The sequence below is a fragment of the Saccopteryx bilineata genome, chromosome 3, assembly GCF_036850765.1.
Source record: "Saccopteryx bilineata isolate mSacBil1 chromosome 3, mSacBil1_pri_phased_curated, whole genome shotgun sequence".
In the NCBI taxonomy this organism is placed as follows: Eukaryota; Metazoa; Chordata; class Mammalia; order Chiroptera; family Emballonuridae; genus Saccopteryx; species Saccopteryx bilineata.
In genome coordinates, this window is record NC_089492.1 from 132334387 (window position 1) to 132406475 (window position 72089).

The window sequence follows — 72089 nt, forward strand, 5'->3', positions numbered from 1 at the left end:
TCTCTTGTGACTGGCTTGTTTTTCTCAGTATAATGTTTACAACGCTCGCCCTTGGGGTGGCATGTACTTCCTTTTCTTAAAACATTGTATGATATTTCATTGTACATACATACTACTTGTTGCCTACAAACATCCATGTACAAGATTTTGAGTGGAAGAGTAGGACTTTCAGTTTGTCATTAACAGCATTTATTAACTGCCTACTGTTTACATATCATGGGAATAGAAGTGGGGGTTAGAGAGAGGTACAGAAGGGCAGATACCCCAAAGAACTATAAATATAAAATGTAGCTCCTGGCCTCTGACTGGTTGGAAAAAGTAGGCTAAGCTTTTAAGAACTATTTAAATAACTAATGAGGACATCTGAATTATTTTCTCAAGACAATTTTCTTTTCATGGCTAAGAACAAAGCAGCCCATTTATATTCTCCAAACTGAGTATAAAAGTGGGCTGGAGTCTTTAGAGTGTGTCAGTTAATGAAGAAGAGACAGAACCCCCTTTACAAAGACAGCTTTGACCCATACAAATATCCATTAGGGTCATGGTGTCCTAGAGTAGGGTGTTTGTCCTCAGATGTACTGTCCTCTCTTTGCAGCTTTCCTCGTAAACAGGGACTTGCTACCAGGTCCAAAGAGTGTTGTCAGAAACTAGGCAACAGGCTGCCAGTGCTGACCGCGGCTCTCCTGCTGACTTGGGCAAGGGCCTGTCCTTGTCCTCTGGCTGTTCTTTTAGTGGACCCAATCATGTCTGTGAAGTCTAGCAAGGTTTCGTAAGGTCAGGCGCAGGCCCCTAAGTCACAGCCAGCATCGTTAGCATCATTAGTGTCTGCAAGTGCTCGGGATTTAGCAACACATTTCTCCTATGTTGTCTATGCTTTAGTGAAGGAAATAAATTTCAGTTCTGTCTTTTTTATGCATGCATCAGAGGTGATGGCTCACTGGCTCTGAAGGAATTACTTTTTGTCATTAAGGGATACAGTCTGAGCCAGACTCTGTGTGGCTATGAGGCATGAGGAACATTGTAGTTTCTCAAGCTGTCAGGGATAAGTTGGGTTTTCTCATTTATTCATTTTCCAGCCCAGATGGTGCCACTTATAACTGGTATGCCTGAATTTAGGCATTCAGATACTATGAGACTATCCTAGTTACACACTATCTTCTATTATTGTTCACATTTGTTTCCAAAATAGTCCTAGACAATAGGAAGGGGCAGAGGGCATGTTGGGGATGAATGGGGAAATTTAATGCATAAAGAAATTGTGTCTTGCCTGGCCTGTGGTGGCACAGTGGATAAAGTGTCAGCCTGGAATGCTGAGGTCACCAGTTCGAAACCCTGGGCTTGCCTGGTCAAAGCACATGACAAGTAACTACTATGAGTTGCTGCATCCCGCTTCTCCTCCCCCACTTTTTCTCTCTCCTCTCTCTAAAGTCAATAAATAAAATCTTAGAAAAGAAATTGTACATTTAAAAGCCAGTACCAGGACCAATATCCCAGATCATATCTAATGTTTCTTCTCATGGTGAATGTGTAATAAAGCAAAATAAAAACCCGTGTGAAGGGCCCTGGCTGGTTGGCTCAGCGGTAGAGCGTCAGCCTGACGTGTGAAAGTCCTGGGTTTGATTCCCCTCAGGAGAAGTGCCGATCTGCTTCTCCACCCTTCCCCCTCCTTTCTCTCTATCTCTCTCTTCACCTCCTGCAACCAAGGCTCCATTGGAGCAAAGTTAGTCCGGGCACTGAGGATGGCTCTATGGCCTCTGCCTCAGGTGCTAGAATGGCTCCAATTGCAGTGGAGCAAGGCCCCAGATGGGCCTTGCATCGCCCCGTGATGGGCATGCTGGTGAATCCCCATAGGGTGCGTGTGGGAGTCTGTCTGTCTCTCCCATACCCTTTCCCCTGCCCCGCTTCTCATTTCGGAAAAATGCAAAAACAACAACAACAAAAATCTGTGTGAACTACAGTAAATGTCTGACTGGCGGCCTGGCTGTTACCAGCTCATTTGTTGCCCCCGGCTGGGGTCCACGCCTCTTTGGGTTTCAGGAAGCCTCCTTTGCTCACCACTGTGCACTAGTCCAGACACATAGCTGACACTGAATAAATATTTGTTCAATGAACAAGTGATTGATTGGTCCTAATTATTAGGCAAATTCTTCCTCAACCAATGAGTTCAGGGAATACTTCTGTAAAACCGGGTTCCTTTGGCTTCTTTGCCTCTTGTCCAGTCAATGTTTTCTTCCTCTGTTGCATTACAGTGAAAGGAAATTCCTTTTTTGCCTTGGGAAAAGCAAACAACCATGCAAACCTGGAAGACAGCCAAATGTGTTTGGGCAATAAAGGAAGCAAGGCAGTTAGATATTAGCCAGCAGGCAAGATAATCCAGTTACTTATGCAGCTCTGGGCACCTCCCTTTGAAGGCCCTGTCCTGACTTTTTCCAGCCCAGAGAGGTGAGGCAGAGTAAGACCTTGGGCCGTCCCAATAGCATTTACCCTCTTTCCCTTCCCCCACTGTTCCCAGGTGGCAGTGGGTCAGCGCCTTACAGTACATAGCAGGCAGCTTGCCTGAGGTGGAGGAAGTTACAGACAGGTAGGCAGCCTGCAGGCTGGGGGTGAGTGTAGCTGGAAAGGGCAGCCGCAGGAGTTGCTGATGGGGGTAGGGGAGACTTAAGTGGCCTCTGAAGGCATTGAGTCCTTACATTTTATAATTAAAGAAAAGGGGCCTGGCTTGTGGTGGTGCAGTCAATAGAGTGTCGACCTGGAACGCTGAGGTTGCTGTTTGCTGGTTCGAAACCCTGGGCTTGCCTGGTCAAGGCACATATAGGAGTTGATGCTTCCTGCTCCTGCCCCCCTTTTTCTCTCTTGCTCTCTCTCCTGTCTAAAATGAATAAATAAAGTCTTTTTTTTTTTTTTTTGTATTTTTCTGAAGTTGGAAATGGGGAGGCAGTCAGACAGACTCCCGCATGTGCCTGACCGAGATCCACCCGGCATGCCCACCAGGGGGCAATGCTCTGCCCATCTGGGGCGTTGCTCTGTTACAACCAGAGACATTCTAGCACCTGAGGCAGAGGCCACGGAGCCATCCCAGCGCCTGGGCCATCTTTGCTCCAATGGAGCCTTGGCTGCGGGAGGGGAAGAGAGAGACAGAGAGGAAGGAGAGGGGGAGGGGTGGAGAAGCAGATAGGCCCCTCTCTTGTGTGCCCTGGCCGGGAATCAAACCCGGGACTCCTGCACGCCAGGCCAACGCTCTACCACTGAGGCAACCAGCCAGGGCCAATAAAGTCTTTTTGAAAAAAAAAAGGGGATAGAATTGTGAAAATGTTAAGATATGCTGGAGAAAGGTTGAATCGTGTAAAAATGTGTGGAGGGTACGATAGTGTCTGTATTGGGAAATGAGGCAGAAAAACATTTGGGGTGAAGTTTCAGACTTTAGGGATAAGTGAGAACAGTTAAGATAAAATATTTTCTACTTCATCTCAGAAAGTTGATATCATTGTGTAAAATCACCATCTTCACCTCTTTGAAAAATGTAGTCTCTCACAAGCATTTATGCTGTGGTGATTAAAATCTTTTGAACATGAAGGCAGGAAGCAAGCCCTCATCAAACACTAATATTGCCAGTTCTGTGATCTTGGACTTCCCAGCTTCCACAAATTAAGAGGTAGGTTTCTCTTATTCATGTTATTCACTCAGTCTATGTTACTCTTTTATAGCTGCCTGAATACATTAAGATACTGCTGTACCCCAGCAAACACCATAGAAAAAGCATGGCTCCATCCCCACCCATCAACAAAGACCATCCTTTGCTTAAGGTATCCCCTGCCCCCTAAAGAAGACCTAGTGGACAGCGGGCATTCTCATGCCTACTCAGTAATAGTGAAGCCCTCCCTTAAGGATGTCGGTGAAGGTCAGGTGAGGTGCTGAAATTCCACCCCCCCCAAACACCCCCAGCAGTAATAAGGCTCATCCTCCCTCCCTTCCTGGGTGGTGTTAGAGTTGGCCAAGTTTCATCACCCTTCAATAGGTAACAATGCATTTCCCACCTCCCAAACTATCATTGCACTTCCTTTGAATCTATAATTCTATTAAAATAAATTATTTTTAAAATACCAAAAAACTTGGCCAACTACAATCAAACCTCTCATGGTTATGCTTGGTGACTGTATATCCTGGTGTTGCTGGTGGAAATAGAGCTTTTCCACGGAGTTCACGAGAAAAGTGTTTCAGTGTTCCACACATGGGAGGATGAGGTGTAGTGATAAAATGTATTGGAATAGAAATAAAAGACTGCCCCTAGTTTCCAGGGTCTCCTCTCTGTTTGTCCTGCTCTAGAAGTCCAGCTTGTCTTCACCAAGCCCAGGTAAAGGACCAGGGTCCAGAAATTCTGTGCCATTGGTTCAGTCTGTTCCAAAGCTTAGTCTGATTCCGTTTCTGTCCTCATCCTGTGATAAGGTGCTGAAGAATTGCAAAAATTAACAGTAGTATTTTGAAAGGAAGAGTCAAGCCCCCTTACCCCTCCTTTCTGAAAAGAAAAAAAAAAAACAGAGAAAGAGATTAAAGAGGCAAAAGTTAGTAACTAATCATAATTTATAGTTCTCTGGAAGGACTGAGGCCACTTGCTAGACAGCAAAGAAGACAAAGGTTATCTGAAAACTTCCTCTTCCCCCTCAATGGGATCCTTTAGGAGACAATGTTTACATATCCTACACTGATTATAATCTTCCTTCCCTCCTGGAGTCCTGAGAGTAACATATACCTCTGGACCAGGGGTAGTCAACCTTTTCATACCTTTGCCCACTTTTGTATCTCTGTTAGTAGTAAAATTTTCTAACCATCCACCAGTTCCACAGTAATGGTGATTTATGAAGTAGGGAAGTAACTTTACTTTATAAAATTTATAAAGCAGAGTTACAGCAAGTTAAAGCATATACTAATAATTACTCACCAAGTACTTTATGTTGGATTTTCGCTAAGTTTGGCAGAATAAATCTTTATAAAACAACTTACTATAGTTAAAATTTTTTTTTTTTTTTTACAGAGACAGAGTGAGAGTCAGAGAGAAGGATAGAGAAGGACAGACAGAAACACAGAGAGATGAGAAGCATCAATTATCAGTTTTTCATTGTGGCACTTTAGTTGTTCATTGATTGCTTTCTCATATGATCCTTGACCGTGGGGTTACAGCAGACTGAGTAACCCCTTGCTCAGGCCAGCAACCTTGGGTCAAGCTATTGAGCTTTTGCTCAAACCAGATGAGCCCACGCTCAAGCTGGTGATCTCGGGGTCTTTAACTTGGGTCCTCCGCATCCCAGTCCGACGCTCTATCCACTGCACCACTGCCTGGTCAGGCGTTAAATCTATCTTTTTATTTATACTTTGGTTGCTCTGCTACCGCCCACCATGAAAGCTGGAACGCCCACTAGTGGACGGTAGGGTCAAGGTTGACTACCACTGCTCTAGACAAAGGACTCACGAGGTCACTCTCTTGCCTGAAAAACCTGCATCCTGTAACATTTTATATGCTTTCTAATAATCATCCCTTTTGAAATTCTTTATATATATAAAAACTTGTAAAGCAAACAAGCAGGGTATTTAGCAACACTTTTAGCAAAGGTATTTTCATTTGTCCTCTCTCCTTATCCTAAGCTAACCATTTGGTAGGGACAGGGATGGGGGTAGACACTAGAAGATTTAGGAATGTCTTTGATATGTAAAATGACATTTATTGCTACTGTGTTGATATGTAAAATGACATTTATCACTATTTTGTTACCTTGTAAATTTTAATATGTAGGAATTTTTTTCCTTTTAATAGATCCTATAAATCAGTGGTCCCCAAACTTTTTACACAGGGGGCCAGTTCACTGTCCCTCAGACCATTGGAGGGCCGGACTATAAAAAAAACTATGAACAAATACCTATGCACACTGCACATATCTTATTTTAAAGTAAAAAAACAAAACGGGAACAAATACAATATTTAAAATAAAGAACAAGTAAATTTAAATCAACAAACTGACCAGTATTTCAATGGGAACTACGGGCCTGCTTTTGGCTAATGAGATGGTCAATGTGCTCCTCTCACTGACCACCAATGAAAGAGGTGCCCCTTCCGGAAGTACGGTGGGGGCTGGATAAATGGCCTCAGGGGGCCGCATGTGGCCCGCAGGCCGTAGTTTGGGGACCCCTGCTATAAATGAATATTGTAAGCTTGTTAGTAATTGACTATTATGTCATACTCCCCCTCCCTTTTCCCCAACCTGTATGTGATCAAGTCTATATAACTAGCCTCCGAGCTATATTTGAGGCTGCACAATTTGGGTTAGCTATACCACGTGTAAGACATATATAGACAGCTTATTAATAAAACTCCTCTTAAAATTTCTTCTGTATCCTGCCTTGGTGTCTCCATGTAACCCGTGGAATTAAGGTAATATACTTTATAACAGTCCACTAGCTCAGTCTCTGTTCGTGGCTGTTCTCTGGCTGACACTGGCTATGTTCCTCGCCAGGCATATGCTTGGGCCCTCATGTGGCTGCCACAGAGAGAAGATACCTAGGCAAATGGATTAACCAACATGTGCTACTGAGAGAGGCTTTTAGTAAGCTTTGATATATACTGCTCACAAAAATTAGGGTATATTTTAAAACGAATATGAAGCAATAAAATATCCCCTAATTTTTGTGAACAGTTTATTACCTTGGGCTTGGGGAAGACCAAGCACACTTTCAAACTAACCAATCTCTTTCCTAATCCTTCTTGGACTTGTACTGGGCCTTATCCCTAACCATTCTGATTCTTTTTGCAGGTTAGAGTTCTTCCCCCTTATGGTCACCATCTTGGCACAAGCTCAAAGTAGAAGAACGCCCCCTGTGCCATCTTGGCTTCTATTAGGCATGTGCCCAGAAGAGGAACTCCCCTGTAACCCCCATCCCCCACATAATAATCCTGGTACCAGGATTATCAGCTCTTCCCCAAGGGGATTTTTCCTCTCTACTTTGAGGATCAAGCCCTGAAGGCAGAGGATGTGGTGGTCCCGTGGAGAGCCTATGAATGCTGTGGCTTCCTAGTGAATGACGCTTAGTGTCTGATCCTAATATCTGATTCAGGTTCCTAGTTTATTAGGCTTAATGTTTGATTCCATTTACTCCCTTCTTTTGTTTATAACTAACTAGCTACCTACACTAACACTGGGGGCCAGGGTGTAGGGGTGGGGGTGGGCAAAGATAAAGAGAGACCAACCCAACAAGACTGAGCTAATTTCTAATTGTTTTCCAATTGGTAAATAGTTTGAAACACTGTCTCTCTTGGCAACATTCTGTTATCCTTAACACTGGTTGATATGGCTGGCATGTACAACAGGCATAAGGAGGATAATCAAGGCTCTAAGTATGAACTCCTCAGAACTGCTTGTCCAAAGCAAGGAGTTGCTAAATGCCAGGGGCTACATGAGGATCATCTGCTGGAAAAATTTGGTAAATACAAATTCCTGAGATGCCTCAGTTGGTAGGATATTCTCATTGCTTAGATCAGGGGTCCCCAACTTTTTACACAGGGGGCTAGTTCACTGTCCCTCAGACCATTGGAGGGCCTGACTATAAAAAAAAAACTATGAACAAATCCCTATGCACACTGCACGTATCTTATTTTAAAGTAAAAAAAACAAAACGGGAACAAATACAATATTTAAAATAAAGAACAAGTAAATTTAAATCAACAAACTGACCAGTATTTAAATGGGAACTATGCTCCTCTCACTGACTACCAATGAAAGAGGTGCCCCTTCCAGAAGTGCGGCAGGGGCCGGATAAATGGCCTCAGGGGGCTGCATGTGGCCCGCGGGCCGTAGTTTGGGGACCCCTGGCTTAGATGCTGAAGGTTCATCACTGAACCACAGTGGTTCCTATTGCATCCAACTGTTGCTCTGAGTCAGAGCTGAGCCTACATGTTAAGATATGTGGGTGATAATCTTTGATCAGTTGGTTCTATTCTAAATATAAGACCCAGGGCATATCATTTCTTAACGTGAATCATTAATTTATGTGAAGACCTTGGCAATCCCTGTTAAAATGCATAATGTAATAATAATATAGTTTCAGAAAGGATATTTCTTTATTTCTTAATATTTATTGATTTTTTATTTTTAATTTTTTTATTTACTCATTTTTATTAGAGAGAGAGAGGAAAGAGAGGGAGAGAGAACAGGGGGAGGAGCAGGAAGCATCAACTCCCATATGTGCCTTGACCAGGCAAGCCCGGGGTTTCGAACCAGCAACCTCAGCATTCCAGGTCAATGCTTTACCCACTGTACCACCACAGGTCAGGCAGAAAGGATATTTCTTTTTTTTTTTTTAAGGATATTTCTTAAACTGGGCCAAAGTTCTAGAATATCTATTACCTAGGAGATGGCATTGCCCTGGGAAATGAGGCAAAGGTCCCAGCACTGATCCACATGAGAGGAGTGGCTACCTAGGGAAAAAGTGATTAGTCAGCCTTCAGAAGGAGAGGGGCACAGAGTGGGGAGGGAGGAAAACCCTCCAAAGTGTCTTCTTTATAGTTTTGCTGCAACTTTCTCCTGGAACCAGAACACGCTGCCTTTAGCTGTCTCCCTTCCCTCTCCTTCTTTAGGAATTCCCTGGATCCACAACCATGCCCCTCTCATGGCTGCTCACACCTAATAATAATTCATGCAGGGGTATAGAGGCATGACCCTCTTGCCCAACTTAGGGCAATTCTGAAGGGCATTGGCCAAGACCGTCACTGGGTGTGCATTGCAGCTGAACCTCTTCCTCTTTGTCAATCTTGCTCGCTTCCCTCCCCTTCAACAGGAGTTGGCCCTGGGGTACTCTTGCACAGGGTATTCAGAGTCTCCTTCCTAGGGGACCAAATCTGCAACAGGGCTTAATTATGTGGGAAAGAAATTACACTTGGAAACCATTTCTTCTAAAGGAGAGGTCAAAGCTCTTGAGATGAAGCCTTCCCTTCAATGGTGCCAAGTCCATCAATCACTCAAAGAACTACAACTGGCTTTGAGGAGGGCCCTATAAATGCATTTCATAAAGCTTTTGGCCCTCATTCCCTAGGGAAGGCAGCGAAAGTAGCCATGTTAGGCCCTGGAAGGGGAGCAGAAAGAGCCTGCCTCTGCTCACATCAGCCAGTGGTGTTAGCTTGTTCCTTCTTAGCATTGTGTTGTGTGATTTTGTCTTTGAAGCTGCACTTCAGATGAAAATAATCCCCAGCCTTTCTGACTCATCTCTTCTTGGAGTTTTTCAAAAGCTGAGGCTTTGTCTGAGGCTAAGTGTTTCCGATTGGTATTGTACTGTCTTCCATAAATAAGGCCAAGGAAACAAGCTCCCTATTCTCTACAGTTCTTTTATGAAGGGATTAGTGATACTTGCAGGGGGCCTGAGGGTGTAGGCTGGTTTGTCAGCTGCAGAGGCCCTAACCTTTCTTGTATACATTTTCCTTCAAGTATACTTGTTTCACTGGGGAAGAAGTAACTATTTTCCCTGAGAATGTAGTTTCTTTTCCAGAAAGAAGCTGATAGAACTGGGTCTACAGGCAATGGACTGAATGGGTGTGTCTCCCCTAAATTCATGTGTTGAAATTCTGAACACCGATGTGATGATATTAGGAGGTGGGGCCTTTGGGAGGTAATTAGGTCATGAGGGGGCTATCCTTGTGAATGGGATTAGTGCCCTCATAGAGAGTTCTTTTGCCCTCTTTCTGCTATATGAGTATATAAGAAGACTGCATCTACGACTCGGAAGAGGGCTCTCACCAGAACCTAGCCGTGCTGACACCCTATCTTGTACTTCCAGCCTCCAGACTGCGAGAAATAAATTTCTGTTGTTTATAAGCCACCAGGCAGTCAATGATACCTTTTAATAGCAGCCCAAGCTAACTACGACTTTTTAAATTCCATTTCCACATGGCAGAGTCAGACTGCTTCGGTGAATACACACAATGCTTTTGCACATCCAGATAGTAGCAGGAGGATATACTTTGTAACTGATGCCTTCCTTTCAATATTTCCTTCCTTTCTCTGCCCTCCTACTCACTAAAATTTATACCTCTTCCCTTTACTAATTTCTATTTGGCATTCTCAGTCCATTGCCCCAAGAAATGAATGTGTAACTCAAAGAAATAGCTTAGATTTAGGACAAAAATATGAGCTGATGTCTCCAACACCAGAAAAGGATCCCCAGGCTAGAGAGGAAGAGGGGAAGCCTAGGGAATTATCCCACTTGGGCAGCATGGAGGTGGAGGGAGGGAGTAGTTGAAAGAATCACTAGAAAGATCTGAGGAATACAAGAAACAGGATGAGCTTTTGTGGTTTGTTATGCAGCAACAGAGAAATGACACAGAGGCACTTGGAAGTTTCTCAGTAAACATAAAGATTAGGGGTGCACTGTATCCCTAATATTCTCTATTCTTTAATAATTGCCTCTGGTGTCCATTTATGGTGCTGACCAGTGTTGCAAATGGTCATAGTTAGTCAAAGACACATTGTTGCCTGTCTGCCCTGACAAGGTTGCCATCCATGACAGACTGAGGGGCTTCAACCACAGAAATTTATGTTCTCACAGTTCTGGAGTCTGGGAAGTCTCATATCAAGGTGCCGGCCAGTTTGTTCCCTGTGAGCACTCTCTTCCTGGCTTGCACGCAGAGGGCAGCCTGCCTTCTTGCTTTGTCTGGCAGGGTGGGGGATAGAAGGGAAGCAAGGGAGTGAGCCAGCTGATGGAAAGGTCCAGCTACATATGTCTAGGTAAGCAAGGATGTATCCTGAGGCCCAAATTAGCAGAGGAGGGGCTGAGTGATTCTTTTGCACCTACGAGTCCAGAGATAGCTAGCAGAGCCAGACTAAAAGGGCCCTTGCAGAAAGGAGTAAGGGATGATGCAGGAGGGGCCTGGGTTGGCAGCTGAGGACAAGATGGAAGGATGTTCATATCTGGGGATGCCAGCATGGTTGGAAGACCAAATGTTCTTTTCTCCTTACTCACTCTACCCCGGCATCACTCCAGGAATTTAGACAAAACTCTGGTGCAAGGAGATGGCAGAACTCCACCAAAGTCTTGGCCAGACACTTCTTTCTGATCTGATTGGCTTACACACATCAGTGATCATAGCCGAACGATTTATTTCCTTAGAAACAGTAAGAGACTTTGTGTCAACAAATTAAAACTGATTACTTAACTTGAACCTGTCATGATTCTTGGTTGCAAAAAGCAGAGACCACTTCAGGTTAACTTAGAAAATGACACTGGTCCTGGGGCTGCCACCAGAAACACTGGTCACCCTCTTAGTTTCCCGACTCTCTGCCCTGCCCTGATCATAACCCTTCATTGTTCCAGATTCCTCCCACGTTAGCAGCAACATAGAGGGTGATTAGGGGTGGGGGAGGATGGATATATGTGTATGCCTGTATATGCAGAAACAGATCTGGAAGAATACACACAAAATTGAATAATATTCATTTCTCTTGGGAAAAACTGGGTGTTGGGAAGACAGGTAGATGGGAGATTTGTCACAATAGAAAATTTTGTATTTTTTGAATTTTTATCTATGGGAATACATAAACTATTTTTTTTTTTTTTGAGACAGAGAGAGAGTCAGAGAGAGGGATAGACGGATAAACAGACAGGAATGGAGAGAGATGAGAAGCATCAATCATCAGTTTATCATTGTGACACCTTAGTTGTTCATTGATTGCTTTCTCATATATACCTTGACTGTGGGCATTCAGCAGACCGAGTAACTCCTTGCTTGAGCCAGCGACCTTGGGTTCAAGCTGGTGAGCTTTGCTTAAATCAGATGAGCCTGTGCTCAAACTGATGACCTTGGGGTCTCGAACCTGGGTCCTCCGCATCCCAGTCTGACGCTTTATCCTCTGTGCCACCTCCTGGTCAGGCTATCTTTAATGATAGTAACTACCAGATATTGAATGTTTACAAGGTACTAAGAACTTTACATATTAAAGCATTAACTGTTCACAGCACTATTATGAATTAAGGATTTTACTACTCATCTCAGTGAGAAAACCTGAGACCCACAGGTGCGTAGCTAGTGGCAGAGTTGGAATTTGAATCCAGGTATGTATAACTCCAAAATCAATCTGCATAAAAAAGTGAGTGGTATAGGATAGGTAGAGCCTGGTGCAATAGACCGTCACCAGTGACCTATGGAATTGGGGTAGAGGTGTAGTTATTACCTGGGATTGAAAGAGCATCAAACATTGTGTGTGGATTCAATAAACAAATGTATATGCTATTTCTCTTTTACATCAATTCAGTTCGATTCAGCAAATAATAATCTCTCTTTTGGTGCCACGCAGTGTTCTGGGTGTTGGGGAGACATTAGTGTACAAAAAAACTAAAATCCCTGTCCTTGTGGAAATAATTCATTAAAATCATACTCAAATGATATTTTTTGTCATTGTGCATTTTACTAATTAAATGAAACTAAAAACATAACTATTATCATATGAAGGCTATGGAAAAACTTTGCTATTTAAAATAAATCATACTGGGCCTATTTGGAAACCACTGACACTATTTAAATGATGACAAAGACATGATCCATTAGATGAGAAAGAGATTTTGTGTGCACTCAAACCCAACCTGGGACTGACAGTATATGGGTCATAGAGGACATATTGGGCAATCTGCTTGGGTTAATCCCACTCGTACATCACACAGCTCTGGGAAAATGCAAATGACTGTGAATCAGGATTATAATTTCATTGATGATAATGATGAGGGACCTCAGGGGCACAACTGGAGACAGGGAGGTGTATTACTTTATTTCTTGTTTACCCTTTGACTCTGGGACTCTCTAAGGTTCCTTCTCAAGAGCTTCAAGAGGAGCGATCGATCCGTTTATACAAAGCAGGTGAGGTCACATTTGACCTATAACTTCAGTCCTTCAGGATCCCCGGGGAAGAGGCACTCATTCATTCACTTACTGCTAGTCAAGGACTGTATGTACGATTTTCGGTTTTTTAACCGAAAGATCCATATTCCAAGAAATTGTCAGTAAGGTAGCTTTTGGTCTTTCCCATCCTTAAGCCTCCCCGGACCCTCGCTTGAACTCAGAAGCAGGTTACCATCGGTAATCCTTCCAGGTCCTCGCAAAGCTATCCCACCAAAGGGCAGGAAGGAGTATTATCCCCTCTACTTGCCAGATGAAGAAAACGAGGTGCAGATGGGCCGATGGCCACAGGAAGTTCCGCACGGCTCTTCGCACATGCCTCACCGTTTCCTCATTCATTCTGCCACTTCATCTCTTGAGTCTGATTTCTTTCCCTTCCCGCATCCCTCAAATAAATTACAAACGAGTGCGGTCCCCGAAAGACTACATTTCCCACAATGCTCCGCGCCGATCAGCCTAGCCTGGGGCTTTTCCTAGGCCGCCGTTGTAATTAATGTAGACTCAGACGCACGTTTCCGGCGGAGATCCGAGTTGTTTTCTACTTCTCCGTTAAGTCACCTATTTTTTCTTGTCCACCTGCGATACCTAAGCTTCCGCAAAGAGGCCTTTGCGGAGGGGAATTAATTCAGGCGACTGCTCTGGCCACCCACTTCGTCCCCAAGCCTCGGCCTCTGCCAGGGCCCGGGGGCCTGGGAGTGTCATTGGTGCTTGACCGCGGCCCTCGCCGCTCTCGCTGCTGCCGCCACCATGGCCTCCGGTAGCAGTGGTCTCGCCGCCGCCCGCCTGCTGTCGCGCTCCTTCCTCTGTGAGTTCGGCCGAGACTGCCCTCCAGCTCTGCGAGCTCCCGGCCCCGCCGGCCCCGGTGTCCTGGTGCCGACCGCGGCCGGGCCCTCCGGGGCGGGACCTTGGCGGGGGCCCGGGAGCCGCGAGAGTCCGGCCCCAAGTCGGGGACCCTCTGGGTGGAAGGAGCTCTGCTGGCTGTGTGGGGCAGCCCCTAGACTGGCCTAGGACTTGGGAGGGTGAGAGTCTGGATTTAGAGGTAGGGAAAGTATGTCTTGTAGGAAATTGGGGGATCAGGCTTGTAGGAAATTGGGGGATCAGGCTGTGCTTCGCCTAGAAACGTCCTGCATTTCTACTTTTCTGATTCCCCTTAATATAGACCGTGGGGTCAGCAAAGAGAAGTGGATGCGGAACCCAGGGTCATCACAACCCAGAAGAGCTCCAGGAGCTCAGGGTTGGCTGGAACCTTAAACAATTTATTGGCAGTGTCAGCGCCAGGTGGTGTGAACCCTCAGTTCCTGAAAACTTAATACTCAAGGTTCCTACTGTTTAAAGAACGCTGACTGTTGAAAATTATTGACGTATTCAAAGTCTGAGTTTTTAGGTAGGTTGTGTAGGTAGAGACTTTGGAATCATCCACATCAGCGTTTGAAGTCTGGCTGGACCCTTACAGTCTGTGTAATCCTGGGCGCTTTTAAATGTTTCTCAAATTTCTGTTTCAAATCCCATGAAAATAATACCATGTTTTAAGGAATCTGCGCCATCATTATTTGTAAGACACACCATTGTTTTGTCTACTATTAACAGTGGAAATTGCTAATTAAAATTGTGACACACCATCGGTTGCCAAATGCATCCTGATTTAAGATATGTTAAAAAGTGAAAAAATGTGCATCCTAGAAAGGATGACGACATACGGAGTGAATCTGGGTTCATTGTGCTGAATAAATGAAACAGTTTATATAAAGCACCTGGGATGAAGGAGACTCTAAAATAAGAGTTTTCTTCTCTTCTGCCTTGGTCCCAATTTTTCTCGTACTGAATATCGGAGGAGACAATTAATTTCTTAAGAAGATTTCATTCCAAACGTGCAGAGATGGATGTGTGCTCAAAAGCTACACTTAGTTACTAGTTCACTTGAGGACAAAAGTCAGGCATAACTTTGGCAAGTAGGAAAAAGTTGGGTTTCTTTGGGAAAATTTTCTGGAGATTCTTATTGTATAATTTAAAGGATAATTGAAGGTGTTGTAGGCAGAAGGCAAAAAGAAATTAGTTATAGCGATATCTTTCTCTCCTGGGGTCTTTGCTCTTCTGAGTTTCTGAAAAATCCTAGCCTGCTGTCTTAGTCACAGGAGAGTCTAGAGAAGAAAGGAATAATGTCTATAAGATCAGGATCCTTAATTTACCCATAGCAATATTTAGCAATCCTCCCATGTATTCTCAGGACTGTGAGCCCTTAAGAGATCATCTAGTTTAGCTTTCTGTTGCTGGAGTGGTCTTGAGTGATCCTTGTCATGTGACCAGGCTGTTAAGGGTCTGAGAGGTCTCAAATCTAAACCAAATTATCTCCTATATTAGAGGAGTTCAGACTACAGTTTTTAAAGTATACAAACCTCTAAATCCCCCATACTTTCTCTTTCTCATGCCACCTTTCTAAGCCCATTTTTGCTCCCATTAGAAAAACAGTACCCACAGCAGTACCACCTTGCAAACTTTTTTTTTAAAGGTGGTCATAAATTAGGCTCTGAGGCTAGTAATAAAATAGAAATGCTAGGGAATTTTGTTCTCTTTATTCTTTTAAGTGTTAATTGATGGTACATTTTCTACTGAAGGTTGTAAGTGTTGCAATATTATTTGAGTCAGGAAAAATATCTCAGGCCTTGGCCAGTAGCTGCACTGGTTAGAGCATCATCCCAATACACCAAGTTTCCAGGTTCAGTTCCCGATTAGGGCACATTCAAGAATCAACCAATGAATGCATAAATAAGTGGAACAACAAATCGATGCCCCCCCCCCCAAAAAAAAAAACCCAGTCAATAAAATAATTAAAAGATCCCAAACACAGATATCTTCCAGAGCTCTGTTGGGTGCAGCCTGGAATGTTTAGAAATTCCTGAGTGAAAAAACAAATAAACAAAATAGTTTATAGCTTTGCAGAAAAGGGAGATAATCTGGTTGAAGACAAAGAGAAAATAAAATGAAAAATAAGGAAAACTTTCCAGGAGAAAGTTTTAAGGTTTTTATAAGCACCTTTGATGCTGAATAAAGGTTTTCAAGACATATAAAACAATGGAGATCATTTTAAACATAAGCCTAGGAGTTGGATCTTTTAGAAGAAATGGGAAGAAGAGCCAGTATTTTTTTTTTTTTTTTTTTACCAGAGCCAGTATTTTTAACCTCAGGATTATGGTGTTCTAAGGTCGGAAAATGAACCTTACACTTTCATGCCTTTGTTTGGCAAATGAGGTAATAAGTCCAATATGCTTCTTGGCCAATATCAGAATGGGTACTGGAATGCAGTTTGTAGACTCTGCACTGTTCTTTCCACTAATACATGTTGTATGATACTATAAGCCAGTGGTCCCCAACCTTTTTTGGGCCACGGACCGGCCTTTCGAGTAGGACGGATAAATGTATCACGTGACCGAGACAAGCATCAAGAGTGAGTCTCAGACGGATGTAACGGAATCTGATCATTTTTTAAAAATAAAACATCTTTCAGACTTAAATATAAATAAAACGGAAATAATTCCGTTTTATTATTCTTTCTCTGCGGACTGGTACCAAATGACCCACGGACTGGTACCAGTCCGCTACCTGGGGGTTGGGGACCACTGCTATAAGCTGCCTTTATTGAATCTCTGATTTATTTATTTTTTGGCAGTCTTAGTTGAGAAGGTGACTGACTACCCTACTCGAAGGTGCTGCCTGCATTTTCCATGTGTTTGCTAAGTTGTGTGGCCTGTTTTTGGAGTCGGGAAAACATTTAGAGGTATAGTTGGGAAAAGGGGACCCTCAATAGTGATGTTTCTGATACCAGTATCGATTGCCATGGCATCTAGGAACCAAGTCTTTATTCCACAACTATAAGATGGCCTTGATCTAAATGCACCAGTGTAGTCGTGAACAAGTGATTTGGTTTTCTCACATCAAAATTTACTTGTATGTGTGTGTATATACATATATAGACATAGATTAGTATATTTACATGTAAACATATAAGATATGCATGAAGACATGTAAAAATTCTGGTTGGACTTATTTTAAAATGTGAATTATGTGTGCTTTCTTTTTAGAAAGTGAGATACTTTTGTGCTCTCGTAGCATGTAAATCCAATTTGGGGAGTATACCAGGCACTTTACTACCCAGTTTAGAGGCATCATCTCATAGCAACATTCATGGCATCCTCGTGGGCAGCTGTTATTCCATTTACAGATGGGAAGACTGAGGCTAAGGGAGATCAAAAGACCTTCCCTCAAGTCACATGGTTGGTGAACAGCTGAGCATACACATAGAATCAAGTTTGTCTGATTCCTGGGATTGTGTTCTCAGCTACTTCTGGGACTCAGTCCCAAGATCAGGCTGGCCAATTTCTAAGAAACTGAAGAGAAGGCAGCTCCACCACTGTCCCTGGACGTGGCCCAAGCTGTGGCAGCTATAGCCTTCGTCACTGGAAAATCCTTCCTGATGGCCAGTCTCCAGCCTTCCTGCTGCCTTGATGTTTAGTTTAAAATGTTCATTTTCTTAATATTTGTAACGCCAGGTATCTCCTCATATTTAATTTACCATTTTTCTGTCATCAGTTGCCTTTCTTGTTTATGGCCTTTATTCATTGTCCTGGTGGGCTTTTTGTCTCTTTTTGCTGGTGCTTTCAGTTGCTTATGTTAATTTCTTGACTGTTAAGATGTTATGAAAACACTCTCTTAGTCTGTCATTGCCTTAATTCTGCCTGTGGTATGTTTTGCTCTAAGCTCTTTCTTTTCTCCGGTAGTGAAATAGTCCATTTGTATTACATTACTGCTTCTTGTTTTTATTTGGTTTATTTAGTTATTTATTTTTACTTAAACAGTTTTATTTTTAATTTATTGTGTTGACATGGTTTTTTTTTAAATTATTTATTTATTTTTTACCGACACAGAGAGTGAATCAGAGAGAGGGATAGATAGGGACAGACAGACAGACAGGAACGGAGAGAGATGAGAAGCATCAATCATTAGTTTTTCATTGCGCATTGCAACACCTTAGTTGTTCATTGATTGCTTTCTCATATGTGCCTTGACCGCGGGCCTTCAGCAGACCGAGTAACCCCTTGCTGGAGCCAGTGACCCTGGGTTCAAGCTGGTGAGCTTTTCCTCAAACCAGATGAGTCCGCACTCAAGCTGGCAACCTCAGGGTCTTGAACCTGGGCCCCCTTCATCCCAGTCCGACGCTCTATCCATTGTGCCACCGCCTGGTCAGGCTGTTGACATGGTTTTAAGTGTCCCAATCAATATAATAAATACCCTCTACACACCACATCGTGCCCCCTATGCCCATGCAAAGTCTCTTTCCACCCTCATTTCACTCCATTTGCTGCCCCTCCCCCTGCTTCCACCCTGCCCCTTTCCCTTTGGCTGCTGCTGCACTGTTTTCTGTATCTATGTTACGTATATATAATTTGGCCAATCTCTTCACTTTCTTTAATCCTGTCCTCTCCTCCTCTGTCCCTCTGATGGCTGTCCATCTGTTCCCTGTGACCCTGCCCCTGTTTTTCTATTGTTCCTCAGTTTATTTTGTTCATTAGATTCCACATGTAAGTGAGATCATATGGTATTTGTCTTTCTCTGCCTGGTTTATTTTTTATTTGCTTTAAAAGAAAAAGTTAGCATGGAATTTGAACTGTATTGGTATAGCTTGGAGGACAGCTAGCATTTAGGGCTGGGCTTCTGTGTAATCTTTATACGGATTTTAGGGAAATTCGGATTTCTGTGATCTTTGATGTACAAAACTATATGTATTTCCCCCACCCTTTCCTGACAAGTGGGGTGTGAGATCGACATTTTCCAAATCATACTAAAAGAGGTGGAACTTAAGACGTTTTGCTTGATATAAGTGTTTTTTTCCCCCACATAATGTATATCAGTTTTATTAGTCTATTTATTTTCATATTATTACCTAATTGTTTTAATTATGCTAGGCCTGTAATTCTTTGTATTTTTCTGAAGCTGGAAACGGGGAGAGACAGTCAGACAGACTCCCGCATGCGCCCGACCGGGATCCACCCGGCACGCCCACCAGGGGCGACGCTCTGCCCCTCCAGGGCGTCGCTCTGCCGGGACCAGAGCCACTCTAGCGCCTGGGGCAGAGGCCAAGGAGTCATCCCCAGGGCCCGGGCCATCTTCGCTCCAATGGAGCCTCGGCTGCGGATGGGGAAGAGAGAAACAGAGAGGAAGGAGAGGGGGAGGGGTGGAGAAGCAGATGGGCGCTTCTTCTGTGTGCCCTGGCCAGGAATCGAACCCGGGACTTCTGCACGCCAGGCCGACGCTCTACCACTGAGCCAACCGGCCAGGGCCTAAGTGTTTTTTTTTTTTCAGACCCTGCCTCTTGTCCTGAAATTCACACATTTTCTGTGCACCCACTTATTACTGATTTAGTAACAGTACACGTTCAATATGCGCACTAGTCGTTACATGTGCCATGGTGGCGTTGAGTGGCAGGAGACTGAGCATTGGCCCTAGCTGGAGCACATGTCACCGGAAGCTGTCAGAGAAGCGGAAGTTAATGTGAGAAGAAGTGAAACGGGCAGCTGGCCGTCAGGTCCTCTTCATAGCCCAGGCAGCTGGGAGAGTGTGGGTGGTGGGAAGGGCCAGGGCGGATTCATCCTCTGGTATGGGGTGAGGTTCTAGGATGGAAAGAGCATTGAAGCGATTATGGAATACTGTCGTGGCTTGCTGGTGCCTCAAGGTTTTTCTCAGGGATTCAGAGGCCATTTGATTGCTAGTGTTTTTCACTCAGTTAACCTATATGTTCTAGAGCAGTGTACCAGAAAAGGAGGGATGTAATGGTCAGCGATTCCTTATTTAGGACCTCCTGTGACTAGTTGTCTTCAGTGCAGGTGCACATATCAGTTTGGATGGTATGGGACCCAAGTTTGGTTGCATGGGCTAGGAGTAGGGCAGAGGTGAAGAGAGTTTTTAGTTCCTGAGAGATTGCAGCCATGGGCAGAAACACAAACTACTTTTCTTAGGAGGTGGGAGGTCAAATATTAGATTTTAGGAGTGAACTGCTGTAGCCTGGGGCTCAATGTGAAGGTAGCTCCAATGAGGAATCTTTCCTTAACCCTACCCTCTCTAGCACTTTCTCCCCACTCTCCCTGACCCCCCCCCCACACACACACATACACACAGATACACAGATTTACTTGGGTTAGGGGAGTTATCTACTCCAGATGTCCAGGGCCTCGTCCTGGGACAATGCTTTTCACACTGTGCAGTATGGCCCACTTTATGTTAGCTCAGACAGGCTGTGGGTTTTTGAGGGCCAGTACTCTCTTGTTCAGCTCTTAATCCTTGTCACTTGGCATTGTGGCTTGGCATAGGTGCTTCCAAATATTGACCAAATAAATGAATGATCATAACAATCCCAGGAACTGGGATATGTGCTTGATTTTTCTAGCATCCTCTCATTTTAGTACCAATGATACCTTGTCTGGCATCATCCAGGTTTCTTGTCAGGACAGAGTATGGTCAGGAATTTCATTTCCTTATCTGTGAATGTGTATTTTGGGGTTGGCTGAAAGGTCATAGTCTGTTAGCTCTAGCTTACCTGAAACTAGGTCTGATGAGCCTGCCATTACAGGAGATGAAGAGATCACATGTGTACCCACATACCCACACACGCATACCATAGATCTCCCAAGATCCCCTTTAGAATGTCAGGGTCACTGCACAGGGTGAGCAGTACCAAGGGGCTGGAAGACTGCGGTGAGCTGCTGTTCATCGCATTTTCAGTGCAGTTTTCCTGAGCATCAGAAATCTGGTGTGAAGGGGATTCTGAAAAATAGAACAGTGTTGTTTTTGTTTGTTTCTTGAATGTGTCTCATTTAAAAAGTGACATTTATAGTTGTCATGATCACAAGATAGCTCCCTGTATTAGAGGAATTTTTTTTGTCACTACAAGCAGTTGATGGTCCAGCATAAGTTTAGAAAAATTATAATTTGTCATATTTGCTTTACTTTTTAGTGCAACAGAATGGAATTCGGCATTGTTCCTATACAGCTTCCAGGAAACATCTCTATGTTGATAAAACCACTAAGGTTATTTGCCAGGGATTCACTGGGAAACAGGTATGTGTTTCAAGATTTTATAAAAAGATGTGTTCTAGCGGTGCAAAAATTTTTTAATTTCTATTTTTTTAATATAACAGGAATTGTAATACATGATTGCTGAAGAATAGTGATACTGTACAGCAGTGGAGTTTCTTAGAAGGAAGTTAGTTACTGTACGCAGCCTATAAGGTGAAAATTGTGTTTAAATATACTTTGTAAATTCCTCCTGAGAATTATATTATGTGGAAAACCCTCATATTCTCTTTCAGCAAGTGTAACACCACTGGTTTTCCTCGGGCATGGGAACAGATCACAGCTTCCTTAATCAAACACTAGGTGAAGGAGACGGCTTGTGTTAGGCCTTGTACAAAAAATACTCTGTTACACATGGCTCTGCCTTTAGTGTGGGGACATGCTCAAGCCCAGGAGGCTCATGGGGTCTGAGACAGGCTGAGCCAGCGGCACATTGGCTTTTCCCATCATCTGCGCTTTGTGAAGTGGTCTTGGAGGAGACTAACGGGAAGAATTGCCAGAAGCATTTTAATTTGTATTTATATGTAGTTTGTATAAATCTCATTTATTTATATTTATTCTCTCTCCCTGACCCCTGCCTGCGTTATAGAATTTGCATAAGTTTAAGTAAATCTGCAGTGTGATTCCATAATAAAATGCAACGGAAGAATCTCCTTTCCCTCTTTGCTGCCATTCTCCTCTCTTGGAATTCCTTCTGTTCACCCTGACATGTATCCTTCCAGATATTTTTTTTGCTCATACAAACATATGTATACATATATAATGTGCATTTTACAGCTTATTCTACAACATATACAGTATTGTATATATACATTGTATATATGCATATAAACATGTACATATATGTAAAACACATTGTACACTATATAATATACATCATACAAATGTCTATAAAATAGCTTATCCAAAGTAAAATAGGGTGCCATAGTTTCTGTGTATTAAAAATTTCAATGGCTACTGCTAAGTTGACCTTTAAAACATTTATACAGCTTGACCAGGCTGTGGCTCAGTGGTTAGAGCGTCGGACTGGGATGCGGAAGGACCCAGGTTCGAGACCCCGAGGTCGCCAGCTTGAGCGTGGGCTCATCTGGCTTGAGCAAAAAGCTCACCAGCTGGGACCCAAGGTCGCTGGCTTGAGCAAGGGGTTACTCAGTCTGCTGAAGGCCTGCGGTCAAGGCACATATGAGAAAGCAATCAATGAACAACTAAGGTGTTGCAATGAGAAACTGATGATTGATGCTTCTTATCTCTCTCCATTCCTGTCTGTCCCTATCTATCCTTCTCTCTGACTCTCTCTCTGTTCCTGTAAAAAAATAAAAACAACAAACAAAAAAACCCCGATTTGTACAAATTTGTATTTCCACCATAGTAAATGCACAGATTCCTTTTAATGAGGAAATATTACCAAGTCAATTAGATGATAATCATGTGTCATAATTCAAAGTATCCCTCTCTTTATTACTAAAGGAGAAGTGGCATGATATAAGCAGTTAATGGTTTTTTTTTGTAGTTTAAAAGTTACTGATTTTTCCATAAGTAAAGAATTATCATGTCCATTCTGCAGTATTTTGGTAATCTAGAGCAGGAGTTGGCAAACTTCTCCTGTAAAGGGCCAGGTTGTAAACATCTTAGGCTTAGTGGGTTGTGCCGCTCTGTTATAGCTACTCAGTAGCATTGCAGCAGCAAAAGTCACCTAGACAATATGGCAGTGAATGGGCAAGGTTGCATGTCAGTGTTAAAACTTAATTTACAAATTAAGTGGCAGGTCAGTCCTTCAGGCTATAGCTTACTAGCTCCTGATCTAGAGGATGATACCAAAATATCCAATTTCTGTAGTAATTGCTTATAATTACGTAGTCCTTTTTGTTTAAAAAATGAATTTGGTTAGGAGGTTGTTGTCAAGTATCCTTATGCTTTTTGGCTTGTTTCTGAAATAACTGGGCACAAAAATATGAATTGCAGTAGACTTTCTTATTTCCTGTTTCTCTACTATCTTAAAAAAAAAAGCCATTATTAACCAAAAAAGACACACTGACAAAACCTTGGAAATTATTATTATTATTTTTGTGACAGAGACAGAGAGAGGGACAGATAGGGACAGACAGGCAGGAAGGGAGAGAGATGGGAAGAATCAGTTTTTCGTTGTGGCTCCTTGATCTCCTTAGTTGTGCATTGTTTGCTTTTTCATATGTGCCTTGACCAGGGGGCTACAGCAGAGTGAGTGACTTCTTGCTCAAGCCAGCGACCTTGAGGTCAAGCCAGCAACCATGAGATCATGTCTATGATCCCATGCTCAAGCCAGTGACCCTGCGCTCAAGCTGGTGAGCCCGTGCTCAAGGCAAATGAACCCATGCTCAAGCGGCGACCTTGGGGTTTCTAACCTGGGTCTTCCCTGTCCCAGTCCAACGCTCTGTCCACTGCACCACTACCTGGTCAGGCTGGAAATTATCTTTATAGGTAAAATTTGTTTATTTATTTTGATAGCCATATATTTTATGAGTGTCACAAAAAGTATAACATATATACATTATAAAGAAAGTTGATGCTCATTTAAGATTTGAAGTACACTTGATCATCCTGTGCCAATGAAAATCATATTCAGTTTCTTTTTGATTATTTACTAATTTTGTTAGCATATAACCAAATATTTTGTTAACCAGATTCCCCCGTAAGTTTATTATGTATAATTTTGTTTTTCTGTTTGCTAAACTTTATATGATCTTATGACATTAACCTCTGACCTTTTTTTTAAAGAATTGTTGTCCATGGTGTAAGCACTATTTGGAACTGTCTCTAATTAGATGATGGTTAGCCTAAATGTTGGTTTGTCTTTCAGTTTCCTGCCATTGTGTTGTTTCTCACTGATCTCACTGAATTAGATTTCTTGGTTGAGATTCTGATATTATAGGTAATGATGAGGTCTGAAATTTAGATCTTATCTTCATAGAAAATCTGCATTTTATCTCATTAGCTGTTTTTTTATTTCAGAGTGGATTTCAACAGTGCAGATTTCCAATGATGGAATTTTTTATACTGCCTTATATGGCCGCTAAAATTATTCTGGTTCTTAACTATGCACTAGCTAGTAATAATGGGAAAACTAAGGAAAATAAGATTAATAACAGGAAATACTCCTGTGTAGCACTACATTGGGAGTAAAAAATTGGGTCATTTGATGTTATCCAGCAGTGCAGACTAGAGCAGTGCTTCTCAAACAATCTAGAAGGAAAGACCAGTTTGGGTGTTTGTTTTTACTTGCCAGTCTAATGCAGATCAATACTTTTGCAAAATAGAAGAAAAATCGTAACAGCATAATATTGCTATAAAAATTTATAAACGTTCTCACTTTTTTAAATGAGATTTTTCTTTTCCTACCGTCCTCCCTCCCTCCCTCCCTCCCTCCCTCCCTCCCTCCCTCCCTCCCTCCCTTCCTCCCTTCTTCCTTCCTTCCTTTCTCCCCTCCCTCCTTTTCTCCCTTCCTTCCTTTTCTTCCTGTCTTCCTTGTTTTCTTTTTTGTTTGTTTCTGTCACTGCAGACCAGCAAGGGTTTGTATACATTAAATAGCAGAGCTTTGAAGAGAGGGCTATGGTTCTTTCCAAAATTCCATCACTTACCTTAGACAAGTCAGTTCATGTGCTTGGGGCTAAGTTTCCTGGTTTGAAAAATGCAGAAGTTGAATTAGGAGATTCCTGAGTTCCTCTTAAGGCACTAAATTTTATGCCATTAATAGAATTTGAGTAGTTGGGTCAGTATATTTAGGTCCTTGTGGAATGACCACGTAGACCCAAAGAATTTTCAATAAGTACTTACTGAGAGCCTACTGTATATAATGTGTTGACTGCTGTCTATTAGGTGCCATCTTGCATTGAGCGAAGTAGACAGAAATCACTGCCTTCATGGAATTTACATTTTAGTTGCAGAAGAGAGAAACAAAATTAATGAGCAAGTTATATGATACAGTGAGTAAGTTAGAAAGTATAAATGCTATGGAAAAAATAAACCAGAGAAAGGAGGAATGTGTATACGTTTGTGGAGTCAGTGGTGATTGGGATGGGAAAAGGGAGGACTTTATATCATGTGGTCAGGGGAAGCCTGACCTCTGAGTCCATCTGAGGGAGATGTGGGAATGAACCACGGGGTTATGTAGGAGCAGTGCCATGGTGGGGAGGAGAGCGTGGTGCTCACCTCTACCGAGTGGAGGCTGGGGATGCTGCAAAGGGGACAGCGAGACTGTGAGGTGGGGATGTGCCTGGTGGGTGTGGAAGCTGCAGGCCACCGTGACGGGAGTGCAGTGAGCAATGGGAGAACAGTGAATGAGGTCAGGTAGGTCAGGGGTTCTGAGATGGGGAGGCAGGTTGGAGACTGACTTGCAGGCCAGTGTAAGGACTTTGGCTTTTACTGTGAATGAGATGGAAAACCACTGGAAGGTTTGAGTAGAGGAGTGACATGATCTTCCTTATGTTTTAACACAACCTCTGGCTGCTGTGTTGAGAATAGATTGAAAGGGAGTAAGGGCAAAATTCTGTCCAGAGTTGATGGTGACTTAGACCAAGGCAGAAGCCATAGAAAGGGTGAGATGTCAGTTTTATTTCGAAGATAGGGCAATGCGATTACTAATGTATCTGATGTGAAATGTAAGAGAAAGAGAAGAATCAAGGATGACTTCAGTATTTTTGGTCTGAACACCCTTTAGGAGTGGAGCTGTCACTAACTGAGATGAGTCGACTGTGGAGGGGTGTGAACAGGAACTCCGTTTTGGGCACTGTGCCTTTGAGATGCCTACTAGTGCTCCAAATGGAGATGTTAGATAGGCAGTTGACAGTGTGAGTCTAGAATTTGAGGCAAAGGTCTGGGCTAGATTATGTGTATGTGTGTGGGTTGTGTGTGAATGGGAGGGGGTAGCCATATGGATATTTATTGCCATTATAAGGGGTCAGATCATATTTAGGGGCACACATGTAGATAAAAGAAGTCTAAGGAGAGAGAGAAAGAGAACAGGGAACCCCGGGGAGGTAGAGCCCCAGAAGCGTAGTGAAAAAGAATCAGTTACTCCCTGGAGACATTTTTGGTTGTCACAGTTGATTGCAATGGGGAAGAGGGTGTGATACTGGCATCCACTGAGTAGAGGCCAGGGATGCTGCTAAACAGGCAAGGATGGCCTCCCATAACAAAGAAATGTGTCAAAAATGTCCACAGGGCTGAGGTTGGAAACGGAGTGTATGGTGTATGGACAGGGAAACAGGATGTTGTCTGGACTCCGTAAAGGGCTCACTATGGTTAGTCATCAGTAATTTAAAGTGCGATCAGTTAGCATGGTTTTCTTTTTTCTCTGGCTACTGTCTGGCTTCCAGAGTGCCATCTTAGAGTAGATGGAGAATGGATTTAATGAAAGTTGTGACTTAAGTGTAAGTTGGATGTGTAAGTTGAAATGAGAGAGAGCCGAGGTTGCTGTGTGAATGTGACTGACTGTAGATTTTAAATTGAGTAAAGAGAGGTATGAGGATATCAGGAGCTGAGGAATACAGAAAACGGTATGCTAAGTAAATACGAGGGTGTTTCTCAGCCAAATTTGAAAATGGAATAAAAAGAGGACTCCCCCAGTGTTTTCTTTTTTTTTAAAATTTACAAACAGCTATTTTAGCTTTGCAGAGGCTTCTTTTGCTTCATGGTTTAAAGCTGTGTTTAGTAAGTTGATGAGAGTGCTGGATATATGTTACTGTTAATACTCTGAGAAGTAGTTCACTTGTTTCTTTTCCTTTTCCAAGTTACTGAAGATTATTGCCTTTAGGTTCCCAGCCTGTCTTAGGAGTCTTGTACTTTTTCTCCCCAGGGCACCTTCCATAGCCAGCAGGCATTGGACTATGGCACCAAAGTTGTTGGAGGAACCACTCCAGGGAAAGGAGGCAAGACGCATCTGGGCTTACCGGTCTTCAATACTGTAAAGGAGGTAAGTGATGCTACCTGAGTGTGGCAGGAAAAGAAAAGCAGAGAAGAGTGAGCATACTTTGGGTAGAGATCTTAATTGTGTCCCGTTTGGGAGAGTCACTTGCCATTTTAAAATCCCGTGACCTAGAGAGTTTAAATCACAGTGAAAGCCACCGGGTTCACTTTAGTCACACGTGCTCAGGATGTCTTCTCCACAGCTTGTGTCACTTGGTGGGCACCTATCACCTCTCAGGGAAGAAGTGCCGTGGCTTGCCTTCCAGCTGGCTTGTTACTTTGGCTATCCTTTCTTCTACCAGGGTGTTCGTAGTGCGCAGGTCAGTCCCTCCCTGACTCTTTCCGAGCATGCACTTTCTGCCAGGCACTGTGCTAGGTGCTGCTTGTACGTTGCCTCATCCAGGCCTCGCTATAACCGGCTGAGGCAGGTGCTGTTATTTCCATTTTAAAGACAAGTATATCACGAGTGCGGACAGCTGACGGGTCTAGCCCCTTGTCTTGCAGCTGGTAAGTGGCTGGCTTAGCATGGCTCAGAGTAAGTAGTGTGGTGTTTCTGTGTGAAAAACTGAGCTGTCGACTCAGATTGACAAATCACAGATTTCTAGTCTTTTCCCCAAATTGCTGATTTGTTAAAATGGTTTTTAAACTTTAATTTTTTGTTAATTCAGATGATATAAAGGTATGTAAAGTTAAATTTCATAGTGTTTTCCACATCTCAGTTTTTGCCTTTATAGAGAGCTAATTTAAGCCATGTGTTATTTCTTTGTACACTTACATAAATAGATACAAAAATAATAGTATTTTAAAGGAAATGGGAGTTGAGGGGGAGATAGGAGAGGGTATAAGGGGCATAAATGGTGATGGAATAAGACTTGACTTGGGGTGGTGAGTACACAATACAATATACAGATGATGTATTATACAGAATTGTATTCCTGAAACCTATATAGTTTTATTAACCAATGTCACCCCAATAAATTAAAAAAATAATAAAGCAAATGGTAGTACAAATTCTTGACTATTTAATTTTTTTTTTTACAGAGACAGAGTCAGAGAGAGGGACAGATAGGGACAGACAGACAGGAAGGGAGAGAGATGAGAAGCGTCAGTTCTTCATTGTGGCACCTTAGTTGTTCATTGATTGCTTTCTCATATGTGCCTTGACCAGGAAGCTACAGCAAAGCAAGTGACCCCTTGCTCAAGCCAGCGACCTTGGGCTTCAAGCCAGCGGACCTTTGGGCTCAAGCCAGCGACCCTGGGGTCATGTCTATGATCCCATACTCAAGCCACTGACCCCACGCTCAAACTGGTGAGCCCATGCTCAAGCTGGATGAGCCTGCGCTCAAGTTGGCAACCTTGGAGTTTTGAACCTGAGTCCTCCGTGTTCCAGTCTGATGCTCTATCCACTGTGCCACTGCCTAGTCTGCTTGACTATTTAATTTAAAAAATAACTGTATAGGAAATAAACTAAGTACTCTAGAATGATAAAATATTAATGATAAGAAATATATACCACCCTTCCTTTCTTTTAGGGCATGTTTTAAGTATTGTATTTTTTTAAAGTACAAAGTTATAGACAATCTCTTCAGAATGCTAACCTCAAAATAAAGTTAATTTATGCTTTGAATCCTAAGATGTGAGAAAAAAACCAGTATTATTCAAATTTAAATTTTTCATTTTATTTTAAACTTGAAAATAAAGCATACTACATGTGTGTATACTCTTAAGTGTATTGTATTTTAAAGAGTTAAAAAAAAGTTATAGGACGTGGCCCATTGGCTCAGTGATAGAGTGTCGGCCCTGCATGTGGATATCCCGGGTTCGATTCCCGGTCAGGGCTCACAGGAGAAGCCACCATCTGCTTCTCCATCCTTCTCCTTCTCCCCTAACCCCCTCCCTCTCCCTCTCTCTTTCTCTCCTCTCCCCTTTCTCTTCTCCTCCCACAGCCATGGTTTGGTTGGAGCAAGTTGGCCCCGGGCACTGAGGATGGCTTTATGGCCTTTCCTCAGATGCTAAGATAGCTCTGTTGCCTACCAATGGAGCACTGGCTACAGATGGGCAAAACATTGCCCCATAGTGGGCTTGCCAGGTGGATCCTGGTTGGGGCTCATGTGGGAGTCTGTCTCTCTGCCTCTCTGCTTCTCACTTAAGAAAAAAATTATAAATCCTCTGATCAGTAGAATACCTTAAAGTATTTTTGCTTTAATTTTTTGTTTTTTTCCTCCCCTTAAATTCTATTATGGCCTCCTTCATGACCTCAAAATATAGAGAGGAGCTGTTTTCATAATTCCTCTAGGTAGTTTTGACTTTTGTCATGAGCCTTTTTTTTTCTTTCTTTTAAAGGAAGTTTTTATTGGTAAGCAGTTTGTTTATTATTCATCACGATACAAATAGATATGATGTTTAGACTATTCATAAGTTTCACAGATACTCTTTATTTCTTGCTTGTTCAGTTCTTACAAGTAGCTTTCTGAATGAGTAGGATCGATACCTTCCATCTAGTACATTCCAGCTTCTGACAGTGTTTGTAGCCTTAAGAACTAGAGAATTGTGGGATGTTTTTTGTTGTTGTTGTTGTTTTGTTTTTTTTTGTTTTTTTTTGGTGACAGAGAAGGGAATCAGAGAGAGGGACAGATAGGGACAGAAAGACAGGAAGGGAGAGAGATGAGAAGCATCAGTTCTTCATTGTGGTGCGTTAGTTGTTCATTAATTGCTTTCTCATATGTGCCTTGACCCAGGGGGCTACAGCAGAACAAGTGGCCCCTTGCTCAAGCCAGTGACCTTGGGCTCGAGCTGGTGAGCCTTGCTCAAACCAGATGAGCCCGTGCTCAAGCTGGCGACCTTGGGCTTTTAAAGCTGGGTTCTTTGCATCCCAGTGCAGCGCTCTATCCACTGCACCACCGCCTGTTCAGGCTGTGGGATATATATATATATTTTTTTTTTTTCTTTTTTTCTTTTTTTATTTTTCTGAAGCTGGAAATGGGGAGAGACAGTCAGACAGACTCCCGCATGCGCCCGACCGGGATCCACCTGGCACGCCCACCAGGGGCGAAGCTCTGCCCACCAGGGGGCGATGCTCTGCCCCTCCGGGGCATCACTCTGCCGCGACCAGAGCCACTCTAGCGCCTGGGGCAGAGGCCAAGGAGCCATCCCCAGCGCCCAGGCCATCTTTGCTCCAATGGAGCCTTGGCTGCGGGAGGGGAAGAGAGAGACAGAGAGGAAGGAGGGGGAGGGGGTGGAGAAGCAAATGGGTGCCTCTCCTATGTGCCCTGGCCAGGAATCAAACCTGGGTCCCCCGCACGCCAGGTCGACGCTCTACCGCTGAGCCAACCGGCCAGGGCCTGTGGGATATATTTTTTATAAAATACCTAAGTCCTATGATCTGACTTCCAGCCTACTTTTTATTTCTTTTGTTCCTCTTTCTCTGTTACCACCTAGAACAGAGTTCTTTTTTTAACCCCTGGTATCATTTGTGGTTGATCTGTCAGCATCCTTTCACCATGTTCTGTCATTGTCAAGATATCTCTTCATTAGGGATGTATAAAAGAAAGTCTCTGGGAATGTAGAGAATCACTCTGCTCCCTTGTTGTATCTGTTTGTTCGGTAGCCTTTTTTTTTTTTTTTTAAGCAAGAGAGACAGAGACAGAGGAACAGATAGGGACAGATAGGAAGGGAGAAAGAGAGATGAGAAGCATCAATTCTTTGTTGTGGCACCTTAGTTGTTCATTAATTGCTTCTCATACATTCCTTGACTGGGAGAGGAGCAGCACCAGTGACCCCTTGCTCAAGCTAGCAACCTTGGGCTCAAGCAAGCAACCTTGGGCTCAAGCCAGCAATCTTGGGCTTAAGCCAGTGACCTTGGGCTTCAGTCCAGCAACCATGGGGAGGTAGGTGGCCTGCTGTAACTGAAAAGAATGGACACTTTGAAATCAGGTAGACATAGGTTTGAATCTTGGCTGTGCCACTTCCTAGCTATATAACTGTGTCCAAGTTATTTACTATCTCTTGGCCTCAGCGTCTAAGCATGTAGGGTTGTGGTGAAGCCTTATCTGACACTAGTATAAAGTCCTCTCACAGAATAGGTGCTGATACTCTTGGAGACACAGAGATCGCTGATAATCTTCAAGAATCTTCCATTTTGGTGGAAGAGACATGGCCACATGTAGAAGTGGGAAGAAGGATACATGGTAAAACTGATGGTTTTTAAGAGCTTTGCATTGTGAAGGGTGATGTATTGTAGAGCACACCCTAATGTTTATTTCAGCCACATTCTCATTCTGTGGCCACCTATACACGTGCTTTTTAGTTTATTTCTAATAAATGTGCTTTTAGAGTAAAAATTGTCAGCTAAAAAAACATTTTACTCTTGCTGTCTCTTATATTTATCAGGTATAACATATTTTTAAACAGATGTTTGAGTGTCAGTTCTGAGGCTCAGGGACTCAGTAACCCTTTTTCTCCCGAGGAGGCCAAGGGTTTTTTTTTTTTTTGTATTTTTCTGAAGCTGGAAACGGGGCGAGACAGTCAGACAGACTCCCGCATGCACCCGACCAGGATCCACCTGGCCCGCCCACCAGGGGTGACGCTCTGCCCACCAGGGGGCGATGCTCTGCCCCTCCGGGGCGTCGCTCTGCCGCGACCAGAGCCACTCTAGCGCCTGGGGCAGAGGCCAAGTAGCCATCCCCAGCGCCTGGGCCATCTTTGCTCCAATGGAGCCTTGGCTGCGGGAGGGGAAGAGAGAGACAGAGAGGAAGGAGGGGGGGATGGAGAAGCAAATGGGCGCTTCTCCTATGTGCCCTGGCCGGGAATCGAACCCGGGTCCCCCGCACACCAGGCTGACGCTCTACCGCTGAGCCAACCGGCCAGGGCCAGGGTCTTTGGTACTGAATAGGCGATACAGTGCCTTGTAGCACCGTGAACATGAGGGGACACAAACACATATCAGGCAGTGCCTTCAGGTTTACTGATATGCCATCTCTTGAGGGATGTAACAGGACCTTTAACTTCAGTGACATTCCCAAGGGGCAGAGAGGAGGCCCTGAAGACATGCCGTATCTCCTAATTATGTCCTTTTATGACCCTAAGACATTATTAAAATCATGGTATTGAGTTCATTTTTCAGTGTTTATAACTTAAACAATAATACAGTGCTTCTTGGTTTCAGGCTAAAGAACAGACAGGAGCAACAGCATCTGTCATTTATGTCCCTCCTCCTTTTGCTGCTGCTGCCATTGATGAAGCCGTAGAGGCGGAAATACCCTTGGTCGTGTGCATCACTGAAGGCATCCCACAGCAGGACATGGTCCGGGTCAAGCACAAGATACTGCGCCAGGGGAAGACAAGGCTGATCGGGCCAAACTGCCCCGGAGTCATCAACGTGAGTGTGAAAAAGAAAAGTAAGCTCAGATGTAGCCACTCACAGGCTGATTATCTTTGGATCAGTCCAACTGTGCTTGTGTATGTGACCTGTGAGTTACAATTTTTTTTTCCACTTTCTGAAACTATGGTTTACTTTCTTCAGCCTGGAGAATGTAAAATTGGTATCATGCCTGGCCATATTCACAAGAAAGGAAGAATTGGTGAGTATGTTTTTTATAGATTAAAAAAGAACTCTTTGCCCTCAGAACTTACAAAGAGAATTTGTGACTGTGTAAGTGAAATTTATATTAATTACTAAGGAAGTTTTGTAGTGAATCAGTTCTATATCCTGAAATAAATTGAGTTTGAGAAGCTGTGATAGAATTAATGAAGTTATATTGGGGGTATTTTAAAAGATTTATTTCTTGTTTGGATGCCATGGAATCTTCCATGTGTTTGCATGTATCAATAGTTAATTTCATTTTATTGCCAAGTAATCTTGTTAACTGTATCACAATTTGTTCATTCTCCCTGTGATGAACATTTGGGTTCTTTCCAAGTCTGAGCGTTATAAATAAGGCTGTAGTACATGTCTTGTGGACGGTTCTTATTTCTCTTGGGTAAGATAACTAGGAATAGAATTGCTATGTTACAGGGTTGAAGTATGTTCAACTTTTTAAGAAATCGTGAAATAGTTCTGCAAAGTGGGTGTTCATTTTTACCTTTTCCCCATCAGTGTTGGAGCATTCCAGTTGTTCTGTGTCTTCCCATGTATTTGGCATTGTCAGTCTGCTGGGAGTGGAATGTGCCTCGTGGCTTTGTTCCCTGATGACTAATGACGTAGAGAGCACCTTTTCATGTTCTTACTGGCTATTTGTATATCTCCTTTGGTGAATTATTTGTTTAAATTTTTTGCACATTATTTTTTATTGGATTATATTTTTATTGTTGATTATGGGGGTTCCATAAATATTCTGGATGCAAATTCTTTGTCAGATATATGTGAATATTTTTATTGTCAGTTTTTCTGTATCCTGTTCTGTAATTACTTTGCCCTTTTGGGTGTCACATGCTGCCTGTTTAGTTCTTGAAGTAATAACTAAGTTAGCATTTCAAAGCCCATTATACCTCTTTTTGTACTCTTCACACCTAACTCTAACTAAGGTATACCGTTTCTCCACACTAACAGATGATTACAGTAATTTATCTATAAGCTATGACTCTACATACTAAAAATGATCAACATAGTAAGGGAATGTCGACTGTAGTTTACAGGACTGGGTTAAACGTCATGATTTCTCTCTATTATTAATGTGTCTAGAGCTGGCAGCCCTGATGCCAGTAGGATATTGCTGAGGGAATCCCAGACCATCTGAGTTCTACTGGGCCTGACCCACTTAGTTACTGATGCTCTTGTCATATTCGAGTATTCTTTTATTTTTCTGAAGTGAGAAGCCGGGAGGCAGAGAGACAGACTCCCACATGTGCCCTACCGGGATCCACCTGGCATGCCCACCAGGGGGCGATGCTTTGTCTATCTGGGGCGTTGCTCCATTGCAACCAGAGCCATTCTAGTGCCTGAGGCGGAGGCCATGGAGCCATGCTCAGGACCCAGGCCAACTTTGCTCCAATGGAGCTTTGGCTGCGGGAGGGGAAGAGATAGAGAGAAAGTAGAGGGGGAGGGGTGGAGAAACAGACAGGCACTTCTTCTGTGTGCCCTGGCTGGGAGTCGAACCTGGGACTTCCACACATCGGGCCGATGCTCTACCGCTGAGCTCACCGGCCAGGGCTGAGTATTCTTTAAGCTTTGGTCTGCTGTGAATGGCTACTGCTGTAGAATTGAGGTGAGTATAGAAGAAGTGCCCAGTGCTGAGTTATCTTTCTGATTACTCTTTGCTTTCCTATGTGCCCCAGAACCTAAAAACCAAAAAGTTAAGAAGGTAAGGAAAGGCCTTTCCAGTGTTTTTCAACTGCCAGTCCATCAGAAATTTTGTGCCAGTTTGTGAAAGAATTTAACCACCCTGATACTGTGTGAAGATTACAGCCCCAGTGATCATAGTTGAATTTGCTTATGCTCAGGGTGATTTCTGCCTTAGTGGTCCCCAAAATAGTCCTCCTATTTTCGCCTGTTCCCAAGTGTAAAAAGGTTGAAAACCACCACTTTAGACTTTGGTTCTCTGAATGGCCATACACATTGATAAGGCAAGTTCTTTGGAACACTGCTTTTAATTCCTTTGAATAGGGACTTTAAAATGAATTCACCTAGAATAAAGTACGTGATATAAAATTTTTGAGGTGAGGAGAGAAAAGATGGTTATATATACTGGCTGTTTCTTATTTTGATACCTGTGCTAGTATCCTCAGATGCTTTATTGTCTTAAGATCCTTAAGCTAATAGTTTAGGGAAAGGAACGATTTTTTGATCCCTTAGGTCAGGGGTCAGGAACCTTTTTGGCTGAGAGAGCCATGAACTCCACATATTTTAAAATGTAATTCTGTGAGAGCCATACAATGACCCATGTACTTGATGCATTATCCAATAAAAATTTGGTGTTGTCCCGGAGGACAGCTGTGATAGGCTCTAGCCACCCACAACCATGAATGTGAGCGGTAGGAAATGAATGGATTGTAATGTTTTATATTTCTAACATTATTTTATTATTTTTATTTTATTTATTTATTTTTTCCTGAAGCTGGAAACGGGGAGGCAGTCAGACAGGCTCCCGCATGCGCCTGACTGGGATCCACCCGGCATGCCCACCAGGGGGTGATGTTCTGCCCCTCTGGGGCGTCACTCTGCTGCATTCAGAGCCATTCTAGTGCCTGAGGCAGAGGCCACAGAGCCATCCCCAGCGCCCCGGCCATCTTTGCTCCAATGGAGCTTCGGCTGCGGGAGGGGAAGAGAGAGACAGAGAGGAAGGAGAGGGAGAGGGGTGGAGAAGCAAATGGGCGCTTCTCCTGTGTGCCCTGGCTGGGAATCGAACCCGGGACTCCTGCACGCCAACTCCTGCAGGTTGGCTGCTCTACCGCTGAGCCAACTGGCCAGGGCCTATTTTATTTTTTTCTAACTTTTTTTTTTATTAAAGATTTGTCTGCGAGCCAGATGTAGCCATCAAAAGAGCCACATCTGGTTCCCGACCCCTGCCTTAGGTATTTCTTGGGACATACATGATATAATATGATAGCAGTACAGTAGTGTAGTGGCTTTCCAATTTGTATTGAGTTAATAAAAATATATATCAATTTCAACTTGATATTGTACCATATTTCTTGTTTCTTTTATGAGACATTTTTTCTCTCAACCACACTGACATACTTGACCCTTCTTTTTTTAAAATTGTACTTTAATTAAACTTTTTATATTTAGATAATTGTAAATTCACCTATAGTTGTAAGAAATAACATAGACAGGTTTCAGTGTACCCTTTATTCAGGTTCCCACAACAGTAACATTTTGCAAAAATTGTAGTACAAGATTACAGCCTAGATATTATCATTGAAGCAGTCAAGATAAAGGGTGTTTCCATCACCACAGGGATCCTGCATGTTGCTTTTTTATAGCCTACACCTAATTTCTTCCAGCTTCCACTCCTTTCTTAATTCTTGGCAACTAAAATCTGTCGGCCATTTTCAGGAATGCTCTATAAATGGAGTCATACAGTATGTCAGTATATAGCCTTCTGGGATTGGCTGTTTACACTCTGTGTAATTATCTGGAGACTCATCCAGGCTGTTGTGTGTATCAGTAGTTCATACCTTTTTATTGCGGAGTAGTAGTCTAAGGTATGATTTATCACAGTTTGTTTATTCACCTTTTGAAAGATACCTGGATTTTTAGTTTGGGGCTATTATACATAAAGCCTCTATAAACATATAAACATTTGTGTACTGGTTTTTATAGATACATAAAGTCTTCATTTCTTTGGGGCTCTCAGGAATACAATTGCTGGTTCGTATGACAGAATGATAGTTGCGTTTGTTTTTTTTTTAAGAAACTGCCAGGCCTTGACTGGGTAGCTCTAAGAGCTCTTTGCCTAGGAAGATCCCTATCTTTTCCCTGAAACTCTTACAGTTTTACATAAATCCATGATTCAATTTTAGTAAAATTTTCTATTAGATGTGAAACTTAGATCATAGTTGTTTATTTTGATGCCTATGGATGTCCAATTACACCAGCATCATTTGTTTATAATATTATTTCTTGCATTGAATTGCTTTTGCATTTATGTCAAGAATCTGTTGATATATTTATGTTGGTCTATTTCTGGGGTCTTCTGTTTATTGACTAATGTGCCTATATAATAACAGTATCACACAATCTTGATTACTGTAGATATAATAATAAATCTTGAAATTGGATAGACATTCTTTACATGTTATTTTTCAAATTATTTTAGCTATTCTAGTTTCTTTACTTTTCAATATCGTTTTTCTTTTTTTTCTTTTTTTTTTCTTTTTGTATTCTTCTGAAGCTGGAAACGGGGAGGCAGACAGACTCCCACATGTGCTGGACTGGGATCCACCCAGCACGCCCACCTGGGGGCAATGCTCTGCCCATCTGGGGTGTCGCTCTGTCATGACCAGAGCCAGTCTAGCACCTGAGGCAGAGGCCATGGAGCCATCCCCAGCGCCTGGGCCATCTTTGCTCCAATGGAGCCTTGGCTGCAGGAGGGGAAGAAAGAGACAGAGAGGAAGGAGAGGGGGAGGGGTGGAGAAACAGATGGGCGCTTCTCCTGTGTGCCCTGGCTGGGAATCGATTCTGGGACTTCCGCATGCCAGGCCGATGCTCTACCACTGAGCCAACTGGCCAGGGCCTCAATATCATTTTTAGAGAGATTCTGTCTATATCTATAAAAACTTGTTGAAATTTTGATAGGAATTGTGTCATATCTATATGTCAGTTTTGGAAAGAATAAACATCTTTACTGTTGAATCTTCTAATTCATGGATACAGTGTTTCCATTTATTTATATTGCATTTCTTTAATTAGCATTGTGTAGTTTTTAGCATACAAGTGCTGTACCTGTTTGGTTAGTTTTATATCTAAGTATTTTCTTTCTTTTAAAAGCAATTGTAAATTTTATTGTATTTTAATTTTGGTGTTCATATGTTCATTGTTAATATATAGAAACACATTTGACTTTTGTTGCTGAACTTGATAGGAGTTTCTTGATAGATTCCTTTGCAATTTCTGTGGTGACAATCATGTCATCAGCAAATAGGGACAGTTTTATTTCTTCCTCTTAGAAACTCAAGAGAAGTAAAGTCTATTTTATTTACCCATAGTTCTGTTTCCTGTGTTCTTCCTTCCTGGTATTCATTCCAATGTATTTTTTTTCTCTTTTTTTCTTATTTCCTTTATGTTTAGAGAATGTTCATTAGCCATTCCTTTATAATAAATCTATTGATGACAAATTACCTACTTTTCCCTCATCTGAGAGCATCTTTATTCCCCCTTCATTCCCAAAGGATAGTTTCACTGGGTATAGGATTCAGGGTTGACAGTTCTTCTCTTTTAGCACTTAATAAAAACCATCTCATGTCTTGTTTCTCTGGTTTCTGATGAGAAGCTGATGATCCAGAGAGAGGATCTAGATGAAAGAAAGCTCTGAGAATAGAGGAAAACTGATAAAACACAGAGGAGGGATGGTGGTAGTGGTTCTCATTTGTTGTGAATTAGTGTCCAGTTAGTGAATGACCTTAAAACTATTGGAACCCTAGCTGGTTGGCTCAGCGGTAGCACATCAGCTGGGCATGTGGATGTCCTGGGTTTGATTCCTGGCCAGGGCACACAGGAGAAGCAGCCATCTGCTTCTCCACCCTTCCCCTTCTCGCTTCTCTCTATCTCTCTCTTCTCCTTCCTTCTTGCAGCAGGGCTTGATTGGAGTAAGTTGGCCATGAGCTCTGAGGATGGCTCCATGACCTCATTAGGTGCTAAAAAATTGGTTCCGATTGCAATGGAGCAAGGGCTCCAGATGGGCAGAACATCACCCCCTAGTGGGCTTGCCTGTGTGTACACACCTTGTTGGAACGCATGCGGGAGTCTGTCTCTGCCTCCCCTCCTCTCACTAAAAAAAACCCAGCAGTAACAAAAAAAAGCCTATTGGAATTAGTTTTCTGAAGCAGAAGGTCATACTTCATTGAAGGGTTTTGACCCCTTCAGTAATTATCTCCTGAGCTCCTATGCTTGAGCTTTGCTCGATGCTGGGGACACAGTGGTATGAAAAAGTGGAAAACAAATTGTGGAATAGATTTTATATGTTCTGGTATTTGTAATTTAGTTTACTGACTCCTCGAAGGTCACAGTCTAGCGAGGAAGATAATCAACTACAGAATCTCAAGCACCATGATCTCTTAACTGAACCAAATGGTGGGAGAACATGATTGACTCTAGAGAGCAAATGTGAGTAATTGAAGAGTGAGTCAGTTTCACTAGAGCAGGGAAATGTGGGAAAGCTGTCTGGAGAGGTAGGCTGGGCATTGCTGGGCTGGGGGGCTGGCGCTGTGTTCCAGATGAGATGAGCAGTTGTCAGGGAGTGACATTGCTCTCGCTGTGTGGTGAAAGAAGTCAGAGCAACCTGACAGTGGTCAGTAGGGCACTGCCCAGCACTGACCAGGGTTCTCTCCCTTCTTTCAGTTTGACTGATTGGTGCTGAGAATATGAAGTTACATGCACCTGAATTCATTGTGAGAACATGTGTGTTTATGCACAGATCATACACTAAGTGCCCTTGAGGATACAGTGACAGTAACATAAAACTTGAAGAATGGGATGTGAGGGCGATCTGGCTACGACATCTGTCACCCCATTGATCGCCAGGGTTGATTCGGCTGATCTGGCTGGCTAGGCGGGTGTCCCCTTCCTCCCTCACCGCTCCATGTGCGTCCCTCCCGAAGCTGCGCGCTCGGTTGAAGAGGACGACCTTCCCCGCTAGAGGAGAGGACCGATCTTCGGTCAAGGGTATACAAGTAGCTGCGCTCCCCTGCTAGAACCTCCAAACAAGTCTCAAGCTCCATTTGTAGGAGAACGTAGGGTAGTCAAGCTTCCAAGACTCCAGACACATCCAAGTGAGGCACTGCATGTGGCAGTCTGCCTTTCTAAAAAAAAAAAAAACTTGAAGAATACAAATACGCTGTACTAAAGTTAAAGTAGCTTATGGCTATGGATTTTGTCTCTGGCTGACAAAAATTTTACTTTCTCTGATAGTGGGGTCGATATTGTTAGAAAAGAATCTTCTGAGTTCTTAACAATTGTTCCAAGGCAGAAGCTTGAAGAAAGGAAACCACAGACACATTGGAATTATTCAGTGCCCCAAAATTCATGCACTGATTTAGTCTATATAAATTTGATGTTTTATTTTTTAAAGTATTTTTATGTAACATGTTCTAACAACTGAAGTTATTTATTTACACTTCAACCCATTAAAATTAGGGATCCACTCATTGTATACAGATTGGCATGAAGTAAATGACCTTTCCTGTAGCTCAGTCAGGCTTACTGAACTGTAAGAGAAGACCTAGCTGCCCCCCGCCGTGACCTGTGTGTACACACCTCGTCTGCATGTGAAGTTAGGTCCTTTCACACAGGCCCATTGTATAAAGGACATTAGGTGGTGGTGAACTTGAACTCAGGGGGATCGTGATCTTATTTCCAAGTTTTCTTTAAAGCCTATATATTGTTTGAAAATTGTTGCCTGACCTGTGGTGGCGCAGTGGATAAAGCGTCGACCTGGAAATGCTGAGGTCGCCGGTTCGAAACCCTGGGCTTGCCTGGTCAAGGCACATATGGGAGTTGATGCTTCCAGCTCCTCCCCACCTTCTCTCTCTGTCTCTTTCTCCTCTCTCTCTCCCTCTCTATCTCTCTCTCTTCCTTTCTCTCTCCTCTCTAAAATGAATAAATAAAATAAAATAAAAAGAGAAGAATTTAAAAAAAATTGTTAAAAAAAATAGTTGTGGGAAATACAGATAGCATTGCTAAATGTGACTAATGGTAGTGTTACAGGCTGAAGGTTTTGGTTTAATAGTTTGGGTATCTGTAAGTCTAATCTGCATGTTCTGCCACCCTAAGCAGAGTGGTACCTGTGAAGTTCATATGGATATTGTCCCTTTCCTACAGATTCTTAGAAGAGATAATTTAGGTCTTTTTTTATACTCCTTTTATAGGTCATGAACTAACCCTAACTAATAATATGCTTTCTCCGATATCTAACTTTTAAAACCTCCCTGCTTTAATGTAAGCCCTGTCTTATTTCATCATTTTAAGATATTGTTGATTCAGATGAGAAGTAATGGAGTGGATTTTATATGTACTCACATTTGTAATTTTGTTTATCCTGTGATAGCCTATCATCAGAACACAATCTAATAATTTTGCATTCTCTTTCTTTAAGGTATTGTGTCCAGGTCTGGCACCCTGACTTACGAAGCAGTTCACCAAACAACACAAGTTGGATTGGGGCAGTCTTTGTGTATTGGTGAGGGATTTTTTTCTAAAATCATTTTATTGGAATGCAATATTTTCATTGAATGAATACAATTGTAATTTTTGTTTTGATTATTTGCCAGAATTTTTGATACCATTTTATTTAAAAGATGTTATGATCTTAAATTTAATTTGTGTAACTGTGAAACTCGGCTGTATTTTTTGAGATTCATAGTCCATGCTTCCGTGTTGAGGAGTAAACATCTCAGACATGTGGCTCCAGGAGAGCCTTGGTGCCAGAAAACATCACTTATTTTGCTTGCCTTGAACAAGTAGTCCTGTGTTAGGACCTCTGTCGCTGTGTAATTATCATTTTATATCACTATAAGGTATAATTCAGTGCTTCAGTTACTGAATTCTTTGCCATTCAGCTATCTGATGCTTAAGGCAACCCTCTAACTTACCTCTGAACTGAAAAGTCAGCAAGAAAATTTAGTTTGAGGAAGGCTGAGTTCCCCAAAACTGCTCTTTTTGTTGCATCATACTGCCTCCCACTTTAAAATGTAAAGGCTCTTACACTTTAAAATAATTTTGGGCCTGACCTGTGGTGGCACAGTGGATAAAGCGTAGATCTGGAATGCTGAGGTTGCTGGTTTGAAACCCTGAGCTTGCCTGGTCAAGGCACATACGAGAAACAACTACTAAGAGTTGATGCTTCCTGCTACTTACCACCCCCTTCTCTCTCTCTTCTCTCTAAAAAACATTTAAAAAATAACAATAATTTTGATATTTGTTGCCAAAAGCCAGGCAAATTTATCATTTTCATAAATAGTTTTTTAAATTCTTAGGCTACCTTTTAAAACCTTTCAAAAGTAGCTTTATATAATAAAAAATTAAAAAATATGGCCACGGAGTATTTTTATTACGACTCAAATCCATAAAATCAGTAATGAAACATGAATTGGGCTTTTCTGTGTGCAAACAATCGTGGACTCTAGGTAAGTTAGTATATATAATAAAGAATAAGAAAGGTTTTGAAACGGAGTTGCCAATTCCATTTTCTTCAGCTACTGTTTTTATTTGTCAGTGGAGCCTAATGTGGATGTCACAGAGAAGTCTGAAGAATTAGGGAGTAGCGGGTCTGACGTGCTGAGGCACAGTGCTTGCCACATGGTTGTCACTCAGTAAATGCTGCTTCCCTTCCTCACATCATTCTCGAGAGATGCTCTAAAGCTAGGACATTATTTCTGCCTTCGATGAGTTTCTAACTTTACAAAAAGCGACATCCAGTCTGTAATGAACATTTGCTTATTTCTAAGTGTCATGCTCTTGCAGTAGAGCCCCTGTGTGCAGTTTCTGTCATCGCTACTTTGGGCCTGGGGGGAAGTGGGGTCAGGGGACTCTCCAGCCTGCCCCTCACTGGGACTTGTCTTAAAACTTGTGAGTTGTTCCTCTGAAACGTGCGTCTTCTGGTAGTGACTGTGTGCAAAGAAGTTCGTTAAGTGTGTAATCAGAGAAGACAGTCTTGCTTGCAACACAAGCGTATATTTTCTTAAAATGTTTACTTTAATATAGTTGTCTAGGGATAATTTTGTGGGAGAGAGGAGGACTGATAGCAGGAGCTAAAACAGAAACAGACTTTTCTTTGTACCAGAATCCAACCATCATTTAAGATTCATGTAATATAAACAAATAAATGTACCATTTTGTGATTTTTAACAAAATAGTATAAGAGTGATGATACTTATAAAATTATTGGTGAGAGGGTTAAGTAAAATAGGAAACCAGGTGAAACAACTTTTCTTGACCTAATTTTCATACTGTTGGTATTCTTTGACTTTTTCAGGCATTGGAGGGGATCCTTTTAATGGAACAGATTTTATTGACTGCCTTGAAGTCTTTCTGAGTGACCCAGCCACAGAAGGCATCATACTCATTGGTGAAATTGGTGGTAATGCAGAAGAAAATGCTGCAGAATTTTTGAAGCAACATAATTCAGTAAGTGTGACTGGAAAAATATACCTCTTTGCTTTTAATATCACTGGCTTATTTTGAAAGTTATTTTTATTTTGTCCAAGATTAAGTTTTCAGGAAAACATGGAAGATAGGATTAACCCTTTCTGACCTGGGCCTTTGGTACTGGGGACTCAGGAAACTTCCTGAGTCACTGCCTGCTCCCTCTCCCAAATGCTGTTCTCTACTCTGAGTCCTCCCAAGGGGAGGCGCCGCTGCACACACCTGTGGGGGTGAGCTGGCCTCTGCTCCCTGCTGAATGGGGAGCCCTCACCTGACCTGCCAGGTACTTTTCTTTTTTTTTGATCTTAGGCGATGTGAGTGAGTGTTCTTTCTCTTTTTCAAGGCTGACCTTCCAAAGATCCTGTTCTTAATACCCTTTTCCAGATCTCACCTCCTTCTCGCTTCAGTCTTTCTTTGCAAAGTGGTACTTCCCTTCTGAGGTCAAGTAGAAAAAAACTTTATTATCTGTGTCCTAGAAAGGCTTTCCTTGTTGCCTCCCCCTTAGAATTAAACGTTAAAAGTGGTATGGAATTGTATCATAATTTCACTTAGTCTGAGGGAAATTGCTGTATTTCTGGAGTGAAGAAGAGAGAGGGCGCAGTAACAACAGAAGCAGGAGGTGCCCACCAGCCCCCACTCCGTGAATGCGTGCTCTGGACATTGCAGAGATCTGGGGGAAACAGGCATGTGATTTCCTGATTTCCGTGACACTGATGCATGACAAAGCATCTCCGGGGAGCCGGGCACTCTGGAGGAGAGTACTGTCTGTGTCTGTGAAAGAAATTGAGGAGTGAATGAATGAAATGCCCAGGAAAGAATGATGAATACTAGAGAGTTAAGGAACCACTAGTATCATCTACAGCAGTGGCCGGGAACCTATGGCTCGCGAGCCAGATATGGCTCTTTTGATGGCTGCATCTGGCTCGCAGACAAATCTTTAATAAAGAAAATAATAATGTTAAAAATATAAAACATTCTAGCCTGACCAGGCGGTGGCGCAGTGGATAGAGTGTCGGACTGGGATGCAGAGGACCCAGGTTCGAGACCCTGAGGTCGCCAGCTTGAGCATGGGCTCATCTGGTTTGAGCAAAACCTCACCAACTTGGACCCAAGGTCGCTGGCTCAAGCAAGGGGTTACTCGGTCTGCTGAAGGCCCGCGATCAAGGCACATATGAGAAAGCAATCAATGAACAACTAAGGTGTTGCAATGTGCAACGAAAAACTAATGATTGAGTCTTCTCATCTCTCCGTTCCTGTCTGTCCCTGTCTATCCCTCACTCTGACTCTCTCTCTGTCTCTGTAAATAAATAAATAAAAATAAATAAATAAATTAAGAAAAAAGAATCACCCAATGAATAAAATATATATAAACCATTCTCATATTACAACCCATTCATATCCTACCGCTCATGTTCATGGTTGTGGGTGGCTGGAGCCAATCACAGCTGTCCTCCGCAACAACACCAAATTTTTATTGGATAATGCGTAAAGTACACGGGTCGTTGTATGCCTCTCATGGAATTATATTTTAAAATATGTGGTGTTCATGGCTCTCTCAGCCAAAAAGGTTCCTGACCCCTGATCTACAGGGTAGTATCCCCCAAACAATGCATATTTATGTGTGGTTTAAGGAATATTTGAGGGTGATTTTGAATGTACTTGATTTTCTTTTGTAGTGATTTTACTCTGATCTCTATAAGGTATAACCCAATTTTCCCCTCACTTTCTAGATCTCTTTCCTTTCCTTTTCATTTATCCCTAATCCTCGGCACTCTGTCTGCTACTTAGACTCTCTGAGACCTTGAGCATGTTACCTAACTCCACTGTGCCTGCTTTTCTCTTTGGCAGGGTAGGGCTGCGGTAGTGCCCAGCTCCTGGCACTGGTGAGGACCGTGGAGTTGAAATGTTTTGGGAATGTGTAGCAGAATGTACAGTAGCAGCAGATACACAGGAATTGTGCTCGTTGAGCTGTTGGCTGCTGCTGCTGGTGGTGAATCTCCCTCACGACACTCCCTTTGCAGAAGTCAGCACTGGCTTTGGTTCTTTCTTCATCCTCTGTCCTCTTGGTTTTTCTGTGTGTTCTCTTCTTTATGCTCCCTGGAGTTACTTTCTGTGCCTATTGCTTAAATGTGAATGACTACTGCATATCACCAACATCATCCTTCATACAGTTTTCAAGACAGAAGCCTCAGAACCATCTTACCCCTCTCTCTGTCATTTCCACTCAGGCACTACCATGTCTCTCTCTGGGAGCTTAGTAGTATGTTGAGATTCAGAGTGTCCTCTGTGATTAGTCTTTCTGATTTGGTTCAGGCCCTCGTCTTACCTCACTTGGGCCATTGATGATTTATTCCTGATATCTCTACTCCTTTTCCTACCGCCCTCCAGAGCATCCTGCTTATAGCCACCCAGATTATCTGCCCTTCTGAAACACAGAGTTTGGTGCCTCCTCCCTGCTGGCTTTAAACCATTCGTTTCTCATTACATGTAGGCCAGACTTAGCATGGTGTTCCCGTCCCTCACACACCACTGTCACCTTCCTTTTCAGAACATGTCCATCTGACGTGCTGGTTGTTTTCATTCCCGCTTGCCTGTGCTTATTCCTTCTGCCAGGCATGCGCAGTCCCTGACTCTCACCCTGGACGGCTGTGGACGTAAGAAACTGTGTCCTTGGTGCCCATCCCAGTGCTTGGTACAGGAGGCACCAATCAGTGTTGAATAAATGACAGAATAAAGGAGATTGTCAGGAGATTGGTGTAAGATGTCATTAGAATCTCTTGAATTCATAAAAGTTGTAAAGTTTGAAACTTAGGTAAAAATTGACTTCTAGAAAAAAGGATTTATGTTATGACATTACACTTTGTTAAAGTGAATTTTAAAATGTATTTAGGCCCAACTCTGAATCCCTTCGAAAGCTTAGAATTTAACAGGAAAAACTAAACATATACATTTTGTTTCATTTGGCATGTTTTTCAGTTCTTGGTTAATTCTGTGGAGCTGATTATATTGAGGACCGGCTGTACACAAGATTTTAGGTGGAACAGGGGAGTTAACATATACAGCACTTAGCACAAAGCCGGGCACAGAGTGAACTCTCAATGATGTTATCTGCTGGTGCTACTACTATTGTTATCATTGTTACAATGAGTAATTATATGCAAATATTGTTTAACCATTATCTTGACTCTTTGTCCTTCCCTTATGAGTGAGGAAAGTGGCACAGGCAGAGAATGACTTGTCTGTGGTAGGTGTACCTCCCAGGGATGAGATTTGTGACCAGGTCAGCTGGACTTCTCCGTCACACCACGGACGGCTGGCGGTCAGATTTCAGGGGTGAGGGACAAGAGTCGATAGTCCTCTGAGTCTGCTCAGAATGCACTGATGGCATCCTAACTGGTCATCCTCTTTTTAGGCTTCACTCTTGTCATCGTTTCTACATCCTATTTTCAGACTACAGTTCCCTCGAAGTCTTTTAATTGTGTTTTTCTCTGCTGGAAAGTCTCAAGTGACTTTTCTTCATTAATAGGATGGAGGTAAACTTGTTTGACATTTTAGGCTCATCATAATCCTGTTCCTTTCTAGTGTAGTGTTCCCACAGTTTGAGTATAGGGACACAGGGATTAAGTGGAATTAATGCCATTCACGTGAGATGCTCAGCCTCAGCAGAGCCCATGAGTGAATGAATAAATGACTTGTGGATCCTCTTAAAGTGAGGACACAGTCCCAGTGTTCAGGAACTTCATGGTTTGGGAGGGGGAACGTGTGGGAAAACAGTTACAGCTGGTGTACAGAGTGTAACAGTGGAAGTGTGTGAAGGCGCAGCAGGGTCACTGGACAGAAGGTGATTGACTATCAGGGCATTTGTGGAGAGTGGGAGGAAGAGTCAGAAAGGCTTACAAGGAAGAGGAGTCTTGAGAAGTCTTAAAAATGGCCTGACCAGGCGGTGGCGCAGTGGATAGAGCGTCGGACTGGGATGCAGAGAACCCAGGTTCGAGACCCCGAGGTCGCCAGCTTGAGCGCGGGCTCATCTGGTTTGAGCAAAGCTCACCAGCTTAAACCCAAGGTCGCTGGCTCCAGCAAGGGGTTGCTCGGTCTGCTGAAGGCCCGTGGTCAAGGCACATATGAGAAAGCAACCAATGAACAACTAAGGTGTCGCAACGAAAAACTGATGATTGATGCTTCTCATCACTTTCCGTTCCTGTCTGTCTGTCCCTATCTATCCCTCTCTCTGACTCTCTCTCTGTCTCTGTAAAAAAAAAAAAAAAAAAAAAAAAAATTTTTAAATGAAGTAGAAATTTGCCATGGATCCAGGGAGGATGGGAGACATTGTGAGCAGAGGAACAGAGGCGGAGCAGTCTGGAATTACCGGGCGATAGAGAGCGGGGAAGGGTGGTGGGAGGCGAGGCTGGAGGAAGCAGTGCCAGACCACAGAGAAGCTGGAGTGCTGACCCCTGCGTGAGTCGGGCAGTAGAATTGCAAGCTGTGCTAGTCACCAGTCACTGCCATGTACCCCAGTAAGAAAAAAGGAAAAAAAGGCCAATTGTATTTAAGAAAATGGTTGATGAAGCAGTAAAAATCATTAACTTAAATGAAATCTTAACCCTTGAGTCACTTTGCAATGAATGGGAAGTAAAGCACTTTCTTAGTTGAGTTGCGAGCTGACCTAGCTGCTTTTTTCCATGGAACACCTGTTTTAACCAAAAGCACAACTGGCAGACAGACTGTTTGCTTAGATATTTAGTGGATCTTTTCTCAAAAATAAACAAAGCAGACCTGCCATAGCCCAGAAAACAACTCCTAGTGTTTGTTACCAATATGTAGTTTGAGCTTATTAATGTTTTGGAAGACTTCGTCTGCCACTGTGAACGTGACAACTTCCCCTACTAAAGACTTTCTTAGTGAGATTAGTGGTGACACTGATGAGTGTGATTTGTTGACACAGAGTGATGAAATAAATGTATTAGCATAACTCAAGGAACCTATATTTTCCATCTGGCCAATGCATGTTACAAATCATTGTTGCCTAAAGAGCCATTCAGAGCTCAAGACAGACCAATACATTTTAAAGTAACAAACAACAAAAAGTTCATTGCTGTGGTTTCCGAGTCCAACATTGCATCTAACCTTTAAGAAATTACCGCTCGAAGAAGTTCGTGTAGAATCAAAATATATCCACAATTACCTGACAGACTATTAAAATACTTGTTTTCTTTTCATATACCTTGTGTGTGAGGCTGGATTTTCTTCTTGTACTTAAAGCAACATATTGTAATAAATTGAATGCAAAAGCAGATATTAAATTTATTTGTATTTTATTAGACATTTAAGACGTGCAAAAATGTAAAATGCCATTCTTCTCACTAAATGTTTTTTAAAAAGCTTTAAAAAGTTATTTTAAAATAAAATAATAAGTATTACATTTTTTTCCAGTTTTACTTTCTAATACAGTAAATATCAGATGTAATCTACATAAACAAAAGTTCTTTGGGAGGATCCTCAATAATTTTTATAAGTACAAGGGGTCCCAAGACCAAATGATTTGTGAACTGCTGGCCTCGGGGAAGGTGTGTGTGCCTGAGGAAAGGCACTCGGCTTCCTGCTGTGCTCACGTTCTGTCTTCCACAGGCCTCTCTGTCTACCTGGGTCCCTTATTGCCCCTGGACTCCTCTATTGAACGTCATATTTTCATTCACTGTGAAACTTAAGCACATAATCATATATTGCTTTAAGGTATCTCTTAACTGATTGATGAGTATACATACATAGTTTATATTATTTCTTCAACTATACTGTAAGTCCAGAACACAGAAATTCTTATATTTTGTTTGTTGGTTTTTATTTTACTTCAGAACGTAATACAGTGCTGTTTATGCACATAAAGGTAGCATATTAGAATGACTTTGTGTTGAATAAAATTAGTCTTGATCTCCCTTCTTTAACATCATAGAGTTTCACAGGAGCAAGGGCCCTTGGCCATCTTTCTAGTTCAACTGTTGCACTTTACAGAGCAGAGGTCCCATCGTCATGTAGCTTCTTCGGTCAATTGGAAATTGGTGACACCTGGACCTTTCTATATAGTATACCTTCCTACCTCATCTTTTTATTAGCAGATTTATTAAGTGAACTAGTAATGAATTAAGACATAAAATCAGGTTGAAATAAAACAATCTGATTATGTGTTTTAATTCATTATCACAAATCACATTCCATATATATTCTAGTGTGCTTTTTTGTATGTATGTGTACAACAGTTTGCACCACTGAAGTTGAACAGATACAAAGATTTGCTGAAGATTGTTTTCTTGAATTTATATGAAAAACTGACTCATCACAAATTGGGAGTGCAGTCGTTTTACTCACAGCTCAGTTTGTCTCGATTTTCTTAGTGAGGATGAATGATGGGGCCCTGTCCAAGCCACTTACTGACAGAGTTGTGAAATTGACATTCAGTTTTGATCAGCTTCTTCATTACAATGTTTAAAATACCACTTTTCAGGGTCCCAAAGCCAAGCCTGTGGTGTCCTTCATTGCTGGTTTAACGGCTCCTCCTGGCAGGAGAATGGGTCATGCAGGGGCAATTATTGCTGGAGGAAAAGGTGGAGCTAAAGAGAAGATCTCTGCCCTTCAGAGTGCAGGAGTTGTTGTCAGCATGTCTCCTGCGCAGCTGGGAACCACCATCTATAAGGTGAGCTGTAGCGCTGGCCTGTGCTCTGTTAGAGTGTGGGATCACCTGGGAACCTGGAAGCCATGGCCTTTTCTTCCGGGTCTTGTCTATTTATCTTTTCTGGTGTGCAGTGTGCCATTCCTAGCAACTCCATGCATGTACTAATGTCCTCATTGGGCAGGACCAGGAATAATGTTCTGATTAAAAAACTTTTTTAACCATTGGAATTTGCTCTTTTGTGAGTGAAAAGATATAATATACAACAAAGTATTTCAGAGTCTGTAAATACCATGAACTCCATTTTAGGAGTGGTGCACAAAATTGTCTTGTGTTCTCATTTTCCTGTAGAGGGCCTTTAGGATACAGCTGCCCTGATCCCATTGGTTTCTGGTTCAAGGGGAGGGGTTGAAGGCTGAATAACAAGAAATTAAAGCTGGATGAAGAGGGAGTCAGGGTAGAGGACAATTTATAGAAGTGGGTGGGGGGGTCTCAGCCTTTAGTTTCTGGCCCTGGCTGTGTTGGGATGCCATTACTGTTACAGTTTGGAAGGTAGACTTCTCAAACATTTGCTTCGTTTTTTCCTTTTCAGTAGGACATTGTGGTTTAAAATATTCTAAGATCTGGTATCTTCAATATTTGTAATGATTTTCAGCCTGTTTCTTTGATCATTTACAGTGCTTTATTTATTTTATTTTTTTTAAAATAAATTTTTATTAATGTTAATGGGATGACATTAATATTTCAGGGTACATATATTCAAAGAAAACATGTCTAGGTTATCTTGTCATTAAATTATGTTGCATACCCCTCACCCAGAGTCAGATTGTCCTCCGTCACCCTCTGTCTAGTTTTCTCTGTGCCCCTCCCTCTCCCCCCCCCCTAACTCTCTCCCTCCCTCCCTCCTGCATCCTCCCTCCCCCCACCCCTGGTAACCACCACTCTCTTGTCCATGTCTCTTAGTCTCGTTTTTATATTCCACCAATGTATGGAATCATGTAGTTCTTGTTTTTTTCTGATTTACTTATTTCACTCCGTATGATGTTATCAAGATCCCACCATTTTGCTGTAAATGATCTGATGTCATCATTTCTTATGGCTGAGTAGTATTCCATAGTGTATATGTGCCACATCTTCTTTATCCAGTCTTCTATTGAAGGGCTTTTTGGTTGTTTCCATGTCTTGGCCATACAGTGCTTTATTTATTTTTATGATGATTATAACCTTGACAGAAAAGCAAACAAACACCAAAACTTTTTAAGTATGCTGAAAACAGGCCCACATTGTATTCCTAAGAGGCAATGGTATAATCTTTGCCCTCGTTTTAGGGATTATGAAATGGACTTACTGAATTTTTGCATGATTCTGCCTTTGGGAGTCTGACACTGTGTTCCATAATGTTTGAAAGAAACCTGAGTTGTTAGAGAGTGTGTGAAGACAGATTTTATTTAAAGGAGGGAAGAAGGGAAAAAGTAAATGCTTAACAATTCTCATTTGAAATGTGTGTTACCATTTTACTCCACTAAGTGGCAGCAGGCACCTATACATCTGTTGTATTCTAAATGTGATTTCCAGTGCTGTTTCCTTTACAGATACATCTGAAGTTATTGACATTTTGTCAAATCTTAACTGACTCGGTGTTTGGTTTATTCTCTGATAAACTAAGCAGACCTGTCTCCATTGCCTTATTAAAAGGGCTAGTGTGCCTCATGTATTGCATTAAAAGTTTGGATAAGCCCAGTCAGGTTTGTCAACTCCTAATAACAACACTGCAGTAGGAAGAGGAGTGTCATTCACAGCCTCTTGGCTTCCATGTTTTGGAGACATAAAATTGATGCCTTGCATGTAGCTCAGAAATTCAGGCTGACACAGACTAATTTGAAAGCTGTTATTTTGTGTTCAAGCATCCTCATCCTGGTACATTTTACTCCTATTATTTTCAGAATCACTTTGACCATGAATGTAAATTGGATCTTTTGTCTTTCCCCTCTTTTTTGTTTCTGAAGGAGTTTGAAAAGAGGAAGCTGCTATGAAGAAAAAAAGAAAATATCCCCTAAGCCTGTGGACTGGATCATGGTAGAAATGTGGAACTGCAGCAGTTTTCTCGTCGTCCCTGGCTGTCAGCCTGTGCCCCTGTCCCTGGGCTCCTGTACAGCAGGAAGCCAGGAAGGCTTGCACAGGTCTGCATTGAGATGGTTTCAACTCATGTATAACCGAGACAGCCAATAAATCTACATTTGATTTCATATGGTTTGGGGGCTTTTTATTGTTCCATCATGGGTATTGGGGGATGTAGGAGAAAGTGAGGCGTATGTGTTCATGTGTGTGTGAGTGTACGTGTGTGTGTGTTTGGAGGGGGGGACATACAGGGACAGATACACGGGAAGAGAGAGAGATGAGAAGCTCATTGATTGCTTTCTCATATGTGCCTTGATGGGGGCAGGGGAGGAGGCTCCAGTTGAGCCAGTGACTCCTTGCTCAAGCCAGCGACCTTGGATTCAAGCCAGTGATGGTTTCAAGTCAGCAAGCTTTGGGCTCAAGCTGGTCACCATGGGGTCATATCTATGATCCCATGCTCAAGTCGGTGATCCTACGGTCAAGTCAGCAACCCCACACTCAAGCTGGTGAGCCTGCGTTTAAGCCAGCTGAGCCTGTGCTCAAGCCAATGACCTTGTGGTTCCTCAGCATCCCAGGTGACACTCTATCCACTGCACCACCACCTGGTCAGGCGAGCGTGTGTGTTTTATTGGGCTCTGTAGAGAACATTCTAACTATATCTTTGAAGACTTTTAACTATATCTTCGAAAGAATGAGACTAAAATCTTTAGAATGGCAATTGTCTCATTACCTTAGACATAGAATGACCTTAGGTCTCTTTTGGGTTGCAGTTTTCTCATATGTATGCATAATGGTCACTGTCTTACAGAGTAGTTTTGAGGATTAGAGATAAATATATAAAGTCTTTGGCACATGATTAGGGACCACTATCGTCACTGTCATTATCAGAATTATGGGCAGAAGCTCAGCTCTGTTTCAGTTTTTATCTAATTGGGAAATGGAGGTCTTCAATAATGCTGTGTTTTCCTGCAGTTCTGCAGAGAGCTCTGTCCTTCCCTATCCAGAGCTGACATTTCTTTGCTTGAGGTATAATACGTTCACTGCAAGAAAGCAGGGAAACTATTAGGATTCCTACTTTGTGTTTAAAAGGGAGCTTGTTAACAAGAAGCAATTCTTGTAGATAACTGTTACTAACCAGTAAAGAGTAGACATCCATTGTCAAGATTATACATTTTGAAGCAGAAGAGAAACAAAGTATTTTCAAATCGTGTAACTTCTCCAAAGGAAACAAATGAGCTTCAAAAAATAACATTTGGGAGAAGTCCTTGAAGAAAGGCTATTTGGGAAACCTTGTGAGTAGGGGACATGAATTGGGACTTGATTTGGGGGAGCCGGAAACGTGTATTGGTAGTTTCCGTGACCTCACCCAAGCTGCCGAGGGCGTGCAGATGGATTCACAGTGCAAGGGTTCCTCTCATTTCTGTGTAAGGAGTCAGCAGAAGAGTTCCAGCTTCTGGTAATAATGGAATACCTTGATCAGACTAACCTTCCCGCTATAATAGTCATTAAATCTGGACACATAATTTGTTTAAAAAAACTACTTGAAAGAACTGGAAATTGACCAAAATCAGACACGATGGAGGGAATTACCCGTGAAAGAAGAGCTACAGGGTGAAAAATTTGATTTGTAGCTTTTTGCCCGAGGGCCCTTCAGTATGTGATGAATGCTAAAACTGAACTAAAAAATGGAACAAGGTTATATAGAAAATCTGAAAGGCCTATCAAAGAAATTGAATTTATAATCAAAATCTGTCATAAAGTACATTTTAAGTCTGATGTTATTTCTGGTGAATTCTATTACATCTAAGAAATAATGCTAGCCTTACATTAACTCTTTCAGAAAATAGAGGGAAAAAGAACACATCCCAAATTATTGGAAAAAGCCAATATTACCCTGATAGCAAACCTGGCAAAGACGTCAAAAGAAAAACAATTTTAAAACAGCTTTTATCAACAAGTATCCCTCATGATTATGTTCATAAAATTCTTAACAAAATATTAGCAAATTGACCCAGCAACATATGACAAGGTAAGATTATGACTAAGTGGCATTCATGAGTAGGAATACTAGTTTATATTAAAAATTAAACAGCAAAGCCTAAGCCGGTGGCAGTTCAGTGGGTAGTGTCAGACTGGGATGTGGAGGACCCAGGTTCAAAACCCTAATGTCGCCGGCTTGAGCATGGGATCATGGACATGACCCCATGATTGCTGGCTTGAGCCCAAGGGTCTCTGGCTTGAGGCCCAGGATCACCGTCTTGAGCCCAAAGGTCACAGGCTTGAGCAAGGGTCACTCGGTCTGCTGTAGCCCCTTGGTCAAGGCACATATGAGAAAGCAATCAATAAACAACTAAGGAGCTGCAATGAAGAATTGATGCTTCTTATCTCTCTCCCTTCCTGTCTGTCCCTATCTGTCCCTCTCTCTGTCTCTGTCACACACAAAAGAACAACCCTAAGAAATCTATTTTTAAAGACTATTAGATCTAATGAATTCATTTATCAAGGTTTTAGGGTGCAAGGTCAATATATTTTGCAACAAAAAATTGTAATATGGAAGACCCAATACTGTTAACCAGCAACTCTTTAAAATAGTATGTTGATTTCAACTCATGCCCAATCATAATCCTATAGAAATTGACAAACTTAATCTAAAGTTTACATGTAGATGTAGTAGAAAGACCCAGTAGAAAACAGTCCAGAAATAGACCTGTACAAATATGGCCAATTGATCTAAGTAGACATAAAAGTAATATGGGCAAAAAGATTTTTCAACAAATATTGCTAGACCCACTTGAATATCTGTAAGGAAATAAATTCAACCTTGATATTTACCTTTCTCATAATAAAAAGTCAAGGTTGATATAAGAACTAAATGTATAAGCTAATAAAGCTTTTATAAGAAAGGAATATCATCATGAACTTGGAGTAGACAAACATGTCTTAGAATTAGCAGGAAAGAAAAAAGAAAAAAATATATATTACTCTTGATCAAAATTAAAAACTTTACCAAGAATGTAAGAAGATGACCAGTCAAGACATACAGTATGAGATAATATTCAAAATATCTCTGAATATGTAAAGAAGGTTTAGAACTTAGTAATAAAATAAAATACCAAAGAAATAAAAAATAAACAAAAGACTTAAGATCCTTCACAAAGGAAGAAATACCAAAAACTGATGAATTAAAAAGTGCTCAGCATTATTATTCTTTAGGGAAATGCTAATTAAAACAATGATTTCTAGTCAAGATGGAGGAGGGTAGGTAGACAGTACATACCTCCTCTCATGACCACATCAAAATTATAAGTAAGTTACAGAACAATCAACCTGTATAACCACCTGAAGACTAGCTGAACAGAAGTCCAAAACTAAGGATGTAAAGGAGCCATGACAAGAAGGTTAAGATGTGGAATAGGCTGGCCCCACACCTATGTGTAGTGGTTGAGAATACAGAGGGATCAGTGGTTCCCCCCTGAAAAGCAAGGGGTCTCAACCCCAACCTGGGCTCTCCAGCTCAGAACACCAGACCTAGGAAAAGGAGAACACGTAAAATTTAGCTGTGAAAATCAATGGCAGGTTGTTGGAAACCCAGGCATCAAAAAGTCATTCAAATCGGGTGAATTACCACTGTGAGCACATTCTTTGATTTGACATGTTCTGCAAGTGAGATAGGTTCATCCTGGCAAGGGACATGGTTAGAGTATAGTCTGTGGCCATAAGATGGCATAAAGCTGGAGGGCTGGGTGGAGCTCAGGATCCTGTGTTTGGTTTCAGGGATATAGAGCTCCTTCTGACTAATGAGCTGACCACAGACAGTTCAGACGGTGGAGCCAAGGTGGTTTCGGTAGCTTTAAAAAAGGCCACTGCAAAAGGAACTGTGATTGTTTATCAATTTCACTTTATCAAGAATTCCATCAACGTTCTGTGGGGCTAAAGGTCTGGTGTCGGTTCTGTCAGATCTGGAATCGAGATTCAAAACTGCTCAAGCTCAAAAGCCTGGTTAGATCTGCTGCAATCCAAGGGCAAACTGAGTGGACAGTGTGAAGGTCAGCACTCATGGCTTTTATTCACATAAAAAAGTTCTATTTTTTTTTAAGGCATGGTTTATTTTTTTGTAGATTTTAATTTATTCATTTTAGGGGGGGGAGAGAATGCAGGGAAGTGGGGAACAGGAAGCATCAACTCCCATATGTGCCTTGACCAGGCAAGCCCAAGGTTTTGAACCTGCAAATTCAGTGTTCCATGTCAACGCTTTATCCACTGCGCCACCACAGGTCAGGCAAGGAGTCCTATTTTTTAATAGCTTTTCAGCTTATTAGTATTCTGATATGAAGAGGAAAGCATCTTCTAGCTGCTGAATTAATGATGTTTTGATACCTGAGAACTTTGGTGGTGGGGAGGCCTCTGAAATGGGTCCTGGTTGATCTTTGGCAATTTTTTTTTCTTAGAGAGAGGGTAAGAGAAAGAGAGAGTGCAAGTGTGAGACAGACAGACGGACAGGGAGAGAGATGAGAAGCATCAACTCATAGTTGGGGCACTTGCTTCTTATGTGCCTTGACCGGGGCTCCAGTCGAGACTCGAGCTAGTGATCCCTTGCTCAAACCAGCGACCATGGGATCATGTCAAAGATCCCATGCTCAAAACGGTAATCACACAACTCAAGCTGGTGAGCTCGCACACAAGCCAGCAACCTTGGGGTTTCAAACCTGGGACCTTAGCATCCAGGTGGACACTATCCACTGTGCCACCACCAGTCAGGCGGTCTTTGACCATTTTTAGCAGCTGGAAAAGGAATAAGCAGTGGTTCAGAGATGAGCATGTCACCTTCCACGAGACATCTGCAGATGACAGGTTTCCAGTGACGGGGTGAGGATGAGGAGGCACTAAATGCAAGAAAGTAACCCTAGGGGAGAAAATCATCCTGAGATGCCATCCAAGACTGGACAGGGCAGAGTCCGTTTACGACAGCATTGGTCAAACTGGAACTTTCTGGCTGTCCTGGTCTAACCTCAGAAGGATGAGAAAATGCAGCTGGCAGGCAAGGAAAAAGGTGAGGGGGAGGAAAGAAGCTGCCTCTGTCCCCCACCCCAGGGCAGAGGATTTCCTGCTTGTAGCAGGCCCTGGGCCCGTGGGGAAGGGGATGTGGGGGCATGGGGGTAGGGATGGCAAAGGTGAAAGAGGTGAGAAGCCTTAGCTCTGAATGGAATTACTACTTGGAATTAGGCATCCTAAATCCTGAAGCAATTTCATAATTTAAATTAGTATCAAGGTTTTGAAACTTCAAGTGGGAATAAAAATGTCATTAGGGTAAGACAAGAAAATAGCCCCCTGTTATTTTTCTGGGGCTGCCATAACAAATGACCCCAAAGTGGATAGTAAAACAACGGGAATTTATTCTCTCACAGTTCTGGGGACAGAGTCTGAAATCAAAGTGTCACTCCCTCAGAGGCCCTGGGGGAACGCCAGCTTCTGCTGGCTGCTGGCTTCCGTGGCAGCCCGGGCTTGCAGCTGCGGCACTCTAATCTCTGCCTCTGCCTTCCTGTCACCTCCTCCTCCTTGTCTCATCTCCCTGGGTCTCCCTTATAAAGATATCAATACTTACCATTAGATTTGGACCCCTTTACCCCTCCGACTCCCCCAGGATAATCCTTTAAGAGTTTTAATTACATCTGCTAAGACCCTTTTTCTTTCTTTCTTTCTTTTTTTTTTTTTTTTCTTTTTGTATTTTCTGAAGCTGGAAACGGGGATAGACAGTCAGACTCCCGCATGCGCCCGACCGGGATCCACCCGGCATGCCCACCAGGGGGCGACGCTCTGCCCCTCCAGGGCGTCGCTCTGTCGCGACCAGAACCGCTCTAGCGCCTGGGGCAGAGGCCAAGGAGCCATCCCCAGCGCCAGGGCCATCTTTGCTCCAATAGAGCCTCGGCTGCGGGAGGGGAAGAGAGAGACAGAGAGGAAGGAGAGGGGGAGGGGTGGAGAAGCAGATGGGCCCTTCTCCTGTGTGCCCTGGCTGGGAATCGAACCCGGGACTCCTGCACGCCAGGCTGACGCTCTACCACTGAGCCAACCGGCCAGGGCCAAGATCCTTTTTCTAAATAAGGTAACATTAAAAAATTCACGAAATTATGATGGAGACATCTTTTGGGGGGATTGCGGCACCGTTCAATCCGTGACACTTCCTGAAGTTGTGCTGTGATTGCATCGTGAGCCCTGTTCGTTCAATGGGGTGGGGCCTGGGGATGGAGAAGGCAGGGCCTGAGGTCTGAGCTTGCACTTTATTCTGAAAGCCTCCAGGGGGCACTGCAGGGATAGGGTCAGGCACAGCCTTCAGCGCCGCAGGAGGAAGGTTCCCTGTGAGAGGAGAAGGAATTGCTATTTGTTTGTTTCTTTTTCTTTCTAAAAAATTCTCAATAAAAGGTGGCAAGGGCATCAGCAGAGAGTGAAAAGGAAGGACGCTTGTTGGAAGGTTGAAAAGAGAGAACACATGAAATAGTCCTCAGGAGAAGAGTGAAGGGGACCCTCACAGTCTTCGTCCCCTCATGCTTGGATGAAGTGCTCATAATCGTTTTGTGCCTCAACTCTCTCCTCTGTCTACAGTATATCTTCACACCTCTTACTCTCTGTTCTTGCTCAAAAAGCTTTAATGAACCCTTATTAAGAAAGTGAAGTTGAAATTCTATAGCCCAGAATGTCTCACCATAACCTGGACCCCCCACAGTTTCCCTGCTCTTTGACCTGGTCAAGAGGTTTCTCCCCGAGTTAACCAGGCATTTTTTTTCCCCTGTAAAGAAGCGATAGTATTTTAGGTTACTGCTTAACTCTGCTGCTGTGAGAAAGCAGCTAGAGACAGTAATAGGCAAGCGAGCATGACTCTGTTTCCATAGAACTTTGTCAGCTCTAAAATTTGGACTTAATATAATTTTCACGTGTCACAAAATATTCTGTTAGATTGCTTTTCAACCATGAAAACATGGAAAGCAGGTAGGGCTTACAGAAATGGATTCGGCCTATGAGCCCTCGTGTGCTGAACCCTGAGATAAATCAGGGATATTCCTTCTTTCATTCTGATCACCTGCCTGCTTTCCTACAAGTCTAAACCTGTCCAAAACTTTAACCTAAACGCTTCCCCTCCTTTTCCATCAATATCCCCCCTCCCCAAAGGTCTTAGGGACCATGCCCAGCATTTGACTTCCTGGAGCCCAAATGGCCCCTGCTCCTCCTGGTGTGCAGTGGGACCTGTTATTTACCTCTTCTGCGTCTAGTTTGTGCCTCCAAGCAGGCTGTATATTTCTGAAGGGCAGAGCTTGCATTTATGTCTCTTCGTGACTCCTGGAGTCATCCCTGCCACCTACTTGGTGTTCAATAAATATTCAAGAAAAAAATGTACTTTTTAGACCCTACTTTGCAGGACTCAAAGGAATTGTTTTATGCATGCAGTTCAGAAATAAAAAGCCAAACCCCAGCAAAACTGCTTCTTTTTGCATTCTTCATTTTGATGATGTCTCCAAGGTATGGTTTCCTAGATTCTTTATGTGCCTAATATACTCCAAATTACCTTATATTTCTGTTGTATCTCATAGATAGGAGGTGACAGGTAAGGGTAGAAGGCCTCCAGTCACCTAGAGTCATATAGCAAAACCTGTCTAGGTAATCTCATAAACAGACCTCGCCATGTTATTAAAGGCTTTTACCTCCCACTGGATAATTATGCACCATTATGTTCATTCACACCGGAAGGAAGCAACAGGAGTTCTGGGTGTGTTGAATGTAAGTCAGGCAGTTGGGACAATGGAGGTTAGGAGTACTCTGGGTGAAAGTGTGATACTGATTCAGCCACTATTTGGAGGTCATTGAACAGATATTATTTGAGATACTGCTATACTCTGAGAGAGGAGGAACGGGAGAAAACAGCAGAACAGCAGAAGATTTTGAAGGTATTTAAACCTATAAACTCTCCACCACAACTCCATTGCAGGGACATTCAGTCAATCTGTTGAACCTTCAACCTGAACTCAAACTAGCCTACACTTTACTTTTGCACAGTAGATCATAATAGCTGAGGATGTGTCTCCCTCTAAAAGCATTTTTTTTTTAAAAATGAAGGCTGACCCAACCTTAATTTTTCCCTCTCTTCTTGGAGTTATTACCTGAGTTCCTTCAGGGCAGGTGTTTACTCCGAATCAACCAGGGGAGGTGTTTAGTCCGAGTCAGTCCAGGGCAGGTGGTTACTCTGAGTCGCCCATGGAAACCCAGCCTTCAAGCAGCTTCGGAATTCTGCTCTGCTGAAACAGATAAACACCATGGGCAAAGTCTTGCACTTCTCGCCTCGCCCGCATTTGTCTCTGCCTACGGGATCAAACTTAATTAGTCGATAAGTATGAAAACATCTCGCACAGAGGAGCATTCTCCATACATACAATCTGCAAATGCTGGCCGTCTCTCACCATCTCTCTCATTGACAGTCTTTTTATGAGTTTTTGAGATGATCCTGCTTTGAAAGGATTTCATATCCTCAGGCGGTCATTAACTGTGGTGACCAGGTCATTGGCTTAGACTTCCACAGGAGACCTAAATCCTTCTCTTCTTTGAAAATTGCTAAGGCAAATGCAAGGTGCTCGATCTGTGAGGCCAATGAGTACATCTAATGCACAGCTGTATCGCCAGAGTCTGGAAGTGCTTGGTACCTGGTAGATATGAGATATATGTCTCCTTGGGTCACACTGATAGCCTGTTAAGAATTCTACCATTTTCCATAAAAAAATGATACATTTTAGACTTTACTTAATAAATACAAGCATATTTGTTGAATGAGAAAATACATCCCAACTGCCCACATTATTGCTTTCTTTGGACTGCTGGCCTGACATGGAATGTGTGTAGCTAGAAGGTGGTGTGAATCCTAATTAGGGAGCTCCGTGAGAGACTCCATGTGACGGGAGGAGCAGGGTTTGAATCAGGGGTAGTCAACCTTTTTATACCTTCGCCCACTTTTGTATCTCTTGTCGGGAGCCGATTCACTAATGCTGGCTAACTAGGTCACAGCAGAAGAAGATCCACAACTGCTGGTTGACAAAGTCACAGCAAAAGAAGATAGAGTCACCGCAGTAAAGACCAACAGCTGCGGGTTGACAAAGTCACCGCAAGGAAAGGCACAACGATACCTCCCCTTTTAATCTTTTGAATTAATCTGGCCTTATATCCCCCCTTTTTCTGGGTGTGTGCTATTATTTGTGGCACAGGGATAATAGTACCGTGCTTTCCCTGTAGATTTGTAGTAATTTCTTTGGAAATGAGACAGAAGGTGTAAGTTCCACAGAAAAGCCTGTAAGCCCCTTGATCTGGGCTTGTAAACATAAGAGGCTGGCTATGATATCCCTCATAAAGGGTTAAGTTTGTAGAAGAATTTCTTCTTACTAATCATGTTAGAAAGAATAGATTGTGACTTGTGAATGGGTAGGAGGCAGTGGCTGTGCACAAAGCACCTTTCGGCCTTCACTTAATTCATCATTTTTTCTCCCTAGCCTTTTCATGTGATAGAGTAGAGAAACTTTCCTTTCTTTTTGCTTATTTAATCTGCAAATAGTGGAACACTCTAAGAAGAATATAGTTAGAATTTACTAGTGTGTGAATATAGTAAATAAATAAAGTTTAACTAGACATAGAATCTTAGGTAAGGTGTTATGGAATGGCCTGTTGCGTGGCCTGGGATGGGAACGCAGTCAGCAAGAAAAGAATGTTTTGCTAAGAGAATTGTTTTATGACTGAAGGCAGTTGCTGGGCTTTCTCAGTGAGACACTCTCATGAGATTTATATACTTTCCCAAGGTTTTTCGTTCAGATAATAAAGAGGAATATGGAAGAATCCATAGAAGCAATAGCAATTAATGCCTTCTGATATTATATTGCTACTAAGCTATCTTGCAGGTGCACTCTATATATCTTTAAGCAAAAGTTATTCTTGATGTTATGACAATTTCTTAATAAGCAAGACTTTTGAAGTCTTGTGAGGAAAGTTAGGACACTGCATAAACTCAAGGCCATTTGCCTGAGCAAGCGGTGGTCCTTTGCTACTCCCTAATGATTTTGTCTGTTAATCTCTCTCTGCCCCTTGACTCACAACAACAGTAAAGTTGAGTTATTAGTTAGTACTAATCCTTTAAAAGCTTTTACCAATGTTATCACTATTCAAGTTATTTTTTAATTGTACTTTGAATGATTTGCCACCTGATTTGTAGTTTATAGATATAAATTAACTGTTATCTGGAAACATGTAAACATAGTGAAACAGAAGCAATGATTAATACCATGTAATTGTAACTTGGTGTGTGTGTATAAAAAAGGAGCTGTACTAGCATTTGGCAGAGATGCCTGGCAGTAAATGCTAACTAGAGAATAAAGAGAAAGAAAAGGATTCGGCCCTCTCACTCGATTTCGCTGACGCCGTCTCCTCCTGTGGGACCCCTGGATCCCCCCCGGGGCTGGACCCCGGCATTCTCTGTTAGTAGTAAAATTTTCTAACTGCCCACCGGTTCCACAGTAATGGTGATTTATAAAGTAGGGAAGTAACTTTACTTTATAAAATTTATAAAGCAGAGTTACAGCAAGTTAAAGCATATACTAATAATTACTTACCAAGTACTTTATGTCAGATTTTCGCTAAGTTTGACAGAATAAATCTTTATAAAACAACTTACTATAGTTAAATCTATCTTTTAATTTATACTTTGGTTGCTCCACTACCACCCACCATGAAAGCTGGAACGCCCACTAGTGGGCAGTAGCGACCAGGTTGACTACCACTGGTTTGAATGGACTTACTATGAAGCCAAACAAGCTTAGGCTTGGAGCCTTCTGTTTGCCCCTGCCTTCCGAGGCTCTGCAGGGGCCCAGGTGGTTCTGTATTCCCCATCCTACCTTCTTTTCCTGACAGCTTCTGGAGCATCTGCCCTCCAAGATTCAGACCTATCCTTGGAGGTTCTCATTGGAATCCCTCTTTGATTTCCAGGAGACCTGTTTATTTATTTTTAAATTTTAAAATTTGATTTATTGGGATGATGTTGGTAAATTAAATTATATAGGTTTCAGGTGTACAGTTCTATAATGCATCATCTGTGTATTGCATTGTGTGTTCACCACTCAGTTAAATCTCCTCTGTCACTGTATACACTGCTCACAAAAATTAGGGGATCAGGGAACGTGCAAATACTCCAGTACTTTCAGCCTTTTGTATAGTGCATTTTCCCCAATGAAATAAAAGTTGGTTTTGCATCTGATTTGCATAATCAAACAACTTTTTTTGACTTGTTTGCTTTTCTGATGTTCTGTTTAATAAAAAAATCAAATGCTTCTTTCTTTTATCACTTCATATTCATTTTGAAATATGCCCTAATTTTTGTGAGCAGCATATTTGATCCCTTTACCCTTTCCTACTCTCCCACCCCCTTTCCCTCTGGTCACCAGCATACTGTTGTCTGTGTCATACTGAGTTTTTGTTTATTTATTTGTCTTGTTTGTTCATTTGTTATACAGGTAAACTATGCCGTGTCTTCAGGTCTCACTGGCTGGCAGATACACACCTGAAGTTCAAGCAACTTTTATTTGTTACCTGCTTGTTTTTTATTTTTCAAGTAATTGAGTCACTATTATGTTAGTCCCTCCCCAGGTCAAATGCAACTTGTGCACTTGACAGTTTCTAGGATCCCCTTCTCTGTGAATCACATCCATTGCAGGTCTCTGTTCCTGGGTATGGTTCTGATCACATTTGTTTGATAAGTGAATGCTAAAATGCCTTTCTTTTCTAGACTGTGAACTCCTTAATGGCCAGGAGCATGTCTTCATTTCTATTTCCAGGGTCGGTTTAGCAGAGTACTTGGCCCAATTTACATTTGTTGAATAAATACATATAGCCATAATATGATGTTAGTATAAAGGAAAAGAATTCATATGTAAATTATAAATAACATCACTCCCACTTCTGATATTCGTATGCTTTTTCTATTTCAATGAGAATGCCTTGCCTTCCTAGCTGCACTGTGAACTTTTTTTCTTTCTTTTTTTCTTTTTTTTGCAGATGGAGGCCATGATTTATCTTTGGTCGGTGCCATGTGGGTCCTTAGCTCAGTGTGAAGTTTATAACAAAATTCTAGAAAATATTATTTAATTGCTGAGAGACTAAAGGTAAGCATACATTTGATCACATAGTTTACCTATATAATGTCTCTTTTTATTAAAATTAGGGTGTGACAATTAGGCCTTTTTTTATTGTATTAATTGACTTTAGAGAAAGAAAGGCAGGGGAGAAGGAGGAGTGGGAAGCATCAATTTAGAGTTGCTTCTTGCATGTGCCTTGCCAGGCAAGCCCAGGGTCTCAAACCGGCAACCTCAGCATTCCAGGTCAACATCTATCCACTGCACCACTACAGGTCAGACTACAATTAGTTATGATAGTGTACTAGTTACTTAAACAGGGTGACATATGGGGACATACGTAAAAAGGTTCAAATGCCGAGAGGTGGTCCACTCTCCATTCAGGAAGCCTGTGCCATGTGGCCACAAGGTGCTATAGTCAGTCAGCAGCCCTGGCTTCTCGAGAGCCCCATCCTGCCAATATCAGGGGTTCCTGAAGCTTCTTTCCAGCTTATTCACTAGTTTTAATCTTTTCTCCCCTTTCTCAGAAGGAGAAAAGCTAAGAATCATCTATCTTCACTTTTAATCTGCACAGAATCTTCTGCGTACCCTTTTGTTTTTCTGTTTTATTACGTTTTTCAGGAGAGATTGCCTTTCTTTCCAATGATATAAAAATGATTTAGAATGAAATCCTTTCATAGCCCAAAGTTTATCAGCCTAATGTCTCTCAACAGTTAGAAATAGTGCGTTAGGCCAGTGATTCTCAAAGTGTGGTCCCCTCGGTGCTGGCATGACTCAGCACCCTGTCAGAGACGTTCGTTCCTGGGTCCCACTCAGACCTGCTAGCTCACATACTCCAAGGGTGCAGCCATCTGTGTTTTAACACACCCTTCAGGGGATGTCGATATAGGCCACAGTGTGAGAACCACTGCTGTAGACCTTTAGCTAGAGATATAAAAGGAATGAATGCCTCCCACCCCCATTATTCCCTCATAATTCTTTTAAAGACATTTAAACAGCACAGACCTATTTTTAAACAGTCATATAATTGTTACAGCAGGACATGATTAGGTGACATGGTAGCCTGGAAAGCAGAGCAGAACAGTCATTAGGAAAAGAGCTACCAAAAGTCAGCTTACGTTCACATCACTGCCTCCACGCATCCTCCTTGTGTGACCTTGAGCTCATTAATCAGCCTTTCCAGGGTTCATGTACCTCATCTGCAACATTGAGGTCACAGTGGTACCTACCTGATAGGGAAGGCTGTTGTTAGGAATGAACGAACTCATATGGATACGTGCTTGGAACAGTGCCTGGCACAGAATGAGTGCTCTGTAAGTGACTATGAAATATATGAAATGAATGCGAAGCTGGAGATTTCAAAGGAGGCCATCCAGGATGGGGCCCTATGAGTGGGAACCCAGAGCCGGGGACGTAGCAAGTCACAGCCCCTTGCTGAGTGGCCTTTGCTATGTATCTGGCCAGAGCTGTTCTGCCAGATGCTGAGGGGGGAACGGGGCTGCCAATGACTACACATGACAGGAAGTCTGTATATATTTAGGTTGGATGAACACCTTGCTGAGCTGATCACTAGAGAATGAGGCAATAGGAAATGTTGTTATTTTTCACCAGGATGTGGCAGGTGTCTGAGATCCCTGGGCCATAATTTGGCCAAATTTTAGGTTTTAGTGCTTTCATAGGTACAATTTTCTTTAAAAAAAAAAATCAATTCAGCATGATCTAGACACTGACATCCATTCCCGCTGATTGTTGGTATACTCTCCATTACTTGGCAGATTTGATGTATTTTAACCCAGCGTTCAGCTTTCTCTAATCTCGCTGTATCAATCCTTGTCTGCTTTGGCAGACCTGCCTTCATTTGGCAGACAGGAGGGTTTTTCATTTCCCCATGTAAATGACTTGTTTATTAAAGTAGGGGCCCCTAGTCTTTGAAATCAGTTTACAGACATCCCTAAATAGAGCTCAGAAAGGGCCTTATGAATAATTACGCCCAAGCCAACCTGAGATCAGCTTGGATGTTGCTTTTGAAATTGGTACATCATTCTAAATACCATCATTTCAACAGAAAACGCAGAAGGCTGAAATATGCTTTCTTTACAAAATATTGTTTCAGTGTAAAACAAACCAACAGCAGAAAGCAAAGGTGGGAGGAAGTGACTCCTGGTATGTGTTTTACTTGAGCATAAAATTTGTTTTTCTGATTATGCTGAGACTCTTCACAGTCTCTGGTTTTAACTTTCTAATTTACATTTTTCTATTAAATATTCCTCACCTTCCTTACTTCTAGATGATGAATTTATGATAAAGGGCACAGAATTGAGGATGAGAAGACTGCCTTGCAAAGCCAGTTAACTCTCAGTTCCATTTGTCTTGGGAGACAAAAGGAAATTGTTGATACATTTGTGGCATGAACTTCAGCTTCTGTCTAGTCCACAGGTCCTTAAACTTGGCTGTACCGTAGAATCACATGGGGACTGTTCAAAAACACAGATGCCTGGGGCCATCCGAGCTCTCCGGGTCTGGCTGTGCCTTGGATGCTGTGACTTTTCGGAGATGTCCAGGTGATTTCTCACTTGACGGAAAGTTTGAGGACCACTGGTGCTCATTGTGTCGACTACATGGTTTTGGGGATGACCAGGCATTCATGCAGAATAGTCAGATGATATAAACAAACTCCACTTGGAGGTGGGGTGAGTAGCCTCTTAGAAGAGAACTCATCCTGAGGGAGGAAGAAGCCAGGCAACCCAGGTATGAAAGCTGGAGTTCTGCTTTTGGGTACATCCTCTTCACCCTGTCCCCTGCCTCATTTTGTGCTTGTAAGTCTTAGACCTAAGGGCAGAGGGGACTGGGAGCAGAAACAGAAAGTACATTTCCAATGAAAGCTCTGTAAAGCATTGGGTCCCAGAGGAATTGGTAACAGAGTGTAATACAATGACCTAATGGGCTCCTCTGCTTTGTCTCACAACGTGCCTCAGACTGAGCCTCTGAAAGGCTGGAGTACCCAGTGTAAGTGGGAGTGAGCCATAGTGTCCTCCAGAGCAGGCTCTGAGCAATCATGCCCAGCAATGGCGGATGCTGCCAGGTGAGCTCTGCATGATGGTGTCTGCAGGAGCAGGGCCTGCATCTGGCAGAAATGCTGGGAGGACAGCAAATTCTTCAGAGCGCTGATGTCTTGTACATTGGCAGGTAACAAAATAAAAGTGGCTTGGACTTCAGGTGTATATCTACCAGCCGGTGAGGCCTGAAAACACGGTATAGTTTATCTGTATAACTAAGGATGCAAGATATAACTCTACTGTTCTATACAGAAAATCAGAATTCTACCTTTCTGACCATATTGATTAGAACCCTAAAGCATGGTGTTGGGCAAACAGGTGTGTTAGGCTTGCTCGCCTTGTATTTTGCTTAATTGGTGCATTGGCTTGGGCAGAGCCTTGTGTGTCTCTATGTAAGTCTGTGGGTGCTTGCCCTCAGGGCAGCAGATTGCAAATTGATGATTGCCTGCTTTCTTGGGAGGAGCCATTATTTGCTATTGTTTGCCAGGGAAGGGGTTCTCTGTCCCTTCTTTCAGTTTATGAGCCCTGAGGGAGAGGGAGAAGCACTTTGCCCTGCCTGCTAGCCAGTCCTCCATTGTGAGATAATAAATGGGATGGCCCACCGTCTTCCAGCTCCACAGTTCCTTTACCGTCTGCCCGAATCCAGTGTGAACCTGTACAGCCATGGCACTCGGCCATACAAATGTTTAGACTAATGTTATGCCCTTCGTCTGAATTGAGGGAATAGCTAAGTAAGGAGATTTTGACCTTTAAAGGAATTGTTCATTAAATCATTCAATGGCTTTTCTAATGTCCCATGTGATAAATTCCTTTTGGAATTCAACACTGAATCTCTGTTGAATAATTGGTATGCTTCTATTTATGTGATAATAAGAATGGTGCCACCCATTACATTTCCTGCCCTCTTCTCATCCTCACTTGTCAAGAATCTCAAAACCAAATCCAATGCTTACTTGCAGTAAATATAATCTCTGATGTTAACAAACAACATTAGCATGAATCCTTTCTTATTACAGCTTTTTTGCAGTTTAACACATTTTTGTACATGTGTATTTTGTTTTAAATCACTCTAAAATATTTAGAAGAAGCAAAAGAAGATAAAAATCACAATTTAATAGAATCTAATTTTTCTTAGCTTTTAAAAATAGCTTTATTGTGGTATAATATGCACAATGAAATGTATATACTTAAAGTGTATCATTTGGCACACCCCTAAAACCATGAAACCATCAATCACCATGATTCAGATAACAAATATTCTACCCCTAGAAATCTCTTCATGTCCCTTTGTAATTCTTCGTCTCGCCCCAGACAACCCTTTAGCGGTTCTCTGTTCCTATGGATGAGTTTGCATTTTCCATAGTCTGATATAAATTGATTTAGGCAGAATGTTTCCTTTTCTGTCTGACTTCTTACACTCACTATAATTATTTTAAGATCCATCCACCTTATTTCACGTGTTAACAGTTTATTTTTACTGCTAAGTGGTATCCATTGAATAAACGCTTAATAAAGTACTTATCTCTTCACCTGTTAATAGGCGTCTGTGTTGCTTCCAGGCTTTAGATATTTTAAGTAGAGCTGCAATGAACATTTGGGAACAAGTCTTTGTGCGATTATGTGCTTTCATTCATCTTGAGTAAACACCCAGGAGTGGAATGGCTGGAGTGTATGGTAAGTGCACTTGTATCTTTTTAAAGAAACTGTTGAATGGTCTTGCAAAGTGTTAGCACCCGTCTATGATCCGGTCAGCAGCGTGTGCCTGTTCTAGGGGTTCCACATCCTCCCCGGCACTGGGTATGGTCAGTCTTTGAAATTTTAGCCATTCTAATAGGTGAGTAGTGGTATCTTATTATGGTTTTAGTTTGCATTTCTCTAAGACTAATGACGCTGAACATCTTTTTATTTGTTTATTTGCAATTCATATATCTTTGGTAAGATGGCTATTTAGATCTTTTGCCAATATTTTAAAAACTGAGTTGTTTTCTTATTGTGTTTTGAAGGTTCTTTATGTACTCTTGGATACAAGTCTTTTATTAGATGTGCAATTCAAAACTATTTTCTCATGTTCTGGTGCTTCTCTGGGTCTGCTACGTCAATCTGACATCCATCAATCTGTCTGCTGTCTGACTTCACATGCAGTGGTCCACGATTACAGTTATCACCTAAGCCACGAAGAGTCTTTATTTCTATTTCTTTTCATACATGATGTTTAGGGTCATTTTTGAGAATGCAGAAGTGTCTTTACCCTGCCATTTAGTCATCGGGGATCCCCATTTTCACTTCTCATAAGAAATTCCTGTGGAATTTCTTAGCTTCAGGATGTACAGACGTTTTAGAAGACTTTTCTCCTCTGGGAAGCTTGGAGATTCTCCAGGGAAGTCTTGTTCTATATTTAATCACTGGGAGATGGGAAGTGAGGAATATAGTGGGCCAGGGTAGGGGTAGGGACTAGTCTGAGACTTGAAGAGGAAGTTAGCGGCAGGCAGAGGAGGAGGGGCAGTCCTGGTGCTGGTGAAGCAGAGTGAACTATTTGAAATTATTTGGAAAGTTAAGGAGTCTATTTTTATTTGTTAAATAGTAATTTTTCTCTAAAGACTCAGCTAGATTTTACATAGATTTACACATGTAAGTATATTTTTAACTACCTAGTTTCTGGAAGATGTAAATATATCTATCTTGAATAATTGGTATGCTTCCATTTGTGAGATAATAAGAACTGTGCAATTTTAAAAAATAAGATTGTCCATGCCATCTTCCCCACTTTTAATCAAGCTCAGGGACAGGTGGTGGTGAATTAGGGGGAGACAAAGGGAGGACTTGGTGGAGAGACTTATGTATGGAAACAGCCAGTCTTCCAGCCCCAGACAGGAACACTGGGTCACAGCATGAGAGGGTCTCTTACAGCATCCTGTCCTGGTGTCTGGGAGCGGAAGAGCAGGCCAGATGGAAGAGGGTAACTTTTTAATTCCATCCCAATGTGCATTCGAGATAGTTTCCCAGGATTACACAGATGTCCACATAAAGAGAGCTGGGTACACAGCCCAAGGGTCACATTTTTAGGTGATGCTCAATTCTCTTTGTCCTCAGCAACCATCTGTACTCAAAAATTTCTCCCCCGCTATTATTGCCAAAAGGTTTGGAAATTCCACATGATTCACTGCTCTGGGTTCCATTGAGGGCTACTGTAAGATGCCAGTGTTTCTGAAAGGATGCAGAGCAGGAGAGAACTCAGAAGACAAATATTGTTGGTAGATTGCTCCACATGCTTGGACTGCAAGAAAAACAAACAAACCCATGTTACTCTATTTTACAAGTAAAATTAAGTATGGCACTGTTCCTGGATTAGAAAGGTATCTAATATTAATGGGGCAAACTTGCCACCTTTCTAAAATCTTATAATAATTTTGTTAATGTCTGGCAAATAAGAAAGGGTCCTGGTTTTCAGTCCATTATCATCCTCAATTTTTGCTCTCTTACAGGCTGCTCCTATTGAACTTGGCTGTCCTCACTCTGCCAGTGTTAGTGACTGGCACCCAATATCCATTGCCCAATATCTATCCTCCTTCTCACTCATCAGTATGTGGCCTGCCCTAGGGAAGCCTACAGTTCTGTGATCCCACCTGACCTCAGGTCTAGACTGGATCATGTGGCCTGGATCTGAGGTAAAGAAAGAGGCAGTGGGAGCTTTGGGAAAGCTTTTGTTCGACTATTCAGAAGAGCAGATGGAGCTGGTATCATTTCCCCTATTCTTGCCTTAAATGTGGGCAGGACATTTAGAGTTTGGACAACCTCTGCGATCAGATAAAGGACTATGTTTTTATACTCATCTTTCAGCAAATTGCAAAGAAAATAGGATGACCAGTTTGTTGAAGTTGAGTTTTTTTTTTTTTTTTTTTTTTAGTCTTTGGTCTAATGATGACCATGATTAGTCAGAGTGTTGGGGGAATGTGAAGATCTGTTCAGAAGTTCTCCTTTATATAGAAAGGAAGTTTAATGTCAAGACAATAGAATTTGGATTCAGAACACTTAAGTTTGGGCTATGACTCTATTTATTTATTAACCATGTGAAACTTGACAAGCCATTGGTGGAGGCTTAGTTTCCTCATCTGTACAGTATGGAAATAATGTTGCTTGGTGTCTAAATGAATTGTGGAGAAAAACAAGTAAAACAATTTTCATTAGAATAATTTGTTTATGGTTAGGCTTTAGCTAATCATTATGACAGAAATAATTATTTTACAGTTGTGGAAAATTATAAAATCAAATCATAACAACTAATATGTACTTAATATGTACCAGTTACAGTTCTTAGCCTCTTTCCACATCAACTGATTTAATCATCCCAAGTACCCTATGAGTTGATTTTTATTTAAGTCCCATTGAAGAGAGAAGAAAACTGAGGCATGGCAGAGGAGTTAACTCCTTCCTCTTCACAAGACTCAAACCAGATGTCATTTGCTCCCTCCATAGGACATTGCCCACAGAACTATTTCTCATACTTCCTCTGATATCAGAGGGAGGAATTTCTATCTTCCTCAGTTATAGTCTTTCTTTTTTTCCACCAGGGCTCTGGACCCCTCCTCTCTGTATTTCATCCAAACCATCACTGTCCTGAATCCCCTCTCACTCTGTATTATCCCCAGATTCCCATAATTATATGTTTAGTTCATTCAGGAATTTATAGAATTCCATTAAAAATAGGAAATTGCTTGATTCTTCTGTTTCTTTCATATACTTTATATTTGTTCTCATTCCTTTTCCTGTCAAATTATACTAAAGTATAGTCTGTAAACTAGACTGGACATTTTTTAAAACTCCTGCAATCTGGCTTCTACTCTCTACTGTCTCTACACAGCATAGAAGCAAACCCCCTTGGCAATTTCCCTGAATGTCCTCCTCTGCAAAATTAGCGACCTGTTTTATCTGCATCTCTCTTTTTATTTATTTTTGACAGAGATAGTGAGAGAGTCAGAGAGAGAGGGGGACAGAGACAGACAGACAGGAAAGGAGAGAGATGAGAAGCATCAATTCTTTGTTGCGACTACTTCGTTGTTTGTTGCTTTCTCATATGTGCCTTGACTGGGGGGCTAGAGCAGACCAAGTGACCCCTTGCTCAAGCCAGCGACCTTGGGCTCAAGCCAGCGACTTTTGGGCTCAATCCAGTGACCATGGGGTCACATCTATGATCCCATGTTCAAGCCATTGACCTTACACCAAGCCGGATGAGCCTGTGCTCAAGCCAGATGAGCCCGCACTCCAGCTGGCGACCTTGGGGTTTCAAACCTGGGTCCCCTAGTGTCCCAGTCTGATGCTCTATCAACTATGC

At 42.3% G+C, this 72089-nt stretch overlaps 1 protein-coding gene across 1 annotated transcript; it reads left to right on the forward strand.

Annotated features, from left to right (window-relative positions):
- The first annotated feature begins 13526 nt into the window (after positions 1-13526).
- SUCLG1 (succinate-CoA ligase GDP/ADP-forming subunit alpha) lies at positions 13527-51686 on the forward strand. The gene is made up of 9 exons (XM_066267487.1): positions 13527-13727; positions 20925-21028; positions 26874-26990; positions 32148-32360; positions 32505-32562; positions 40732-40815; positions 42610-42761; positions 49276-49464; positions 51447-51686. The coding sequence occupies exons 1-9, from the start codon at positions 13670-13672 to the stop codon at positions 51471-51473; spliced, it is 1002 nt and encodes a 333-aa protein (XP_066123584.1). The 5' UTR covers positions 13527-13669; the 3' UTR covers positions 51474-51686.
- The last annotated feature ends 20403 nt before the right edge of the window (positions 51687-72089 follow it).

Bases quoted from the DNA above. Each gene is read 5' to 3' on its own strand.
- SUCLG1 (XM_066267487.1), top strand. From the start codon at position 13,670: ATGGCCTCCGGTAGCAGTGGTCTCGCCGCCGCCCGCCTGCTGTCGCGC. The intron at 32,361-32,504 runs GTGAGTGTGAAA...TACTTTCTTCAG, and splicing joins ACTGCCCCGGAGTCATCAAC to CCTGGAGAATGTAAAATTGG. The intron at 32,563-40,731 runs GTGAGTATGTTT...TCTTTCTTTAAG, and splicing joins TCACAAGAAAGGAAGAATTG to GTATTGTGTCCAGGTCTGGC.